General features: G+C 39.0%; 1 protein-coding gene, 1 non-coding gene and 1 pseudogene across 2 annotated transcripts; 1 reads left to right on the top strand and 2 right to left on the bottom strand.

The window, feature by feature from the left end:
- Nucleotides 1-15,351: 15,351 nt before the first annotated feature.
- LOC112443941 (U6 spliceosomal RNA) lies at nt 15,352-15,460 on the bottom strand. Its single transcript, XR_003032342.1, has one exon. It is a non-coding gene; the product is annotated as a U6 spliceosomal RNA (small nuclear RNA).
- Nucleotides 15,461-32,159: 16,699 nt separating this feature from the next.
- On the top strand, nt 32,160-44,526 carry PRP6 (prolactin-related protein VI). Its single transcript, NM_205778.1, is given in 5 exon segments — nt 32,160-32,283; nt 39,156-39,337; nt 41,518-41,625; nt 43,377-43,556; nt 44,181-44,526. Coding segments are annotated over 5 exon segments (714 nt in total). The 5' UTR covers nt 32,160-32,228; the 3' UTR covers nt 44,370-44,526.
- LOC112443892 (uncharacterized) lies at nt 36,819-36,910 on the bottom strand (annotated as a pseudogene).
- Nucleotides 44,527-72,089: the final 27,563 nt, after the last annotated feature.

Genomic DNA, 72,089 nt, shown 5'->3' with positions numbered 1-72,089 from the left:
TAAGCTGTGCCTGACTTCTCTGTGATCCCATGGACTGTAGCCCACCAGGTTCCTCTGTCCATGGAATTCTCCAGGCAAGAATATGGATTCCCATGTCCTCCTGCAGGGAATTGTCCCAAACCAGGGGTTGAATCCAGGTCTCTACAAGGCAAGTGGATTCCTTACTGTCTGAGCCACCAGGAAAGCCCAAGAAACTCAATAATGGCATGGATATTTGGAAAATAAAAGGATAAAAGCATATGTTAATATTAGATCAAATAGATTTTAGAGCAAAGAAAATTTCCAAAGACAAAAGAATACAAGGACATTACATAAAGAATAAAGAGTTGAATCCCAAAGTCAGGAAGATCCCCTGGAGGAGGGCATGGCAACCCACCTTAACATTCTTCCCTGGAGAACCCCCATGGACAGAGGAGCCTGGCAGGCTCTATAGTCCATGGGGTCACAAAGAGTTGGACATGACTGAAGTCACTTAGAACACATGTAAGAGAATAAAACTTAAAAGTCCTCACCAAAAAGATCTTGAAAGTTATATATGTGAGGTGATATTAATAGATATGTTAATTAAATCAACGAGGAATCCATTAATAATGTATACCTATTTAAATTGCCATCTATTCTTTAAATATCTTGCCATTTTATCTGGATAATATATGTTTTTTAAAAACTGAAAAAAAATAGCAAGAATTTCCGTACTTTTTATATAATTATGTAGGTATTTCAGACATTACAATTGGTATAAAGGGTTTTTTTTTTTTTTATTCCAGATAATAACCAGTGGGATTCATTGGATATTCAGAAAAGTCAGAAACCTTGGACATTATCTAGGCAATCCTCACATATTAAGGACATATAAATAAATCCAAGAATGATTATGTCACTTATCTAAACTTATAAAACTTGATGCAAAAGTAGCAATAGAAACCAGGTTTCCTAGGTTTAAGTAAATCTGTACTAAATTACCCTGCAAATGGAAATATCTCCTATGCTCTGCAAAACTTGATTTTTATTTCTTTCACAGTTCAGTTCAGTTCACTTCAGTCGCTCAGTTGTGTCCTACTCTTTGCGACCCCATGAATCGAAGCATGCCAGGCCTCCCTGTCCGTCACAAACTCGCGGAGTTCACTCAGATTCACGTCCATTGAGTCAGTGATGCCATCCAGCCATCTCATCTTCTGTCGTCCCCTTCTCCTCCTGCCTCCAATCCCTCCCAGCCTCAGAGTCTTTTCCAATGAGTCAACTCTTCACATGAGGTGGCCAAAGTACTGGAGTTTCTGCTTTAGCATCATTCCTTCCAAAGAAATCCGAGGGTTGATCTCCTTCAGAATGTACTGGTTGGATCTCCTTGCAGTCCAAGGGACTCTCAAGAGTCTTCTCCAACACCACAGTTCAAAAGCATCAATTCTTCTGCACTTAGCCTTTTTCACAGTCCAAATCTCACATCCATACATGACCACTGGAAAAACTATAGCCTTGACTAGACAGACCTTTGTTGGCAAAGTAATGTCTCTGCTTTTGAATATGCTATCTAGGTTGGTCATAACTTTTCTTCCAAGGAGTAAGCATCTTTTAATTTCATGGCTGCAGTCATCATCTGCCATGATTTTGGAGCCCCCCCAAAAAATAAAGTCTGACAGAGTTTCCACTGTTTCCCCATCTATTTCCCATGAAATGATGGGACCAGATGCCATGACCTTCGTTTTCTGAATGTTGAGTTTTAAGCCCACTTTTTCACTCTCTTCTTTCACCGTCATCAAGAGGCTTTTTAGTTCCTTTTCAATTTCTGCCACAAGGATCGTGTCATCTGCATATCTGAGGTTATTGAGATTTCTCCTGGCAATCTTGATTCCAGCTTGTGCTTCTTCCAGCCCAGCATTTCTCATGATGTACTCTGCATATAAGTTAAATAAGCAGGATGACAATATACAGCCTTGACGTACTCCTTTTCCTATTTGGAGCCAGTCTGTTGTTCCATGTCCAGTTCTAACTGTTGCTTCCTGACCTGCATACAAATTTCTCAAGAGGCAGGTGCGGTGGTCTGGTATTCCCATCTCTTTCAGAATTTTCCACAGTTGATTGTGATCCACACAGTCAAAGGCTTTGGCATAGTCAGTAAAGCAGAAATAGATGTTTTTCTGGAACTCTCTTGCTTTTCCATGATCCAGCAGATGTTGGCAATATAGTCTCTCGTTCCTCTGCCTTTTTTAAAACCAACTTGAACATCTGGAAGCTCACGGTTCATGTATTGCTGAAGCCTGGCTTGGAGAATTTTGAGAATTACTTTAAGAGTGTGAGATGAGAGCAATTGTGCGGTAGTTTGAGCTTTCTTTGGCATTACCTTTCTTTGGGATTGGAATGAAAACTGACCTTTTCCAGTCCTGTGGCCACTGCTGAGTTTTCCAAATTTGCTGACATATTGAGTGCAGCACTTTCACAGCATCATCTTTCAGGATTTGAAATAGCTCAATTGGAATTCCATCACCTCCACTAGCTTTGTTCGTAGTGATGCTTTCTAAGGCCCACTTGACTTTACATTCCAGGATGTCTGGCTCTAGGTCAGTGATCACACCATCATGATTATCCGGGTCGTGAAGATCTTTTTTGTACAGTTCTTCTGTGTATTCTTGCCATCTGTTTTTAATATCTTCTGCTTCTGTTAGGTCTATACCATTTCTGTCCTTAATTGAGCCCATCTTTGCATGAAATGTTCCCTTGGTATCTCTAATTTTCTTGAAGAGATCTCTAGTCTTTCCCATTCTGTTGTGTTCCTCGATTTCTTTGCATGATCTCTCAGGAAGGCTTTCTTATCTCTTCTTGCTATTATTTGGATCTCTGCATTCAGATGCTTATATCTTTCCTTTTCACAGCTATTTGTAAGGCCTCCCCAGACAGCCATTTTGCATTTCTTTTCCATGGGGATGGTCTTGAACCTTGTCTCTTGTACAATGTCATGAACCTCTGTCCATAGTTCATCAGGCCCTCTATCTATCAGATCTAGTCCCTTAAATCTATTTCTCACTTCCACTGTATAATCATAAAGGATTTGATTTAGGTCATACCTGAATGGTCTAGTGGTTTTCCCTACTTTCTTCAATTTCAGTCTGAATTTGGCAATAAGGAGTTCATGATCTGAGGCACAGTCAGCTCCTGGTCTTGTTTTTGTTGACTGTATAGAGCTTCTCCATCTTTGGCTGCAAAGAATATAATCAGTCTGATTTTGGTGTTGACCATCTGGTTTTGTCCATGTGTAGAGTCTTCTCTTGTGTTGTTGGAAGAGGGTGGTTGCTATGACCAGTGCATTTTCTTAGCAAAACTCTATTAGTCTTTGCTCTGCTTCATTCCATATTCTAAGGCCAAATTTGCCTGTTACTCCAGGTGTTTCTTGACTTCCTACTTTTGCATTCGAGTCCCCTATAATGAAAAGAACATCTTTTTTGGGTGTTAGTTCTAAAAGGTCTTGTAGGTCTTCATAGAACCGTTCAACTTCAGCTTCTTCAGCGTTACTGGTTGGGGCATAGACATGGATTACTGTGATATTGAATGGTTTGCCTTGGAAACGAACAGAGATCATTCTGTCGTTTTTGAGATTGCATCCAAGTACTGCATTTCGAACTCTTTTGTTGATTATGATGGCTACTCCATTTCTTCTGAGGGATTCCTGTCCACAGTAGTAGATATAATGGTCATCTGAGTTAAAGTCACCCATTCCAGTCCACTTGAGTTCACTGATTCCTATAATGTCGACATTCACTCTTGCCATCTCCTGTTTGACCACTTCCAATTTGCCTTGATTCATGGACCTGACATTCCAGGTTTCTATGCAATATTGCTCTTTACAGCATTGGACCTTGCTTCTATTACCAGTCACATCCACAACTGGGTATTGTTTTTGCTTTGGCTCCATCCCTTCATTCTTTCTGGAGTTATTTCTCCACTGATCTCCAGTAGCATATTGGGCACCTACTGACCTGGGGAGTTCCTCTTTCAGTATCCTATCATTTTGCCTTTTCAAACTGTTCATGGGGTTCTCAAGGCAAGAATACTGAAGTGGTTTGCCATTCCCTTCTCCAGTGGACCACATTCTGTCAGACCTCTCCACCGTGACCCGACCATCTTGGGTGGTCCCATGGGCATGGCTTAGTTTCATTGAATTAGACAAGACTGTGGTCCTAGTGTGATTAGATTGACTAGTTTTCTGTGAGTATGGTTTCAGTGTGTCTGCCGTCTGATGTCCTCTTGCAATACCTACTGTCTTACTGGGTTTGTCTTACCTTGGACGTGGGGTATCTCTTCACGGCTGCTCCAGCAAAGTACAGAATGCCATATGTCCAAAAACAAGGTGACCTGAGCTGTATCAGGTCAGGAAATGCTGTTTGGAGCAAGTGGTTTTTCCTGAGATCTGAAAGATGTCTAGGAGGTAATCATGTAAGAGAGAGAAGGTGTTCCAGGGAGAAGAAGGCATTTATAAAGAGCTTTAGCCCTATGTGAGAATATAGAGTGAGAAGAACAGACATGCCAGGATTGAACCTTCAAGGAATTTAATTTACTTGGTAAAACATCTCTTTCACAGAACTGATCATATTCCACCTTGTATTCATTGTCCAGTTGGCATAATTTTTACCAAGCAAATTAAATTCCTTGAAGGCTCAATCCTGGCATGTCGGTTCTTCTCACTCTATATTCTCACATATGGCTAAAGCTTTTTATAAATGCCTTTTTCTCTCTTGGAATACCCTCTCTCTCTTACATGATTACCTCCTCGACATCTTTCAGATCTCAGTAAAAACCAGTTCCTCCAAACAGCGTTTCCTGACTCTGATACAGCTCAGGTTGCCTTGTTTTGTGGACATATGGCATTCTGTGCTTTTCCCTCTCAACACGTGTCCCAATTGTGGAACAACATTTAACTTTGAAATTCACCTCATTTCCGTTTTTCTGTTAAAATAAGTCCTAATTCACAAAGTCCACATGTGTGCCCTTCACTGCTGTCCATTCTTTCATCCAACAGGCCTTCATTAGGTGTTTGTTCAATGAAACACTTTTATTCGTGCAGAATAAAATTTCAATTAATTTTTGATGCTGCTCTCACAGCATACAGTGAACTAAAACCTGTTCAGTCCTTTATTCCACGTACACTAGCCCTCACTGTTTAATGTCCTAAGATAATGTGATAATCGACCACTGACAAAAAGGCTGAAATGGACAGAATCTTAACTGTTCTTCCAGATTAAAGTTCCGTTTGTGTTATTTTTTTTTTTCTTTCAGAAAGAACTTGCTTTCTAGATTGCTTTCAGGTGAATAGAAACGGGACTGATACTTTAACTGGGAAAAAACCACTGTTGCAGTAAACAAAAGTAGACAAATCACACATCTTCTGTATACGTCAATACTCATTTTTTTTGGAAGCTGTTGGCTCAGACAGTAGAGTCCCCCTGCAGTACAGGAGACCTGGATTTCATGCCTATTCAGGAAGATCCCTGGAAGAGGGCATGTCAAACCACTCTAGTATTCTTGCCTAGAGAATCCCCATGGACTGAAGAGCCTGGTGGGAAAGCGTTGGTCCTGACTGAACAACTACACATAGAAAAATTCCTCAAGGTGACATACTGACATTTAGAAACAGTTTGTCTCACTAGTGTGCTTAACTACAACTCCTGCTTTTCAATGAAAGACCAAAGATAAAAGTAGTATTCTATAACAATCAAGTAATTATTTCTACCAAGGAGTTTTTCTTAAAGCTAAGCTAAAGAAATATGCTGTGGGATAGAGCAGTAATGCAAAGAAGAAGAGATCCAAACAAGGAAGCTTAATGACCAATCTTTTTCAGGAAAAAGAATAAAACCTCAGTTTGGGATCATGTTTTATACAGAGATTTGCATACTCTTTGGAAATGTAAAAATTTTCTACTCTAATTTCCTTGTTTAGTTGAGAAAACCAAGGCCTAGGGAATTAAAGATAAGTTTTCCAAGTCAAAGTGCAGTTAAATTAGGATTCTGATGAGAGTTCAGTGACAAGCCTTAGGGTGCAGTTGCTTCGTCTTTAGGCTGACTGGCTGCTGATCGGGTACCGGTAATGGTGCCGTCTTCAGGCTTAATTGCTTTTACTTTGGGAAACCCCTATCTTTGCTCTTAACACCCTCAACTGATCCCTTAAAATCCAAAAATCTATTGGTTTAAATGTTAATTACATCTAAGAAAATATCTTCCCAGGTGAGCATGTCAAAGAACTACAATTTGAAAAAAATGTACAATTCTATGGAGTATGTTACCACGTGCCACTGGAATTGAATATCTATGCTACCTGTTCTACACTCATGACCTAGGAAGGGAAAACAAGATTGACAATTTTTTTTTTCCCGACTTAATCATGTCCAGTGTTTTAGTGCATGCAGGCTGCTATTACAAAATGCGAGGCTGGGTCGTTTATAAACCACATTATTTATCACAGTTCTGGAGGCTAGAAGTCCAAGATCAGGATGTCAGCATGGTTGAGTGAGTGAGGTCCTCTTCCTGGACATATCCCTAAATAGAAGTGATGAGCAAGTATTTCAGGACTCTTTCACAAGAGCCCTAATCCCATTCATGTGGGCTCTGCCCACATGTGGGTTCTGAACTCATGACCTAATTATTTTCAAATGGTCCCACCATCTAAAATTGTTACTTTGGGGATTAGGTTTTCAACATAAGAATTTTGGGAGAACACAAGTATTAGACCATGGCACCCAACAAGGAGACTGACTTGTCTAAGGTAACCCAAAGCCTCATCCATACTGAATGCTCTGGTGCTGATATGCAGCCAAGGACTAAGGAAATACAGATTTCTCCTAGTATATACCAAGGGGATTGCAGAGTTTTGAAAGATACAGATAAAAAACTGCCCAGATAAAAAATTGTCTTATTTGGGGGGAAAATTGTCTATTCTGTAAAAAATAGCGGGCATTTTGTACACTGTATTTGAATATATAAATCTCAGTTACCTACCCATACATCAAACACATTACAGAAATACAAATTATCCCATTTACAATTGCATCAAAAAAATAAAATACGTAGAAATAAATTTAAGCAAGGTGTTGAAAGATCTATGTATGAAAACATTCAAGACACTCATGAAGGAAATGTTTAAAAGAGACAAAAGGAGCATATTTTGTATTTATTGACTGGAAGAATTAATACTGTTAATACATCCATTCTACCCACGGCTATCTACATATTCACTGCAGTCTCTTTCAAAATTCCAAGGCATTTTTCATAAAAAGAAAAAAAAAATTCTACAACTTGTATAAAACTGTTGTTGTTCAGTTGCCAGGTCCTGTCTGACTCTTACTGATGCCATAGACTGCAGCACGCCAGACTTCCCTGTCCCTTACCATCTCCTAGAATTTGCCCAAGTCCATGCCTTTTTAAATGGTGATGCCATCCAACCATCTCATCCTCTGTCAGCCTCTTTTTCTTCTGCCTTCAATCTTTCCCAGCATCAGGGTCTTTTCCAATGAGTCAGCTATTCACATTAGGTGGCCAAAGTATTGGAGATTCAGCTTCATCATCAGTCCTTCCGAAGAGTATTTGGGGTTGATTTCCTTTAAGGTTGACTTGTTTGATCTCCTTGGTGCCCAAGGGACTCTCAAAAGTCTTCTATACCAGCACAGTTTGAAAACATCAGTTCTTTAGCACTCTGTCTTCTTTACTGTCTATCCAGCTCTTACACGTGTACATGACTACTGGAAAGAGCATCAGCCTTGACTATACAGACCTCTGTCATCAACGTGATGTTTTTGCTTTTAACACACTGTCTAGGTTTGTCACAACTTTCCTACCAAGAAGCAACCGTCTTCTAATTTCATGGCTGCAGTCACCATCCACAGTGATTTGAGAGGCCAGGAAGAGGAAATCTGTCACTGCTTCTACCTTTTTCCCTTCTAGTTGCCATGTAAATGACAGGATCAGATACCATGATATTACTTTTTTGGTATTGAGTTTTAGGCCAGCTTTTTCACTCTCCTTTTTCATCCCCATCAGAGGCTCTTTAGTTCCCCTTCACTTTCTGCTACTAGAGTGGTATCGTTGACGTATCAGAGGTTGTTGATATTTCTCCCAGCAATCTTAATTCCAGCCTTTAGGACTCATTCAGACCAACATTTCATATGACATGCTCTGCATATAAGTTAAATCAGCAGGGTGACAATATTCAGCCTTGACGGACTCCTTCACCAATTTTGAACCAGTTTATTGTTCCTTGTCGGCTTCTAACTGTTGCTTTTTGAACTGCATACAGGTTTGTCAGAAGACAGGTAATGTTCTGGTATGCCCATCTCCTAAAGAATTTTCCACTGTGTTGTGATCCACACAGTTTGGTGAGATCAATGAAGCAGATGTTTTTCTGGAATTCCCTTGCTATCTCTATGTTCCACCAAATGTTGCCAATTTGATCTCTGGTTCCTCTGCCTTTTCTAAGGCCAGGTTGAACATCTGGAAGTTCTGGGTTCACATAATGCTTAAGCCTAGCCTGGAAGATTTTGATCATAACCTTAGGAGCACTGGAGATGAGTGCACCTGTTCAGTGGCTTGAACATTCTTTAATACTGTCCTTCTTGGGAATTGGGATGAGGATTGACATTTTCCAGTCCTCTGGTCACTGCTGGCTTTTCCAAATTTTCTAACATATTGAGTGGAAAAATTTAATAGCACCATCTTTCAGGATTTTAAATAGCTTTGCTGGAATTCTATCACCTCCACTAGCTTTGTTGGCAGCAGTGCTTTTTAAGACCCACTGGAGTTCCCATTCCAGAATTTCTGGCTCTGAGTGAGAAACTATACCATTGTGATTATCTGGGTCATTAAGATATTTTTTTGTATAGTTCTTCTGTGTACTTTTTCCATCTCTTCTTGGTCTATTCTGCTGTATTAAGTCACAAAGCACCAAAGATAAAAGTGATCTTGAGAAAGAACAACAAAGTTCGAGACTAGGGTTGTTGATTTCAAATTGTATTAGAAAGCTGTAGTAATCAAAACAGAATGACTTGCTTCTGGCACAAACACAGACACATAGATCAACAGAGCAGAACAGCGAAGCCGGAAAGAAATGCACACCCGTATATTGTCGGTTCGCTTATGGAAAAGGAGCTAAGACTATCCAGTGGGGAAAGGACAAGCTTGTCAAAAATGGCACTGGGAAAACTGGATATTCCTACGAAAAAATGGAAGTCTACCCCTGTCTTTTCCAGGCACAAAAATAAAATAAAAATGGATTAAAAATTTGAACATAAAACTTTAAGCGATTAAACTCCTAGAAGAAGACATTGAGGAAATGTTCTTGCCATCAGCCTTTGCAACTGTTTTTTGGGTTTCACACCAAAAGCAAAGGCAACAGCTGCAAAAACAAACTAGTGGGACCACATCAAACTCCAAACAAAGGAACATCAGCAAAATCAAATGGCAACTTTCACATTGACAGAAAATATTTCCCAATCATATATTTGATAAGGGCTTAACATCCAAAAATACATGAGACATTCAACTCAAGGGCAAAAAACCCCCAAATAATCCAAAATTTTAATGGAGCATAATAAAAGTAAGAGTTTCAATAAATTTGAAGATTAGATTGTAGATGAGAGACTCAGCAAGGCTTTCCTTCTAGATCAACAAAAGCCTGTGCATTCCTGGCATTACTGTCCTCATCTCCAATCACTTGTTTGACAATTACAGTTCACAGTGTACATTCTTCAGTCAATAGCAATCATCACACAGTGAGCTATAATATGTACTAAGAACAGCCCCACTGGGAAAAAAACTAACATTTGCATCCTTACTAATGAGGCATATCAAAAGGAAAGTAATTTCGGGTTTACCACTCCATTGTTTTCTATATTTTATTTCAAAGTTGAGCCACCTAGTGAGGAGAATTAGTTAAGAGACCTCAATAACATTTAGATAGAAAATCAGTTTTAATTGGGAGCATTAAAGGCAATGGCACCCCACTCCAGTACTCTTGCCTGGAAAATCCCATGGACGGAGGAGCCTGGTAGGCTGCAGTCCATGGGGTCGCTAAGAGTTGGACTTGACTGAGCAACTTCACTTTCACTTTTCATTTTCATGCATCGGAGAAGGAAATGGCAACCCACTCCAGTGTTCTTGCCTGGAGAATCCCAGGGACGGCGGAGCCTGGTGGGCTGCTGTCTATGGGGTCGTAAAGAGTCGGACACGACTGAAGCGACTTACCAGCAGCAGCAGCAATGGATTATGATTTGGGGGTAATTTATTATTACTGTAACTCTATTCCTTTTGATTCTCTAATAATCAAAGGTTAATAATTTATAAGTAATAGGGACACCTACTGCTAAATTTACAGTGAGTAGAGAAAGAAAGAATATATTAGGCAAGAAGTGAAAGTATGGGAAATCAGCATTGCCAGTAAAGTAAAGGTCAGTATGGCCTTGAGAGGAAGGAAGGTTCTCAAAGTTTCTTGAAACACCAAGGAGTCAGATGTGAGGAACTAGCTTAATTTATAAACCAGAAACTCTACCAGAAGAAATTTAAGTTCATAAAAATATTATGATGCTAAAACCCAAAATTTAAACAGAGAATAGGGTAGGGTCATGTACATAGATATTCAAAATTCTCCATTGCTTAGTACATCAAACACTCAAAGACCACCCTCACTGAAATCTTTCTCTATTGCTCACCCTACAGGTACCAGCATGAAGAAAGAGATAGCTCTACTCCACATGCAGTAGAACCCTACTTTTATCACCTCATGGCTTTCCTTAAGAAGCATTCCATGCAGCAGATTTTCTCTATCCTATCTCATCAGGCTGACTCCCCACGGTCAACAGGAGTCCTCACCCTGGGGTCATTCCACAATCCCCATGGCTCCAGCTCCCAGCTTCCATGGACACCAGTGGACTTACAACCCTGTCCGAGGTATGAAAGGATGCAGCATGGCTTGTCTGTGGTTCTCACTCCGTTCAGACTGTCACAGATTAGTGAGTTCACTCCCCAACTGCTTCAACTGCCTCCCCCGTCCCAGTGGACGGCCATGGACATGGGGATCTCTCCCCTGCGCTTCAGCTCCCTCTCCCCCAGGTGCAGGCATGTCCCACTTGCTCTCCTCTTTCTTTCCCCTTCCTCCTTGTCCCTTCTCTCCTTTTCCTACCAAGTTTTGTATGGATCCGGATGTTCCTTCTCAGTAGTCAGGGAGTCCTGGCAGGATTCACCTGGTCTTCTGTGAGAACTGCTGCGTCTTTAGACGTTCTTGATGCATCAGTGGAGAGAGGTGTACCCCACTTCCACCTACCCCTCCATCATCTTGTCCACCCCCATTTGTGAAATATTAGGAACGAGTTTCCCTTTCTATTAAATAACATTGCCATCACCACACATGTTTAACTTCTGATTTTTGAAGAGAACACAGGTAAGTTCCACTCTCTTTAGTTGAGTCAGTCATCCAGTCGTGGCCGACTATTTGAGACCCCATGGACTGAAGCATGCCAGGCTTCCATATATCCCTGACTCCCAGAGCTTACTCAAACTCATGTCCATCCAGTCCGTGATGCCCCTTGATTATGTCTACCCTCAGACAATTTCAAAAATACAACACAATCTTATTAGTTACAGTAACCATGCTATACATCAGATCCTCAGTTCAGTTCAGTTGCTCATTCATTTCCGACACTTGTGACCCCGTGGACTGCAGAAACACAGGCTTCCCTCAGATCAGATCAGATCAGTTGCTCAGTCGTGTCCAACTCTTTGGGACCCCATGAATTGCAGCTTGCCAGGCTTCCCTGTCCATCACCAACTCCCAGAGATCTCTCAAACTCATGATTAGATGTCGTGATTAGATCATGAAGCTCAAATTCAGATCTTCAGATCTTATTAATTTTTTATATATGAAAGTGTGTAACCTTTAAAATTCTCTCCCAATTTGCCCTACCCTCCAGACTTTGGCAATCATTTTCTACTCTGAGTTCCATCTTTTTTTTCTTTTTTGAGATTCTTTATAATTGAGATCATATGGTATTTGTCTTTCTCTGACTTAGTCCACTTAGCATAATGCCCTCCAGTTTCATCCATGTTGCACAAATGTGAGGATTTCCTTCTTTTTCTAATGGCTAAATAATATTTATCTATATGTGTCATATCACAGTGTTTTAATCCATTCACCTGTTGAAAAATACTCAGGTTGTGCCTATACCAAGGCTACTGTGAATAATGCTGCAATGAACATGGGAATACAGATCTCTCTCTGAGGCAATTATTTCATTTCCTTTGACTATATATCCAGAAGTGGGATAATGCATCACATAACAGTTCTCTTAAATTTCTTGAGGAACCTCCACACTATGATTCCATGGGAGTTGCTCCGGTATACATCCCTACCAACAGTGCAAAAGCACTCATTTTTCTCCTCAGCCGCAATAACATTTGTCATTTCTTACATTTTGGTACTAGCCATTCAAACAGGTATGAGGTGATACCTGTTGTGTTTTTGATCTGCATTTCCTTTGATTACTAGTGATGCTGAGCATCTAGTCATATACCTCTTGATCATCTATATGCCTTATTTGTGGGAAAATGTCTATTCTTTAAAGATGGAGCATACATTATGTTTACTATATTCCAATATACGTAACTCAGTTGTTGACCTATATATCAACAATGAACTATCAGAAAGTGGAATGAAGAAAACAATTCCATTTACTGTTACATCAAAAAAAGATAAAACACTTAGAAATAGACAAGCAAGGTGTTGAAAGATTTTATGCAAAACCTTTAAGACATTGATAAGAGAAATTTAAAAAGAGTTAAAGATATGTAAAGTTACATTGTCAATTCAATGTGTTTCTTGAGGTAGGATTTGTATTTCTATAAACCTCCCTCTTAGAACTGCTTTTGTTGCATCCTCTAGGTTTTAGGTCATCATGTTTTCATTGTTCCTTGTTTCTAGGTATGTTTTGATTTCCCTTATTTCTTCAGTAACCTGTTCATTATTTAGAAATATGTTGCTTAATCTCCATGTATTTGTGTTCTTTGCAGGTTTTTTTCACATATAATTGATATCTGGTCTCATAGTGTGGTCAGAGAAAATAGTTGATATAATTTCAATTTCCTTAAATTTACTGAGGTTTGATTTGTGACCCAAGATGAAGAAAATGTTCCATGTACACTTGAGAAGAAAGTGTATTCTTCTGCATTTGGATGGAATGTGCTGAGATATCAATTAGGTCTGTTGGCTCTAATATTTCCTTTTAGGCTTATGTTTCCTTATTAATTTTCTGTTCTGTTGATCTGTCCATTGGTATAGGTGCAGTGAAAACATGCCTACTATTATCGTGTTACTGTCAATTTCCACTTTTATGTCAGTTGGTGTTTACCTTATGTATTGAGGTGCTCTATTGTGGGTAAATAAATATTAAAATTGCTATGTCTTTTCTTGGACTGATCCCTTAATCATTGTTAGTGTCTTTCTTTATCTCTTATAATAGTTTTTATTTTAAGGTCTATTTTTTTCTGATATGACAATTGCCAATCCGGCTTTCTTTTGATTTCCATTTGCATGGAATATCTTTTTCCATCCACTCACTTTCAGTCTGTATGTGTCTCTAGGACTGAAGTGGGTCTCTTGTAGACAGCACATATATGGGTCTTATTTTTGTATCCATTCAGCCAGTCTGAGTCTTTTGGTAAGGATGGGAGAAGATAACAGCAAATAAAACAACTGTTAATGGATTGCTTTCCAAAATATAAACAACTCAAACAACTCAGTCATCAAAGCAAAAACAAGAGCTGCAAAAATAGACTAGTGGGACTGCATGAAACTCAATACCTTGTGCATAGTAAAAGAAGCCATCAATAAAATGAAATGACAACCTATGGAATGAAAAAATAGTATTTGCAAATCACGTATTTGGTAATGGCTTCATATCCAAGTATATATAAAAGACTCATGCAACTCAGAAGGAAAAAACATCAAAGAACCCAAATTATTAAATGAGCAAAGGAAGAGTAAGTGTTTTGAAAAATCTGAAGAGTAGACTGTAGATGACAGACACTGTAAGTTTTTCCTTCCAAAAAAGAAGCCTGTGTCTTCCTGACATTGCTTTCTTTGTCTTCAATCACCTGTTTGGTGATGCAGTTCACAGTATCCATCCTTCATTCTATAGCAATCACCCTATACTGAGCTATATGTGCTAAGAATAGCCCTACTAATTATAAAAAAACTAATAATTACATACTTAATCTGAGACATCTAAAATCCAAGGTGATTTTCAGAATGTTCACACCATCATTTTCAACATTCTATTTCAAAATTGAAACTCCTAGTAAGGAAAAATGAGTAGGGGACCTCAACAATACATGGATAGAAAGTCATTTAAAACTGGGAGCATTACTGGGTTATAATTTTGGGGAATGTATTATTACTAATACTACTATAATTTTATTCCCTTTAATTCTCTGCTATACTAGGTTGATATTGATTTAAAATAGTAATACCAACATAGAGGCACATAGTACTCAAGTTACAGTAGATTGCAGATGTGAGCCAACCAGCTTAAGCTGTGTACCAGAAACCGCACCAGAAGGAAAATGAAGTTCATAAAAATATGCTGATGCTAAACGCCAAAATCCAGACAGTAAGAGAATAGGGTAGGGTTTATGTAGATGCTGAAAACTACTCAGAGAGGTAGACATGGAAGCAAATACACTAATGAGCATCAGAAAGATCAAAGCACAAAAGGGTCTGAAAAATAAATCGTAAAGGGACTTGGTAGTCTGATCAAAAGAATAAGAGAATCAAATTAGAAAACCAAAATATAAAGACTTGTGCACATGATAGACCCAGAGAATGCTCAGCAGAGAAAATTTCAGCCTCAATGGACCAGTGAACAGAAGCCTCCAGCATCAGGAACAAAAACCCTGGGCAGGACTCACGACTGTGCGCTTCCGGGAACAGCCTCAGTTTCAAAGTTTGGGCACTATACCACCGAAAAGCGAACGCAGACAAGGATTATAGCTTGCTATGACATTGAATCACAGACAGTAGTGTTTGTTAGTTTGCTTTTCTCATTCAACTATAAAGTTAATGAATCACTAACCAATGATAATTGACACCATCAGTTTAGAGTCAGACCCTCTTTAGTCATACAATGGATATCTGAACCTGTTATATGATCCCCAATAACAGTTTTATAATTGTATTTATTGATGTTTAACTGAAGGGGAATTGCTTTACAATACTGTACTGCTTTCGGCCAAACATCAGCATGAATCAGCCATAGGGATACCTATGTCCCCCCACTCTTGAACCTCCTTCCCACCTTCCTTCCCATCCCACCCCTCGAAGCTGTTTTAGAAATATATGGAAGTCTTCACAAATTTGTGTGTCATCCTTGGGCAGAGGCCATGCTAATCTTCTCAGTATTATTCCAATTATTTAATATATATGCTACCAAAGAAAACACACGAATAACAATTTAACAGAAAAAAAATCATATAGTTAGTCATCTACCAATAAATGACCAATTACATTAGGAATTAAGGTATTCTTCTATTTTTACTGGCTCTTATAAAATTGAATTTTATAATGTCCAAAGTTCCATGAATGAATTAAGCATATATTTATGCATAACACATGTATACATGCAGAGAAATATATGCACACATATACGTCTATGTTATACAGGCTATTATCTTCCTTGCCTGTCACAACAAGCTCTTTAGTTGATGAGAATAATAGTACCAAATTTCTCCAACTTATATGTCTTCCTTTTGAGAACCATTTGTTTTATTTTTCTTTTACTTATTTCTTTTATTTTATTTTTAAACTTTACAATATTGTATTGGTTCTGCCAAATATCGAAATGAATCTGCCACAGGCATACATGTGTTCCCCATCCTGAACCCTCCTCCCTCCTCCCTCCCCATGCCATCCCTCTGGGTCATCCCAGTGCACCAGCCCCAAGCATCCAGTATCGTGCATGGAACCTGGACTGGCGATCCATTTCACATATGATATTATACATGTTTCAATGCCATTCTCCCAAATCATCCCACCCTCTCCCTCTCCCACAGAGTCCAAAAGACTGTTCTATACATCTGTGTCTTTTGCTGTCTCGCATACAGGGTTATCGTTACCTTCTTTCTAAATTCCATATATATGTGTTAGTATACTGTATTGGTATTTTTCTTTCTGGCTTACTTCATTCTGTATAATAGGCTCCAGTTTCATCCACCTCATTAGAACTGATTCAAATGTATTCTTTTTAATGGCTGAGTAATACTCCATTGTGTATATGTACCACAGATTTCTTATCCGTTCATCTGCTGATGGACATCTAGGTTGCTTCCATGTCCTGGCTATTATAACAGTGCTGCGATGAATATTGGGGTACACATGTCTCTTTCAATTCTGGTTTCCTCAGTGTGTATGCCCACTGTGGGATTGCTGGGTCATATGGCAGTTCTATTTCCAGTTTTTTAAGGAATCTCCACACTGTTCTCCATAGTGGCTGTACTAGTTTGCATTCCCACCAACAGTGTAAGAGGGTTCCCTTTTCTGCACACACTCTCCAGCATTTATTGCTTGTAGAGTTTTGGATAGTAGCCATTCTGATGGATGTGAAATGGTACCTCATTGTGGTTTTGATTTGCATTTCTCTGATAATGAGTAATGTTGAGCATCTTTTCATGTGTTTGTTAGCCATACGTATGTCTTTTTTGGAGAAATGTCTTTTTAGTTCTTTGGTCCATTTTTTATTGGGTCATTTATTTTTCTGGAATCGAGCTGCAGAAATTGCTTGTATATTTTTGAGATTAATTTTTTGTCAGTTGCTTCATTTGCTATTATTTTCTCCCATTTTGAAGACTGTCTTTTCATGTTGCTTATATTTCATTTGTTGTGCAGAAGCTTTTAATTTTGATTAGGTCCCATTTGTTTATTTTTGCTTTTATTTCCAATATTCTGGGAGGTGGGTCATAGAGGATTCTGCTGTGATTTATGTCGGAGAATGTTTTGCCTATGTTCTCCTCTAGGAGTTTTATAGTTTCTGGTCTTACATTTAGATCGTTAGTCCATTTTGAATTTATTTTTTGTATGGTGTTAAAAAGTGTATTTCCATCACCTAATTTTAATTAACCATTTTATTCTTAGATACCATGCCCCTTTAAACTAACTACGAGCAGAGAAAACCTAGTAAAGGCTTATATCTTATCCTTAATTAAATTAGCACTCTTCTGGTAAATTGGAAAAAGAATCATGTTCAGATCTCATTCAGGAGGATAAAATCTCTATTTCATCAGTTCTCTTGTCCAAACTCAATTCTTGCTCACTTCAGTCTTAAATTCTGCTTACTTACAAAGAATGGACAGGAAAAGTAATATTAAAATCGTGCTTGCAAGTGTCAGTATTTTATGCTTCTGTTGGCCAAAGGTAGGGCCAGGAATAATTTCTCAAATATTACATTACATCATGGAAGCATGAAGGTCTAGTTTTAGTATCAAAGAGGAGATGTTTGGAGGTGGTTCAAAAACTAAGCTCCATGGGTTGTCAGGATGTACTCCAGACCAGACAGATAAATTTGGTCACTAAAAAATCAAAGTCAGGAAAAGACAGGTCTTTTTCACAGAGCCGATGACTTTGTGTTGGTGCTGACCATGTAATATTCTGATATTACCATTTGGATATTTATTAGAAATTTTCTCAAAGATACAAATGTAACGAGAATATTAAAGATGCATAAAAGTAAAAGAGCTGTCAAGGTGCCTAGAGAAAGGCTAGCCAGGAGAACCAGGCCCCCACACTGATAATTGTCAAAGACTGTAACAGTGAGTATTATAGACAGAGAAGAACAAATGGATAAAACCAATGTTCTAGGGCACTGCTGTTTTGTAGTCAAAGACAAAATATTTTTCTATTTAAGCAGAGTCATCACAGCTCCCAATGTGGTCCCGGTTACACACATGCAGACCGAGAGCCACAGGCATGTATGATGTGACATCAGGAAGTGAACAGATGAGTGTACTGGTGCCCAGTGACCTGCATCTGCTAATAATGGGACCTGGGGAAAATTACTTGCCCTCTCCAAGTCATTACATCTTCATTACCATAACTCGATGATCATAGTGAGATTAACGCTATCTCACAGGGTTACTGTGAAACACAAATTTAAAAATTTTTAAAGCTTTTGGGAAAGTATCAAAGACATGCATGGGGTTACTAAGGTGAGTGAGCAGATCCAAGGTACAGTATCCTTTTTCTCTTGGTATTCTCTTTGTACTCAACAGTAGCGATCAGTCAGTCATGTGTTTACTCTTATCCCAGCGTGATGGTAAACCACACAGATCAACTGGACTTTTCTTGTCATTTCAATGTCTAAAATGCAAGCATTAGTCAATGTAGAATGAAAAATTACAAACTCCTTGAGGGCCTCCCTGCCAGAGTCTGCAGAGTCCCAACACTAAACTGTCTTAAAAGAATGGCCTAAACACTCTGGCTCAGAATTAAGTTCCAAATGTTTGCAGAGCACAGAAGTACTTCTGAGAGCAATACAAAAATTCAGGGAGTAATCTACTTCTCCAACTATCTATCTGTGCAAATATCATCATATACCTAAATTTACACAGAAGGCGCTCCTTCTTCCCCACCCCAGGTACTACAGCACCTGGGCACTCAGAGCAACTGGGAAATAGAAGGCTTCTCTCCAAAGATGGATTTGATAACCTCAGGTGAATAGATCACCTCAGAACGGCTCATGTTTTTATTTAAACAGGTCCTGCCTGCTGCTGCTGCTGGTCATGTCAAATCTGCTCTGTGCCAAGGTAACTCATGCCCGTCCTGCTTTCCTGACATGTTTGACATCCCCCTGATCTCCTTTACAGATCCATTTCTCAATGCCACCAGGCTGTCCCATGACATTTTTGGCCTTTCCTGGATAATGTTCACTGAGTTTGTAAGTACTGTGCTGGTGATGGTTTAGTTGCTAAACCATGTCTGAGTTTTGCAACCCCATGGACTGTAGCCCGCCAGGCACCCAGATGAACCTTGGTGTAAGTGACTGAGCTATACTGTCCTTTCAACAAGAAGGCTGCATCAGCCAGACTTCAAATAACACAGTGTCTAGGTCAAAGAAGTCGTCAGCTTATAAGATGTGGAAATCAAAGAGAGGATCAGTTTTGTGAAATCTCAAAGATTCCTAAGAAGTGCAATAACTTTTTAAATTTCCTTTCATTCATTTATTTTTGTAAATTTCCAAAGTAAATGATTTTGTATTTGTCAGCCAAGAGTGCCATAAAAGAATAAAATAGACTCAGGAATAATCAACAGAAATTTATTTCTTCACAATTCTGGGGTCTAGAAGTCTCAGATCAGGGTGCCAGCATGGTGAGGTCCTGGTAAGAACTCTTTCTTCCCAGGCTGGCTTCTCTGTGTGTCCTCACACAAGGTGGTGGGTGGGGAAGAGAGATAGAGGAAAAGACACAGAGGCACTGAAAATTCTCTGGTGTTTCGCTTCATGAAGAAACTAAACCTATTGAATCAGTGTTCCACCTTAAGAGCTCATTTAACCTTTTGGGCTTTCTAGAGGCTCAGAGGGTAAAGAAACTGCCCACAATGTAAGAGACCGGGGTTCTATCCCTGGGTCTAGAAGATTCCCTGGAAAGGGGAACGGCAAGCCACTCCAGTATTCTTGCTTGAGAAATCCCATGGAGAGAGGAGCCTGGTGGGCTACAGTCCATGGGGTCCCAAAGAGTCAAACCCTTTCCAAAACACAGTACTTTGGCAGTTAAGGCCTAACACTCAAATTTGAAGAAAACGCTTTCAGTCCATAATACTACCTGACATAAAGCACTAAAGTGAAAGAGGAGAGTGAAAAAGTTGTTTAAAGCTCAACATTCAAAAAACTAAGATCATGGCATCTGTTCTCATCACTTCATGGGAAATAGATGGGGAACAGTGGAAACAGTTTCAAACTTTATTTTTTGGGCTCCAAAATCACTGCAGATGGTGACTGCAGCCATGAAATTAAAAGACACTTACTCCTTGGAAAGAAGGTTATGACCAACATAGACAGCATATTAAAAAGCAGAGACATTACTTTGTCAACAAAGGTCCATCTAGTCAAGGCTACGGTTTTTCCAGTGGTCATGTATTGATGTGAGAGTTGGACTGTGGAGAAAGGTGAGTGCCTAAGAATTCATGCTTTTGAACTGTGGTATTGGAGAAGATTCATGAGAGTCCCTTGGACTGCAAAGAGATCCAACCAGTCCATTCTAAAGGAGATCAGCCATGGGTGTTCTTTGGAAGAAAGTATGCTAAAGCTGAAACTCCAGTACTTTGGCCACCTCATGCGAAGAGTTGTCTCATTGGAAAAGACTCTTATGCTGGGAGGGATTGGGAGCAGTAGGAGAAGGAGACAACAGAGGATGAGATGGCTGGATGGCATCACTGACTAGATGGACGTGAGTTTGAGTGAACTCTGGGAGTTGGTGATGGTTAGGGGGACCTGAAGTGCTGTGATTCATGGGGTCACAAAGTGTCGGACACGACTGAGCAACTGAACTGAACTGAACTGGGGAAAGGGAAGCATGTTGATTTTCTGGTCCTTCAGTGTCTCTCTGGGCTTTCTTCTCCAGGCTCAGAATAAATAGCCAATAAAAGAGAATTTCTCTGCAGTGAACTGGGTGGATGGAACATGTTAAACAAAGCTGTATCCCGGTCACAAAAACGAATACTGTTTTTTTTTCATGCTACAAGTTATTGTTTTCAGTTTTGCAGTGAATAGATTTAGAGCTACAGTAGAATGGAGTTTAGAACTGGAAACAATTATTCTCTTTCTGATGAAGGTATTTGAAAGTTGTATGTTAATTCTTTTAGGTCAATCAAGGAGCACACAGTAGAGCAGACAGCTAATAAAAAGCAGTGCTAAAGGTTTCTATTAAATTCACATTTTTCTTTTTACTCACTAGTTTTTGTTTCATCCTCCATTTTTGACTACCCATTTTTTCCATATCTTCCAAGTAATTTATTGAAATCTTCATAACTTTTGCTAAAGATTAGTTTTCCTCTATCAATGCGTTAGCTTGATTTCTCTACTCTTATTATTCTCAGTCCATTTCTTACTATTTCCTATAACTTTATGCCATGTTTTTCTGCACTACCATTTTGTCCCCATAAACAACACTGTATTCTGCACCTGGGATGAACACTAAGCTTCTTGGTGTGCGGATCAGAGATAAGTCAACGTCATAACTGTATAACACCTTATAAGGGGATATATTGGCTCTAACCCACAGTAAACAAGAGATTAATGGTTAATCTCTTGTTCATTGGAAGGACTGATGATGAAGCTGAAACTTCAATACTTTGGCCACCTGATGTGAAGAGCTGAGTCATTTGAAAAGACCCTGATGCTGGGAAAGATTGAGGGCAGGAGGAGAAGGGGATGACAGATGATGAGATGCTTAAAGACATCACGGACTCAATGGACATGGGTTTGGGTGGACTCCGAGAGTTGGTGATGGACAGGGAGGCCTGGCTTGCTGCAGTTCAGGGGGTTGCAAAGAGTAGGACATGACCAAGAGACTTAACTGAACTGAACTGAAATGGCCTAGAAGATTAAATAAAATGTCATATGGATATCATTATATATATTCATTTGTAAAGAAAATTAATGAGAACATGCAGAAGACTTACAATTTGCTGAAACAGAAAGTGTACCACCTCAGAGCTGAATATATATATCACCTAGAAAAAATACTTTCTCAGCTTATGGTGACTTCTAAAGAAAGGGACTCCACAGCTTTCATCTCCAGCCTACTGTGGACTCCTTTCCACTTTCCTCCACAACTTCCCTCCATGAAAACTCTTCCCTAGGTTATAAAATACACCTTGAGCTTCTGGTTCAGACCAGAGGACATTGATCTTTTTGTGACCACTACTCTGTTTGTTCTGGAAAAAGGAGACCACTAAAGGAGACATTTTATAGCTTGCAAAAAGAAGGTGAACCAGTTTAGGGCCTGAAGAATGGAAGAGCAACACAGGAGCACCTAAGAGAAGACAAGCCAGGCTCAGCATTCCTGACCTCCAACCTAGTGTCAGAAGGCAGCCTGAGTAGGGCTGTTCCTCCCAAGGAATAAATGTGAAGGAACAGCAGGTGGTGGTTTAGTTGCTAAGCTGTGCCTGACTGTGTGTGATCCATGGAATATAGCCCACCAGGTTCCTCTGTCCATGGAATTCTGCAGGCAAGAATACGGATTCCCATGTCCTCTTCCAGGGGACCTTCCCAGCTCAGGGACTGAATCCGAGTCTTCTCAAGGCAAGTGGATTCCTTACTGTCTGAGGCATCAGGAAAGCCCAAGAAACTCAATAATCACATGGATATTTGGAAAATAAAAGGATAAAAACAGATGTTAATATTAGATAAAGTAGACTTTAGAGAAAAGAAAATATCTACGAACAAAGGAATACAAGGACTTTACATAAGTGAAAAAGAGTCAATTCAGCAGGAATTCATAATACTCCTAAATATGTATACACCAAGCAACATAATCTCAAAGTACTTGAAGCAAAAATAGATATATCATCTGAATACTCCTATAAATTATAATGAGATTGAAACTGTGGCATAAAACTTTTGAAAAAGAAATAATTAATCCAAGATAGTTTGACCAGAGAATTCTAATAAATATTTTAACTATTAAGATCAATTTGATATAATCCCTTCAAGAAAATGAAAGAGTAGGAAACCATTCCCAACTAATGAGATGGGGCCAATATTGATCTATATCAAAATGAGACAAAGGCAGCACAAAAAGGAAATTTCAGACTAACCTGTCTCACAAATTTGGAATTAAAAGTTTTCACTCTCACACATACGAATCAAACAAATGAATTCAACAATGTATATATAATCTCTTGATAGTTTCTGGTCCCTTCCTAAGTCTGGTCACATTACCTATCTCTTCTAAGGGTTTAAGTGAATCAAGGATACAGTCAGTTAGGGACCCAGTAATAATATTATGATACCAGAAATACAGTGACAAATACTCAAGTCTAGGTCAAATCAGAAACTGACTTCTCCCATTAAACTTAATCCTACCCAGTAATCCTAAATGTCTAGCAAAATTAACTACAACTAGAATCATAAGATAAAGAAAACATAGCAACTGTATAGACATGGTGTGTGTGTTTGATATTCTTTATATGCCCCTCGGGAACCCTGTTGATCATTTTCTATTATGTTTTGAAGCTTTGGAGGCTGAGAAGACTAGACTTTATCTCTCTAGCTCTCCTTGCGTCTGACTTCTACTTGAGTTGGCCAGGGGTGGACAAAAGAGATTGGTGAGTCAGTGGAGAAAGAGATTAGTGGATTGATTCTTTCCTCTGACTCCTTTTTGCTGGAAAGTAGCCAAGTTTCTCCACTGAAGCCCAGAGATCTGGTCAGAGGCCATCGCTTTTAGCAGCAGCTATGTACAAGACTCTTTAGAGACTGCACTATCCATTCTCTTCCTTTGCCCTGTTGGCTTATAAGTGTTTGTGAATCTATGTTCTTGCCTGTCTCAAAGAGTTTCCCTCTTCCTTTTAAGCTATCCTTATCTCTGATACATCTTCCAAATCCTTAAAGTTCATTGTGTGTTAGTTGCTCAGGCATGTCTGACTTTTTGTGATCCCCATGGACTGTAGCCTACAAGGCTTCTCTGTCCAAAGGATTCTGCAGACAAGAATGCTGGAGTGGGTAACTATTCCCTTCTGCATGGATCTTCCCTGCCCCAGGGGTCCAACCCAGGTCCCCCACATTGCAGGCAGATTCTCTACCATCTGAGCCACCAGGGAAGCCAGTTTTCTTTATTTCCCTTACCTGTGTAAATCATCTTGATTTCCGACAATGATAGGGGTGGCTATGGAGCTGCTAGATAAAGATGGTCCTCAAAGATCTAATGCTAAACTGCTTCCAACAGGAGGGGGATATTTTTTTCCTGACTCCAAAACCATAAATACAAGAACATGTCACAGGTCATGTAAAAATAAGTGCTGAGAAATCAATGATTTAAGAATGGATTTGGTCAAAGTGCACAAACTTTAAGCTGTAAGATGATGAATAGTGTCTGAGGATCTAATGTGTAACATGGTGACTATGGTTTGTAAAGTGTTATTGACATTTGTGGGGCTTCCCAGGTGGTGTTCGTGATAAAGACCCCTCCTGCCAGTGCAGGATGCATAAGAGACATGGGTTGAATCCCTGGATCAGGAAGATCCCCTGGAGGAGGACGTGGCATCCCACTCTAGTGTTCTTTCCTGGAGAATCCCCATGGACAGAGGAGCTTGGCAGTGTATATAGTCCAGGGGTCACAAAGAGTTGGACATGATTGAAGTCAGTTAGCACACATGTAAGAGAGTTAAACTTAAAAGTTCTCACCAAAAAGATCTTGAAAAGTAAATATGTGAGGTGATATTAATAGATATGTTAATTAAATCAATGAGGGAATCCATTCATCATGTATACTTATTTAAATTATAACGTATGCTTCAAATATCTTGCCATTTTATCTGGAAATTATATTTTAAAAGACTGAAAAAAGAAAAAAAAACAAGAATTTCAATACTTTTTATATCATATTATAGATATTTCAGCCATTACTCTTGGTATGTAAAGTGTTTTTTTTTTTTTTATTATTCCAGATAATAACCAGTGGGATTCATTGGACATTCAGAAAAGGAAGAAGCCTTGGAAATTATCTAGAAAATTCTCTCATATTAAGGACATATAAGGGAATCCAAGAATGATTAGGTCACTTATCTAAACTTATAAAACTCGATGCAAAAGTAGCAATAGAAATCAGATTTTGTAGGTTTAGGTGACTCTTTACCGAATTACCCAACAAATGGAAATATCTCGTATGCTCTGCAAAACTTGATTGTTATCTCTTTCACAGAACTGATCATATTCCACCTCATGTTATTGTCCAGTTAGCCTGTTTTACCAAGTATATTAAATTCCTTGAAGGTTCAATCCTGGCATGTCTGTTCTCACTCTATATTCTCACATATGGCTAACTCTTTATCAGTGCCATTCCTACTACCTGGAAGACCCTGTCTCTTTTACCTCATGACTTCCCCGACATCTTTCAGATCTCAGTAAAGACCACTTCCCCAAAGCAGCCGTTCCTGATTCTGACACAGCTCAGGGCTCCTTGTTATGTGCACATATGGCATTGTGTGCTTTTCTCGACACGTGTCCCAATTGTGGTGCAACATGTAACTTTGAAATTTATCTGTTTCTGTTTTTCTATTAAAATTTAAGTCCTAATTCATAAAGTCCACATGTGTTCTTCCCTGCTGTTCATTCTTTGCATCCTGCAGGCCTTCCTTAGGTGCTCATTCAATGAAACACTTTTATTCGTGCAGAGTAAAATTCCAATGAATTTTTGATTCTGCTCAAAGCATACACTGAACTACAACCATGGAGGTCTTTTCTCCCCACCCAAGCCCTCATACCCTGATTATTTGGACATAATTACAGAACTAGAACTGTGGGGATTTCCCTTGTGGCTCACTGGTGATATATCTGCCTGCAGTGTGGGAGGTCTGGTTTTGATCCCTGGGATGTGAAGATTCCCTGGAGAAGGGAGAGGCTACCCACTCCAGTTTTCTGGCCTGGAGAATTCCATGGACTGTATAGTCCATGGGGTCACAAAGATTTGGACATGACTGAGCGACTTTTACTTTCACAAAACTGTGGATGCATTTGTTTTTAATCATCACCTTATTAGATAGAAATCACTTGATTTGCAGTCTGTTATTCCACATACACTAGCCCTTGCAGTTCATGTCCTAAGATAATGTGATAATCCACTCACGGACCAAAAGCCTGAATAGGACAGAACTAGAGACAGTGCTCTGAACCTGCCGCTTGAATCTACTTTTTACCATAGGATTCTCAGCTTCACTAGAGGAGTTCAGTTTCTTAGCTGTACTCTCTGATGATGACAGATAAAAATACTTTAAGGAGAGCCTACAAATCAAATATTCCTACATTGTACACAAACATTTAATCTCTCTTGGAAGGTACAAAAGAAAGTCACCTCCTTGATGAATTGTTACCTACTTTTCCCAGATGAAAGTACCATCTTCCTCCTTATGGCTTCCTGATTTCATTCTTACAATTTTTGTCTCACTGACCACATTTTGACCTATATTATAGTTAATTATCTGAACAACTCCAAACCCCACTCCTTTAGTTCAGTTCCCCTGGAGCTATAAGGGTACGCCAACTGCCCTGACGTTAGTATTTATTGAGTATCAAACATGGCAGAAACTGGCCAGCCATTTGTTCTTTCTGAGGTAAATATTATAATTAAAAGAAAATACCCAGCCTCTGGTATTTTGGACAAACTGACAACTGGACAAAATCTTAACTGCTATTCCAGATAAAAGTTCCTTTTGTGTGGACTTTTTTCTTTTAGAGAGAACTTGCATTCTAGATAGCATTCAGGTAAATAGAAATTGGACTGATACATTAGCTGGAAAAACCCACGGTTGCAGGAAACAAAAGTAGACAAATCACACATCTTCTGTATACTTCAAGACCTATTTTATTAGGAGCTGGCAGCTCAGACAGGAAAGAGAGTCCCCGTGCATACAGGAGATCTGGGTTCCATCCCTGGTCAGGAAGATCCCTGGAAGAGGGCATGTCAAACCACTCCAGTATTCTTCCCTAGAGAATCCCAATGGACAGAGAAGCCTGGTGGGCTGCAGTCCAAGGGGTTGTCAGTCCAGGGGGTCGTAAAGTGTTTGACACGACTGAGCAACTACGCACCACAAACTTCTCACATTGACATCCTGACATTTAGAAACAGTTTCTCTCACAATGTGCTTAACTACAACTCCTGCTTTTCAGTGGAAGATCACAGATAAAAGTAATATTCCATAACAGTCAAGTAATTATTTCTATCAAGGTACTTTCTGAAAGCTACGCTAGAGAAATACACTGTGGGATAAAGCAGATAATTAGAAGTATAAGAGACCCAAACACAGAAGCTGCACAACCCATCGATAATTTTCTTTTTGGGAAAAAGAATAAAACCTCAGTTTGGAATCATGTTTTATACAGAGATTTGCATAATCTTTGGAAATGTAAAGGATTTTCTACTCTAATTTTCCTTTTCCAGTTGAGAAAACCAAGCCCTAGAAAATTGAAGATAAGTTTTCCAAGTCAAAGAGCAAGTAAGTTAGGATTCTGATGAGAGCCCAGATACAGGCCTCAGTGTCCATTTGCTTCATCGTTAGGCTGACGGGCTGGAGATTGGGGTACCAGTAACGGTGCCGTCTTCAGGCTGAATTGCTTTTATTTGGGAAACCTCTATCTTTGCTCTTAACACCCTCAACTGATCGCATAAAATCCACAATCTATTGATTTAAATATTAATTACCTCTAAGAAAATATGTCAGCATGTCAAGAAAATAGGTGAGCATGTCAAAGAACTACAATTTGAAAGAAATGCACAATTCTATGGAATAGGTCACCATGGGCCTCAGGAATTGAATATCTATGCTACCTGTTCCACATTTATCACCTTGGAAGGGAAAACAAGAGTTTCATTCCCCCCCACCCCATTTAATCACGTTCAGTGTTTTAGTGCACGCAGGCTGCCTTTACAGAATGCCAGCGGCTGGGTGGTTTATAAACCACGTTATGTATCACAGTTCTGGAGGCTAGAAGTCCAAGATCAGGGTGCCAGCATGGTTGAGTGAGTGAGGGCCTCTTCCAGGACATATCCCTAAATAGAAGGGATGAGCAAGTATTTCAGGCCTCTTTCACAAGAGCCCTAATCCCATTCATGTGGGCTCTGCCTCATGACCTAATCATTTTCCAATCATCCCACTTCCTAATATCGTTACTTTGGGGATTAGGTTTTCAACATATGAATTTTGGGAGAACACAAGCATTTAGACCATGGCACCCAATGAGGAGACTGACTTGTCTAAGGTAACCCAGTGCCTCATCCATACTGAATGCGCTGTGGTGCTGATAGGAAGCCAAGGACTAAGGAAGCTGAATCAGGACCAGCAGCCCCAGGTGGAGGGTCTGAGATGGCAAACTCCTTGATGGATTTCACAACAATATAAGAGTGTTTCCAGGGTCTTCCTTGGTTATCAGTCATTGAGCAATCCCCCGCTCCTCCTATACATGTTCCAATTTCAAATATGAGTTAATTACTGAGTTCTTAGACAAAGTACCTGTTGATCAACATGGAAACATCACGACTATGCACATGAGGAAAAGGGCCTTTGACAGATACAAATTTCAGTGTGGAAAGTCCTCAAGACTTTATTCACTTCAAATAGCAATTACAAGTTTGGGGATCTCCCAAGATCATTCTTGGATTCCTAATCAGCTAGGACACCAAGAGCTCACTTAAAGCTGTTATACATGTGGTTATGGTTTATTCCAGATCTTTGATTTATTTTTAATTCATTTTTTTTATTTTTAGTGCAGTATAATTGATTTGCAATGCTATAAATGTCAGTTTTTGTTGAACAGTGAATAAGTTATACATATATGTATATACAATCTTATTCAGATTCTTTTCTCATGGAGCACAGATGGGTTCCAAATAGGAAAAGGAGAACGTCAAGGTTGTACATTGTCACCAGGCTTGTTTAACTTATATGCAGAGTACCTCATGAGAAACACTGGGCTGGATGAAACACAAGCTGGAATCAAGATTGCCAGGAGAAATATCGATAACCACATATATGCAGATGACACCACCCTTATGGCAGAAAGTGAAGAAGAACTAAAGAGCCTCTTGATGAAAGTGAAAAAGGAGAGGGAAAAAGTTGGCTTAAAGCTCAACATTCAAAAAACTAAGATCATGGCATCTGGTCCCATCACTTCACGGCAAATAGATGGGGAAACTGGAAACAGTGGCTGACTTTATTTTGGGGGGCTCCAAAATCACTGCAGATGGTGACTGCAGCCATGAAATTAAAAGACGCATACTCCTTGGAAGGAAAGTTATGACCAACGTAGACAGCATATTAAAAAGTCAAGACATTACTTTTTCAACAAAGGTGTGTCAAGCCAAGCCTAAGTTTTTTTGAGTAGTCACGTGTGGATGTGAGATTTGTACTTTAAAGAAAGCTGAGTGCTGAAGAATTGATGTTTTTGAACTGTGGTATAGGAGAGAACTCTTGAGAGTCCCTTGGACTACAAGGAGATCCAACCAGTCCATCCTAAAGGAGATCAGTCCTGGGTGTTCTTTGGAAGGACTGATGCTAAAGCTGAAACTCCAATACTTTGGCCACCTCATGCCAAGAGTTGACTCATTGGAAAGATCCTCATGCTGGGAGGGATTCGGGGCAGGAAGAGAAGTGGATGACAGAGGATGAGATGGCTGGATGGCATCAACAACTCGATGGACGTTAGTTTGACTGAACCCCTGGAGTTGGTGATGGACAGGGTGGACTGGTGTGCTGCAATTCATGGGGTTGCAAAGTGTCAGACACAACTGAGCGACTGAACTGAACTGAACTGATGGGACCAGATGACATGATCTTAGCTTTTTGGATATTGAGATTTAAGCCGGCTTTTTCATTCTCCTCTTTGAACCTCATCGGAGTTTCTTTAGTTCCTCTTTGCTTTCTGCCATTAGAGTTGTAACACTCACATATCTGAGGTTGTTGATATTTCTCCCAGCAATCTTGATTCCAGCTTTTAGGACTCATCCAGTCCAGCAATTTCCATGACATGTTCTGCATATATATTAAATCAGCAGGGTGAAGGCCTTGAAGGACTCCTTCACTAATTTTGAACCAGTTTATTGTTCCTTGTCTGCTTCTAACTGCTGCTTTTTGAACTGCACACAGGTTTCTCATAAGATGGGTAAGGTTGGTCTGGTATGCCCATCTTCTTAAGAATTTTCCACTTTGTTGTTGTCCACACGATCTGGTGAGGTCAATGAAGCAGATGTTGTTCTGGAACTGCCTTGCTTTCTCTGTGTTCCAGAAAATGTTGACAATTTGATCTCTGGTTCGTCTCCCTTTTCTAAACCGAGATTGAACATCTGAAGTTCTAGGTTTGAATAATGCTGAAGCCTAGCCTGGAGGATTTTGAGCATAACCTTACTAGCACTGGAGATGATAGCAACTGTTCAGTGGCTTGAACAGTCTTTAATACTGCCCTTCTTGGGAACTGGGACAAGGTTGACCTCTTCCTGTCCTTACGCCACTGCTGGCTTTTCCAAATTTTATGATATATTGAATGGAGCCTTTATTAGCATCATCTTTTAGGATTTTAAATAGCTTTGCTGGAATTCCATCACCTCCAATAGCTTTATTGGCAGCAGTGCTTCTTAAGACCCACTTGACTTCACATTCTAGAACGTGGGGCTCAGAGTGAGAAACTACACCATTGTGATTATCTGGGTCATTAAGATATTTTTTTGTATAATTCTTCTGTGTTCTTCTCCTATCTCTTCTTGGTCTATTCTGCTGTATTAAATCACAAAATACCAAAGAGTCAAAGTGACCTTGAGAAAGAAGAACAAAGCTTGAGACCATGGCTGCTGATTTCAAATATATTAGAAAGCTGTAGTAATCAAAACAGAATGCTTTGCTTCTGGCACAAAAACAGACACATAGATCAACAGAGCAGAACAGCAAAGCCGGAAAGAAACGCACACCCGTATATTGTCGGTTAGCTTATGAAATAGGAGCCAAGAATATCCAGTGGGGAAGGACAAGCTTTACAAAATGGCACTGGGAAAACTGGATAGTCCTATGAAAAAACGGAACTGTGTCCCTCTCTTTTACCATACACAAAAATCAGCTAAAAAGGGATTAAAAGTTGAACTTAAGACTTTAAGGGATTAAACCCCTAGAACAATACATTGGGGTAATCTTCTTGCCATAGGTCTTTGCAATGAGGTTTCGGGTTTCACAGCAGAAGCAAAGGCAACAATTGCCAAAACAAACAAGTGGAACCACATCAGACTCCAAAGAAAGGAATATCAACAAAATCAATGGCAATTTACAGATTTACAGAAGATATTCCAAATCATATATTGGTTAAGGGCTTAATATCCAAAAATACATGGGACCTACAACTCAATGGCAAAAAACCCCAAATAATCCAAATTTTTAATGGAGTGTAAGGAAAGTAAGAGTTTCAATAAATCTGAAGATTATACTGTAGATGAGAGACACAGCAAGGTTTTCCGTCTAGAACAATAAAAGCCTGTGCCTTCCTGGCATTACTTTCTTCATCTCCACTCACTTGTTTGACAATTACAGTTCATTGTGTACATTCTTTAGTCAATACTAATCACCCCACAGTGAGCTATAATATGTACTAAGAACAGCCCCACTGGGGAAAAAAAATCCTAATATTTGCATCCTTACTAATGAGGCATATCAAAAGGTAGGTAATTTCCAGAGTTTACCACTCCATTGTTTTCTATATTTCATTTCAAAATTGAGCTGCCTAGTAAGGAAAATGAGTTAAGAGACTTCAATAATATATAGATAGAAAATCAGTTTTAAAAGGGAGCATTAATGGATTATAATTTGGGGGTAATTTATTACTACTGTTGTAACTATAGTCCTTTTGGTTCTCTATTGCATCCATTAATAATTTTTATAAATATTAATACCAACACAGGGACTGCTGCTGCTGCTGCTGCTGCTAAGTCGCTTCAGTTGTGTCTGACTCTGTATGACCCCAAAGGTGGCAGCCCACCAGGCTCCCCTGTCCCTGGGATTCTCCAGGCAAGAACACTGCAGTGGGTTGCCATTTCCTTCTCCAATGCATGAAAGTGAAAAGTGAAAGTGAAGTCGCTCAGTGGTGGTCAGACCCTCAGGGACCTCATGGACTGCAGCCTATGAGGCTGCTGCGCCCATGGGATTTTCCAGGCAAGAGTACTGAAGTGGGTTGCCATTGCCTTCTCCGGAGAATTAGGTAGGGTCGGGTATACAGACATTCAAAATTCTCCATTGATTAGTGCATCAGGCACTCAAGGACCACCCTCACTGAAGTCTTTCTCTATTGCTCAACCTACAGGTACCAGCATGGAGAAAGAGACAGCTCTACTCCACAGGCAGTGGAACCCTACCTTTACGCCTCATGGCTTTCCTTAAGAAGCATTCCATGCAGCAGATTTCCTCCATCTCATCCCATCTGGTTGACTCCCCACGGTCAATAGGAGTCCTCACCCTGGGATCGTTCTACAATCCCCATGGCTCCAGCTCCCAGTTTCCGTGGACACCAGTGGACTTACAACCCTGTCCGAGGTATGAAAGGCTGCAGCATGGCTTGTCTATGTGGTTCTCACTCTGTTCAGACTGTGACAGATTAGTGAGTTCACTCCCCAACTGCTTCAAATGCCTCCCCTGTCCCAGTGGACGGCCATGGGTGCGGGGATCTCTCCCCTGCACTTCAGCTCCCTCTCCCCCAGGTGCGGGCTGGTCCCACTTGCTCTCGTCCTTCTTTCCCCTTCCTCCTTGTCCCTTCTTTCCTTTGTCCTACCAAGTTCTGCATGGATCCGGATGTTCCTTCTCAGTAGTCAGCGAGTCCTGCCAGGATTCACCTGGTCTTCTGTGAGAACTGCTGCGTCTTTAGACGTTCTTGATGCATCAGTGGAGAGAGGTATACCCCACTTCCACCTACCCCTCTGTCATCTTGTCCACCCCCATTTGTGCATGGATTAGAAACGAGTTTCCTTTTCTATTAAGTAACATTGCCATCACCACACACATTTAACTTTTGCTTTTTGAGGAGAACACAGGTAATTCCCACTCTCTTCAGTTCAGTCTGTCATTCAGTCGTGTCCCACTCTGTGTGACCCCAGGGACTGCAGCACGCCAGGCTTCCCTGTATATCCCGACACCCAGAGCTTGTTCAATCTCATGATTAGACCCGAAGCTCAAACTTAGATCTTCATCTTAATAATTTTTTATACATAAAAATATGTAACCTTTAAAAATCTTTCCCAATTTTCCTACCCTCCAGTCTTTGGCAATCATTTTTCTACTCTGAGTTCCTTTTTTTCTGTTTTGGAAATTCCTTATAGTTGAGATCCTATGGTATTTGTCCTTCTCTGACTTAGTTTACTTAGTGTAATGCCCTCCAGTTTCATCCTTGTTGCCACAAATGGAAGGATTTCTAATTCTAATGGCTAAATAATATTTACCTATATATATCACATCACCATTCACCTGTTGAAAGATTGTTTCTATAACAAGGCTACTGTGAATAATGCTGCAATGAACATGGGAATACAGATCTCTCTTTGAGACAATGACTTCATTTCCTTTGACTATATATCCAGAAGTGGGATAATGGATCACATAAACGTTCTCTTTTAAATTTCTCGAATAACTTCCACACTATGATTCCAATGGAGGTACACTGGTATACATCCCTACCAACAGTGCATAAAGCACTCCTTTTTCTCCTCATCCTCAATAACATTTGTCCTTTCTTATATTTTTGGTACTAGCCATTCAAACAGGTAAGAGGTGATATCTCTTGTGTTTTTGATCTGCATTTCCTTTGATTATTAGTGATGCTGAGCATCCTGTCATATACCTTGTGATCATCTATATGTCTTATTCATGGGAAAAATGTCTATTCTTTAAAGATGTAGCATACATTATGTTTACTATATTCCAATATATGAAACTCAGTTGTCTACCTATGTATCAACAGCAAATTATCAGATAGTGGAATAAAGAAACAATTCCATTTACTATTGCATCACAAAAAGATAAAACACTTAGAAATAAACTTAAGCATGGTGTTGAAAGGTTTTATGCAAAACCATTAAGACATTGATAAGAGAAATTTTTAAAGAGTTAAAGATATGTAAAGTTAGGTCACCTATTCAATGTGTTTCTTGAGGTAGGATTTGTATTACTATAAACTTCCCTCTTAGAACTGCTTTGGTCCATCCTCTAGGTTTTTGATCATCATGTTATCATTGTTCTTTGTTTCTAGGAATGTTTTGATTTCCCTTATTTCTTCAGTAAACTGTTCACTATTTAGAAATGTGTTGTTTAATCACCATGGGTTTGTGTTCCTTAAGGTTTTTTTTCCTATAATCGATATCTAGTATAATATCTAGATTATACTATCGATTATATCTAGTATAATCGATATCTAGTACTCTTGCCTGGAAAATCCCCTGGATGTAGGAGCCTGGTAGGCTGCAGTCCATGGGGTTGCCAAGAGTCGGACACGACTGAGGGACTTCACTTTCACTTTCACTTTCATGCATTGGAGAAGGAAATGGCAACCCACTCCAGTGTTCTTGCCTGGAGAATCCCAGGGACGGGGAGCCTGGTGGGCTGCTGCCTATGGGCTCGCACAGAGTCGGACACGACTGAAGTGACTTAACAACAGTAGTAGTAGCAGTATCATAGTGTTGCGGTCAGAGAAAATTCTTGATATAATTTCAATTTCCTTAAATTTACTGAGGTTTGATTTGTGACCCAAGATGAGGAGAATGTTCCATATGCACTTGAAAAGAAAGTATACTCTTCTGCATTTGGATGGAGTGTGCTGAAGATATCAATTAGGTCTGTTTGCTCTAATATTTCCTTCTAGGTTTATTTTTCCTTATATTTTCTGTTCTGATGATCTGTCCACTGGTGTAGGTGCGGGGTTAACATGCCTACTATTATTGTGTTATGGTCAATTTCTCCTTTTGTGTCAGTTAGTGCTTACCTTATATATTGAGGTGCTCTTATGTAGGGTACATAGTTAAAATTGCTGTCTTTTTCTTGGACTGATCCCTTGATCATTTGGTAGTGTTCTTCTTTATCTCTTATAATAGTTTTTATTTTAAGGTCTATTTTTTCTGATACGAAAATTGACAATCTGGCTTTCTTTTGATTTCCATTTGCATGGAATATCTTTTTCCATCCACTCACTTTCAGTCTGTATGTGTCTCTAGGACTGAAGTGGGTCTCTTGTAGACAGCATATATATGGGTCTTGTTTTTGTATCCATTCAGCCAGTCTGTGTCTTTTGGTAAGAATGGAAGAAGATAATAGCAAATAAAGCAACTGATAAAGGATTGCTTTCCAAACTACAAGCAGCTCAAACAACTCAGTCATCAAAAGCAAAGGCAAGAACTGCAAAAATAAACTAGTGAGATCACATCAAACTCAAAACCTTCTGCATAGTAAAAGAAGCCATCATTAAAATGAAATGACAACCTATGGAACGAAAAAAAAATTTGTAAATCACCTATTTGGTAAGGGCTTAGTATCCAAGTATATATAAGAGACTCATGCAACTCATTATTGAAAGAAATCAAACAATCCAAATTATTAAATGAGCAAAGGAAGAGTAAGTGTTTTGAAAAATCTGAAGAGTAGACTGTAGATGATAGACCCTGTAAGTTTTTCCTTCCAGAACAAAAGCCTGTGTCTTCCTGGCATTGTTTTCTTTATCACCAATCACCTGTTTGGTGACTGCAGTTCTCAGTATACATCCTTCATTCAATAGCTGTCACCCAACACTTAGCTATATGTGCTCAGAATAGCCTTATTAACTATAACAAACTAATAATTACATACTTAACCTTGAGGCATCTAAAATCCAATGTGATTTTCATAATTTTCCAGTCCATTGTTTTCTACATTCTATTTCAAAATTGAAACACCTAGTATGGAAAAATGAGTAAGGGACCTCAACAATACATGCATAGAAAGTAATTTAAAACTGGGAGCATTACTGGATTTTATTTTGGGGGAATGTATTATTACTAATGCTATTGCAATTTTATTCCCTTTAATTCTCTGCTATACTAGTAGATATTGATTTAAAATAGTAATAACAACATAGAGCGCATAGTACTCAAGTTATAGTAGATTGAGAAAGACAAAGCTTGTGGGGCAGGCAGTGAAATCACAGAAAATTAGTAATCGTATCAAAACAAGGGGCAGTGTTGCCTAGAAAGAAAGCAGAGTTCTGTAATTATTTGGAGACAACATGAACAAGCCAGATGTGAGCCAACCAGCTTAAACTGTGTACCAAAAACCGCACCAGAAGGAAAATGAAGTTCATAAAAATATGCTGATGCTAAATGCCAAAATCCAGACAATAAGAGAATAGGGTAGGGTTTATGTAGATGCTGAAAACTACTCAGAGAGGTAGACATGGAAGGAAATACACTAATGAGCATCATGAAGATCAAAGCACAAAAGGGTCTGAAAAATAAATCGTAAAGGGACTTGGTAGTCTGTTCAAAAGAATAAGAGAATCAAATTAGAAAACCAAAATATAAAAACGTGTGCACGTGATAGACCCAGAGAATGCTCAGCAGAGAAAATTTCAGCCTTAGTGACCAGCGAACGGAAGCCTCCAGCATCAGGAACAAAAACCCTGGGCAGGACTCACGACTGTGCGCTTCTGGGAACAGCCTCAGTTTCAAAGTTTGGGCACCATACCACCTAAAAGCGAACGCAGCAAGGATTATAGCTTGCTATTGCACTGAATCACAGACAGTAGTGTTGGTTAGTTTACTTTTCTCATTCAACTATAAAGTTAATGAATCACTAACCGATGATAATTGACACCATCATTTTCTAGTCAGACCCTCTTTAGTCATACAATGGATATGTGAACCTGTTATATGATCCCCAATAACAGTTTTAATAATTGAATTTCTTGATGTTTAATTGAAGGGAAATTGCTTTACAATACTGTACTGCTTTCGGCCAAACATCAGCATGAATCAGCCATAGGTATACCTATGTCCCCCCGCTCTTGAACCTCATTCCCACCTTCCTTCCTGTCCCACCCCTTGAAGCTGTTACAGAAAAATATGGAAGGCTTCAGAAATGTGTGTGTCATCCTTGGGCAGGGGCCGTGCTAATCTCCAATTTATTAATATATGTGCTACCAAAGCAAACGCACGAATAACAATTTAACAGAAAAACAAACCACATAGTCACCTACAAGTAAATAACCAATTACATTAGGAATTAGGGTATTCTGCTATATTTACCATCTCTTATAAAATCGAATTTTATAAGGTCCAAAGTTCCATGAAGGAATTAAGCATATATTTAGGCATAACACATGTATACATGCACAGAAATATATGCACACAAATTCGTCTATGTTATACAAGCTATTATTCTCCTTGGCTGTCACAATAAGCTCTTTAGTTGATAAAAGATATAGTTTCAAATTTTTCCAACTTATATGTCTTCCTTTTGAGAACTACTTTTATTTTTATCACCTAATTTTAAATAACCATTTTATTCTTAGGTACCATGCCCCTTTAAACTAGGAGCACAAAAACCTAGTAAATGTTGATATCTTATCATTAATTATATCACCATTTTTCTGGTAAATTGGAAAAAGAATCATGTTAAGATCTCATTCAGGAGGATATAATCCCTGTTTTACCAGTTCTCTTGTCCAAACTCAGTTCTTGCTCACTTCATTCTTAAATTATGCTTACTTTGATGGATGAACAGGAAAAGTAATATTAAAATCACGCTTGCAAGAGTCTGTGATTTTATGCTTCTGTTGGTCAAAGGTAGGGGCCATGAATAATATCTGAAATTTTACAACACATCATTGAAACATGAAGGTCTAGTTCTACCATCAAAGAGGAGATGTTTGGAGATGGTTCAAAAACTAAGCACCATGGGTTGTCAGGATGTACTCCCGACCAGACAGATAAATTTTGTCCCTAAAAAGTCAAAGTCAGGAAAGGGCAGGCCTTTTTCCCAGAGCCAATGATGTTGTCTTGGGTGCTGAGCAGGTAATATTCTTGTATTATCATTTGGAGATTTATTTGCTATTTTCTCGAAGAAACAAACGTAATGAGAGGATTAAAGATGCATAAAATTTCAGATATACACATGCTCCCCATCCTGAACCCTCCTCCCTCCCCCCTCCCCATACCATCCCCCTGGGCCTTCCCAACGCACCAGCCCCAAGCATCCAGCATCGTGCACTGAACCTGGACTGGCATCTCGTTTCATACATGACATTTCACATGAAATTCACATTTCATATCTGAAATTAAAAAAAAGAAAAAAAGAAAAAAAGAAAAAAAAATAAAGGTGAGTAATATTCATAAAAAAAAAAAAAAAAGATGCATAAAAGTAGAAGAGCTGTCAAGGTACCTAGAAGAAAGGCTAGCCAGGAGAACCAGGCCCCCACACTGATAATTGTCAAAGACTTTAACAGTGGGTGTTTTATAGACAGAGCAGAACAAATGGATAAAACCAATGTTCTAGGGTCACTGCTGTTTTGCAGTCAAAGACAAAATATTTTTCTCATTAAGCAGAGTCATCACAGATCCTGCTGTGGCTCCTGGTTACACACATGCAGACCGAGAGCCACAGGCATGTGTGATGTGACATCAGGAAGTGAACAGATGTACTGGTGCCCAGTGACCTGCATCTGCTAATAATGGGACCTGGGGAAAATTACTTGCCCTCTCCAAGTCATTGCATCTTCATTAACATAAATTGATGATCATGGTGAGATTAAAAGCTATCCCACAGGGTTACTGTGAAACACAAATTTTAAGATGTTCTAAAGCTTTTGGGAAAGTATCAAAGACATGCATGGGGTTACTAAGGTGAGTGAGCAGATCCAAGGTACAGTATCCTTTTTCTCTTGGTATTCTCTTTGTACTCAACAGTAGCGATCAGTCAGTCATGTGTTTACTCTTACCCCAGCGTGATGGTAAACCACACAGATCAACTGGACTTTTCTTGTCATTTCAGTGTCTAAAATGCAAGCGTTAGTCAATGCAGAGTGAAAAAATTACAAACTCCTTGAGGGCCTCCCTGCCAGAGTCTGCAGAGTCCGAACATTAAACTGTGTTAAAAGAATGGCCTAAACACTCTGGCTCAGAATTAAGTTCCAAATGTTTGCAGAGCACAGAAGTACTTCTGAGAGCAATACAAAAATTCAGGGAGTAACCTACTTCTCCCACTATCTATCCGTGCAAATACCATCATCCATGTAAATTTACACAGAAGGCACTCCTTCTTCCCTACCCCAGGTACTACAGCACCAACTCCTGCTCAGAGCAACTGGGAAAGAGAAGGCTTCCCTCCACAGGATGGATTTGATAACCTCAGGTGACTAGATCATCTCAGAATGGTTCATGTTTTTATTTAAATAGGGTCCTGCCTGCTGCTGCTGCTGGTCATGTCAAATCTGCTCCTGTGCCAAGGCAACTCATGCCCGTCCTGCTGTCCTGACGTGTCTGACATCCCCCTGGATTTACTTAGAGAACTGTTTCTCAATGCCACCTTGCTGTCCCAAAGCATCCTTAAGCATTCCAGAATAATGTTGAATGAGTTTGTAAGTACTGTGGTGTTGGTGGTTTAGTTGCTAGTCCTGTCTAACTCTTGTGACCCCATGGACTCTAACCTGCCAGGATTCCAGATGGAACCTTCGCGTAAGTGACTGGGCTATACTGTCCTTTCAACAAGAAGGCTGCATCAGCCAAACTTCAAATAACACAGTGTCTAGGTCAAAGAAGCCATCAGCTCATAAGATGTGGAATACGAATAAAGGATCCTTTTTGTGAAATCTCAAAGATTCCTAGAAGTGCAATAACTTTTTCAATTTCCTTTCATTCATTTTGTTTTGTAAATTTCCAAAATAAATGATTTTGTATTTGTCAGCCAGGAATGCCATAAAAGAATACAATACACTCAGTGGAATAAACAACAGAAATTTATTTCCTCACAGTTCTTGGGTCTAGAAGTTCCAGATCAGGGTGCTAGCAAGGTGAGGTTCTGATAAGAACTCTTTCCTCCCAGGCTGGATTCTTGGTGCCTCCTCAGACAGGGTGGTGGGTGGGGAAGAGAGATAGAGGAAAAGACAAAGAGACACAGAGGTAATTCTCTGGTGTTTCACTTCATGAAGACACTAAACCTATTGGATCAGTGTTCCACCCTAAGAGCTCATTTAACCTTAATGGGCGTCTCTGGTTGCTCAGATGGTAAAGAATCTGCTCTCAATGTGAGAAAGAGACCTGGGTTCTATCCCTGGGTCTGGAAGATTCCCTGGAGAAGGGAACGGCAAGCCACTCCAGTATTCTTGCCTGAGCAATCCCATGGACAGAGGAGTCTGGTGGGCTACAGTCTATGGGATCCCAAAAAGTCGGAACCCTTTTCAAAACACAGTACTTTGGCAGTTAGGACTCAAACACATGAATTTGAAGAATACACATTTAGTCCATAATACTACCTGACATAAAGCACTTTTAGGTGGGACTGGGGAAAAGGAAGCATGTTGATTTTCTGGTGCTTCAGTGTCTCTCTGGGCTTTTTTCTCCAGGCTCAGAGTAAATAGCCGACGAATGAAAACTGCTCTGCAGTGAACTTGGTGGATGGAACATATTAAACAAAGCTGAATGTTGGTCACAAAAACAAATACTGGTAGTTTTTTTAATGCTACAAATTATTGTTTTAAGATTTGCAGCGTATAGGTTTTGAACTACAATAGAAGGGGAGTTTACAATTGGAAACAATTATTCTCTTTTTGAGGAAGGTCTTTGAAAGTTGTATGTTAATTCTTTTAGGTCAATCAAGGAGCACACATTAGAGCAGACAGCTAATAAAAGGCTGTGCTAAAGGTTTCTATTAAATTCACGTAGTTCTTTTTACACACTAGTTTTTGCTTCATCCTCCATTTTTGACTGTCCATTTTTCCCCCAACTCTTCCAAGTAATCTCTTGAAATGTTCATAAGCTTCGCTAAAGATTAGTTTTTCTCTATCAATGTGTTATCTAGATTTCTCTACTCTTATTATTCTGTCCATGCTTACTATTTCCTATAGCTTTATGCCACGTTTTTCTGCCGTACCATTTTGTCCCCATAAACAACACTGTATTCTGTACCTGGGATGAACACTAAACTTCTTGGTGTGCGGATCAGAGATAAGTCAGAATCATAACTTATTACTCCTTGCAAGGGAATATATTGGCTCTAACCCACAGTAAACAAGAGATTAAATGGTTAAAAAGAGGTGCATGCATGCATTCTAAGTCACTTCAGTTGTGTCCACCTCTTTGCAACCCTACTGACTGTAGCCCAACAGGCTCCTCAGTCCAATGGGTTTGCCAGGCAAGAATACAGGAGTAGGCTGCTGTACACTCTTGCAAGGGATGCTCCTCACCTAGCAATCAAACCTGAGTCTTCTTATATCTCCTGCACTGGCAGGAATGTTGTTTACTACTACCTTCACCTGGGAAGCATCAAGTATTGGCACAAAAGTGCTATATTTGGTTCAAATACTAAAAAATAAAAAATAATAATAATAAAATAGAGAAGGGAAAAGGTTGAACTTAGAAAATTTACATGTAAAATCATTTTATAGAGACAACGTATAGAAAAAGTAGGAAAAGAATGACTCAAATTTTGTGATGCCCCCCGTTAAGAAAATTACAGGACTGTCAAACATGTTAATGTTTTGGTAGTGGGTTCATCTATTTAATACCCCAAAACCCTAACTAATTGCCTGATCACTTTCAGGATGAAAAGTATGCCCAGGGCAAACTGTACTATCTCACTGCCACCAAGAGCTGCCATACCAATTCCCTCCATACTACCGAAGACATGGACAAAGCTGAAAAGATAGACGTGAGTCTTTCACCTGGGTTTTTCACAAGATCATATGAGACAGTTGTAGGTTACCAGGCTTCAGATTATAAGAGGTAATGGTAACTGTACATGCAGAAAAAGGTGGAGGAACCATAAGCAATTGAAGGAAATTATATTATGCAGTTGATGAAGCATGAGCAAAATCAAGGGATGAGTAAAGATCTGTAGTAGCAAGATAAATAACAGATCCATAAATTGTCCATGCAGACAACTTTAGTTCAACCAATGGATTAGACACAGGATTGCAGCTATTGTACTGTACAAAAACAGGAAATGAATGGGAACTTCCATGAGTAAAATATAAGATTGCAAAATTCATGAATATGTAAGAAACACACTCCAGTTTTGAGTGCTCCCTGTTACTAGTGAGTGCTACTTGGGAATGCTATACTGCACCACCCGAGCCCTTGCATCTGCCTTTCAAGGCTCTCCTGATACTGCTTCTACTTCTCTGACACCTCCTTCATTCGTCATTCTCAATGAATCCTCCATCACCTTTTATTCTTAATTTGTAAGTCTCCCCTACAATGGCCTATAACATATTGCCTTGCTTTTCATGGCCACAATTGCATCTGTTCTGAGCACAGCACAGTTTACATATCAAGCCTCAATCATATGGCAGCTCCAAATTTTTACCCTTATGATCCCTCCTTTCTGATTTCCTGCATTATCCTTCGTCCTAACACTATTTAAAATATTTTCACATGCATCCCCCCTTAAAATACTAACTTCTCTCTCTACAACTTTCTTAATGATACCAGCATTCTTTTCCTCTGTTAAGCTTATTAATAAAGAAGATGATCAAGTAAAGGAAAAAGTCAAAGAGAAAAAAGAGGAGGGATTTTTCAATAATCTTAAATTTAAAGTTTATTGAGAGTTCACTACATGGCCTTACATTTTACTCAGCACCTTAGGTGCATAACTATATTTAATCCTATTCAGTTCTCTGTTCTTTACCAGTAAAACAGTTCATGGCTGTAAAGAAATCAAGCATATTAACTAGAAATTTTCAGCCCCCAGGATTTTCATGCTGAATTCTGGTAATAGTAGTGAAGTAGGGGGAAAAACCCTCCATTGTGAATCCCACTGATGCTGTTACTAAAGACAACGCTATGCCATTTTCTGCCCGGACACATGTCAACAAAACAGACTGTTCTGATATCAGCAGGGGGCTGGTGTTGGGATCAGCTGAGGAGAGAAGCCTGTTTAGGAATGTCATGTCTTCTTCCTTGTCTCTTTGTTGTAATATCATAAAACAATTACCAATAAAAAATCAATATGGAGGACCCACCTGATTCATTAATACAAATGAATCACTGGGTGTCAATGATGTGGGCACAGGTGGAATCCCTCTTTCCTGGGTCAGGCACTGCAGCACATACTGACTTGCATAAATACTTAGATTTCTCTCGAGAAAATACACAACATAAAAGAACTCACCGAGTGGTGGTAGAATTTCAGGGGACAAAAGAAAATTCTTCATGGTATAAATTAGAATGCATCAGAAGAATTAGTTCCTAGCATAGCCTAGATTTTTAATAATTCAGCAAAGTGTGAACTAATAGCTTACATTTTATACTTTTCTAACTTTCACTACCCTCTAAAATCTCTGCATACACATAGGAATAACCAAAAGTTTTTTAGGTCAGCTGCTCTAAGCAAAGATCACATGTTACCAAAACCACTTAATTATGATTATTTTAATGAGAATGTTTCTTCTGGTTGCTTAGAATGAAGACCTTAGTAAGTGGATACTCATGTTACTGTACTCCTGGCATAGACCTCTGAATCATCTAGTCACTGACATGCGGGGTATGATCGAAGTCTCAGACACTATCCTATCAAATGCCAAAGAGAACGTGAAAAAAGTAGAAGAACTTCAAGCATTCATAGAGAGGCAATTCTGCCAGGTGAGCATCCTGCAGAGGGCTTTCTTGCTTTGTTCATGAATGAAAGAGGTCACCTCTGTAATGCATAAGGTGTTTTAAAATATCTCATTTTGCAAGAAAAAGTTCATGACTAGTATATTCTAGACTGCTACTACATAAAGCAGGAGCCTAGTCATTCATAGTGATAGATTCTACTGTAAAGGAATCAGAATTTCACTGCAATTTTTGACATGTGCAGTCTTCCCTGCATTGCACACAATTCCATCAAAAGCTTGCCTCTTCCTGGGCACTGGTGGTTGAAATATTTTCAAGAGTATGAGAACTAGAGAACAGAATTTCCAAGATCAGAATTTTCTTCAAAGTAATCCAGGAGATATGCTATTGAAGTTCCACTTGTCTTCTTTCTCTGTTCTCATCAAATCAAAGGATGAGAGTAAGAAGGAAGAAAAGAGAAAGGTAAAACTAAACTCGAGTTATGTTTCTACTTTTTAGATTCATAGTAGTTTTCTCATAGGCTGGCTCCAAAATCCATATCTAGATAGTTTTATATTCATATGTCTTCCCCAGATCTTAATTTGATAATTAGAAGGAACAAAACGAATCCTCATAAAGCACATAAGAACTCATTATCTTTTGGGTATTCAGATTATTATTCCAGTAATGCGGAAGATGTTGGAGAATAATATTTACTGGTCGGGACTCCCATCCCTGTTGTCCAGCGATGAAGATGTGCGTCATTCTGCATTTTATAGCCTGTTCCACTGCCTGCACAGGGACACACTTGAAATTGACATTTACACCAAGATCCTGGCACGCCGAATGATCAACACCTAGTGCTAAATCCACATCCATGCAATCCAGGTCTGAGATTATCAGAATCATCTATCCCATAGCAAGCTTATTTGAAATTTACAGCGTTTTAATGCATGTTCTGTGAAATGGGTCTCCTCTTAAAAAAATAAACACAGACTCTGTAGAGATGTCAAACTCTATGAGGGCAATTTGTCAACATTTCTTATTTTCACTTAATAGAAAATCAAAAGAAAATCTACCCCTACAATTCAGAGAATGAAGCTCCTACTAAAATTAGGCACAAATAACAGAAGCTGGCATTACAAAGAAGATCATTAAGAGATTACGTAAGAATCACAGCCAGTTATGCTGGGTCATGTTATTAGAATCAAAGAATTAGACAATTGTTCATGGTTCTGGTCATGCTACCAAGAAGACTGAATTCTCAGGATTCTTTATGAAACCCAGCCACGAACTGTCAGCCAACTATCACAGTGTTACACCAGAAAATATAAGTGCTTTGTACCTTTGTATAAATACCATGAGCTTTACTGAACTGTCTAAAGATTGTTAGGATGCTGTATTAGTTCTTCTGGGTTGCCATAACAAAATATCAGAGGCTTAAAAACAATGGAAATGGATTTCCACAGCGTGGTCATGCAGGGTCCATTCTGGTCACTCACTTCTTAGGGTATCCTCACACAGGGGAGGGCTCAGGAGCTCTGTGTGTCTCTTATATATAAAAGCACTCATCTCATTGAAGAGACTCCATCCTTACAACTCCATCACCACACAAAGGCCCAACCTAGGATTACCATAACCATGAGAATCAGGATTTCATCATATGAAATTTCTGGGGGACACAAAGACTGAGACCATAGCAGATACAAAGGTGAACTGGCTCATCCTCCTGCAGTGGCTGTCATCACCCACACTCCACTGCATCCTCATTTCCAGCATCACCTTGCAGCCATTCCATACATTCTATCACTCTGGGTTTCACAAGTCCATGTCAGTCAAGGGTCAGCTCCATCTCATATTCAGCCTATTCAATGTTTCCCTCTCCCCTGCTGAGGCCCAGGGAACCTACCAGGAAATGCGGATGTGTCCATTTTGGCAAGGTTCCTTCTCTCTCCCTCTCTGGATCTTCTTCCTTGGGCCATATTCAAACAAGGTAGATGGTAATGAAATGGGAAGGTTCTGACATCACTGACTTACATGGTGCTGTTGAAGCCTTCTCTTGGTTCAGACAGACTGATCTGAAATCCCCCTGACTGACAAGTGTTTCCCTTGTGGGGTATCCTTGTGATTTTCCAGGACATTCAGAGTTGGGGATCCCCAAATTCATAGTTTCCTTTGTAATCAGGGGAAATGTTCTGGAACCACAGCTCCCCACCTGCAGTAGTCACCACAGCCTCACTGATTCCCTCATTCTGCAAGCACCATCTGGAGAAAATTAAGCAGCCCACAGTGAGCTGCCTACTAGCTGACCCACAGGAAACCCATGTATCATAAACACTCTGAACATGAATGGAAGAAATACTGGTATGCATCTGTCCACTACTGAGGCCTCTGGACGATTGTCCAACTGGTCACATAGACACAGAGTAGATCAGAAAGCTGGATTCAAAAACACATTTATCTGATAAGTGAGATACCATTCTCTCTTCCTTTTAGAGTAACTATCCTTGTCATTAATTATTTGGCCTTACAAACATGCCCTGCTGCTGCTGCATCTGCTAAGTCGCTTCAGTCGTTTCTGACTCTGTGTGACCCCATAGATGGCAGCCTACCAGGCTCCCCCGTCCCTGTGATTCTCCAGGCAAGAGTACTGGAGTGGGTTGCCATTTCCTTCTCCAAAAACAGGCCTTAGTAGGTCCCTAAATTATAAAATTCTCCAAATAGACTGAGTCTCTACTGAGACTGGAGCAATGTGACTGGATTAAGGATGCTCAGCTTGTTCAACAGCCTCCAAACAACCTGGGATGAAGGCCAATCTCTTTACTGGCTCTCCTAGGAAGCCAGTGATGTTGCTGGGCTGGTGTTGCAGCATCTTTCAGGCTTTAGCAGTAATTCCTGGTAAAGAAAATGGGAAATCAAAAGGTAGAAGGAAAAGGGGCATGAAAAAAAGAGAAGGAAGAGAAAGACAGAAGGAAGGAAAAGCAGCAAAGGGAAAGTGAGTCTAGTACTTGGGTAGTGAAGGATGAAATGCTGTTAGAACATTTTATTTTTAAGGACACAAATATATAAGTTTTTTTTTTAATATCCGAAGAGCAAATATCTCATATTCCCTTTTATTTCCATTTTCTCCTCTCTCCTCTTTTTTCTGAAATTGTCCTTTATATAATCAATCTGATTTCGGTCTTGACCATCTGGTGATGTCCATGTGTTGAGTCTTCTCTTGTGTTGTTGGAAAAGGTTGTTTGCTATGACCAGTGCATTTTCTTGGCAAAACTCTATTAATCTTTGCCCTGCTTCATTCTGTATTCCAAGGCCAAATTTGCCTGTTACTCCAGGTGTTTCTTGACTTCCTACTTTTGCATTCCAGTCACCTATAATGAAAAGGACATCTTTTTTGGGTGTTAGTTCTAAAACGTCTTGTAGGTCTTCATAGAACCATTCAACTTCAGCTTCTTCAGCATTACTAGTTGGAGCATAGACTTGGATTACTGTGATATTGAATGGTTTTCCTGTCGTTTTTGAGACTGCATCCAAGTATTGCCTTTCGGACTCTTTTGTTGACCATGATGGCTACCCATTTCTTCTGAGGGATTCCTGCCCGCAGCAGTAGATATAATGATCATCTGAGTTAAATTCACCCATTCCAGTCCATTTTAGTTTGCTGATTCCTAGAATGTCAACCTTCACTCTTGCTATCTCCTGTTTGACCACTTCCAATTTGCCTTGATTCATTGACCTGACATTCCAGGTTCCTATGTAATATTGCTCTTTACAGCATCGGATCTTGCTTCTATCACCAGTCACATCCACAACTGGGTATTGTTTTTGCTTTGGCTCCATCCCTTCATTCTTTCTGGAGTTATTTCTCCACTGATCTCCAGTAGCATATTGGGCCCCTACTGACCTGGGGAGTTCCTCTTTCAGTATCCTATCATTTTGCCATTTCATACAGTTCATCGGGTTCTCAAGGCAAGAATACTGAAGTGGTTTGCCATTCCCTTCTCCAGTGGACCACATTCTGTCAAATCGCTCCACCATGACCTGTCTGTCTTGGGTTGCCCCACGGGCATGGCTTAGTTTCACTGAGTTAAACAAGGCTGTGGTCTTAGTGTGATTAGATTGACTAGTTTTTTGTGAGTATGGTTTCAGTGTGTCCGCCCTCTGATGCCTTCTTACAACACCTACTGTCTTACTTGGGTTTCTCTTAATTGGGCGTGGGGTATCTCTTTAAGCCTGCTCCAGCAAAGTGCAGCGGCTGCTCCTTACCTTGGATGATGGGTATCTCCTCACTGCTGCCCCTTCTGACCTTGAACATGGAATAGATCCTCTAGGCCCTCCTGCACCTGCGCACCCACTGCTCCTCACCGCAGCCACAAGAGAAGAATCTACACATGGACATCACTGGATGGTCAACACTGAAACCAGATTGATTATATTCTTTGCAGCCAAAGATGGAGAAGCTCTATACAGTCAGCAAAAACAATTCCAGGAGCAGACTGTGGCTCAGATCATGAACTCCTTATTGCCAAATTCAGACTGAAATTGAAGAAAGTAGGGAAAACCACTAGGTCATTCAGGTATGACCTAAATGAAACCCCTTATGATTATACAGTGGAAGTGAGAAATAGATTTAAGGGCCTAGATCTGATAGATAGAGGGCTTGATAAACTATGGACTGAGTTTGTGACATTGTGCAGGAGACAGGGATCAAGACCATCCCCATGGAAAAGAAATGCAAAAAAGCAAAATGGCTGTCTGGGGGGCCCTTACAAATAGCTGTGAAAAGAAGAGAAGTGAAAATCAAAGGAGAAAAGGAAACATATAAACATCTGAATGCAGAGTTCCAAAGAATAGCAAGAAGAGATAAGAAAGCCTTCCTCAGCAATCAATTCAAAGAAATCAAGGAAAACAACAGAATGGGAAAGACTAGAAGTCTTTTCAAGAAAATTAGAAATACCAAGGGAACATTTCATGCAAAGATGGGCTTGATAAAGGACAGAAATGGTATAGACCTAACAGAAGCAGAAGATATTAAGAAGAGGTGGCAAAAATACACAGAAGAACTGTATAAAAAAGATCTTCATGACCCAGATAATCATGATGGTGTGATCACTCACCTAGAGCCAGACATCCTGGAATGTAAAGTCAAGTGGGCCTTAGAAAGCATCACTATGAACAAAGCTAGTGGAGGTGATGGAATTCCAGTTGAGCTGTTTCAAATCCTGAAAGATGATGCTGTGAAAGTGCTGCAGTCAGTATGCCAGCAAATTTGGAAAACTCAGCAGTGGCCACAGGACTGGAAAAGGTCAGCCTTAATTCCAATCCCAAAGAAAGGCAATGCCAAAGAATGTTCAAACTACCACAGAATTGCACTCATTTCACATGCTGGTAAAGTAATGCTCAACATTCTCCAAGCCAGGCTTCAGCAATACGTGAACCGTGAACTTCCAGATGTTCAAGCTGGTTTTATAAAAGGCAGAGGAACCAGAGATCAAATTTCCAACATCCACTGGATCATGGAAAAAGCAAGAGAGTTCCAGAAAAACATCTATTTCTACTTTATTGACTATGCCAAAGCCTTTGACTGTGTGGATCACAATAAACTGTGGAAAATTCTGAAAGAGATGGGAATACCAGACCACCTCACCTGCTTCTTGAGAAATTTATATACAGGTCAGGAAGCAACAGTTAGAACTGGACGTGGAACAACAGACTGGTTCCAAATAGGAAAAGGACTATGGCAAGGCTGTATATTGTCATCCTGCTTATTAACTTACATGCAGAGTACATCATGAGAAATGCTGGGCTGGAAGAAGCACAAGCTGGCATCAAGATTGCCGGGAGAAATATCAATAACCTCAGATATGCAGATGACTCCACACTTATGGCAGAAAGTGAAGAGGAACTCAAAAGCCTCTTGATGGAGGTGAAAAAGAGAGTGAAAAAGTTGGCTTAAAACTCAACATTCAGAAAACGAAGATCATGGCATCCGGTCCCATCACTTCATGGGAAATAGATGGGGAAACAGTGGAAACAGTGTCAGACTTTATTTTTTGGGGCTCCAAAATCACTGCAGATGGTGATTGCAGCCATGAAATTAAAAGACACTTACTCCTTGGAAGGAAAGTTATGACCAACCTAAATAGCATATTGAAAAGCAGAGACATTACTTTGCCAACAAAGGTCCATCTAGTCAAGGCTATGGTTTTCCAGTGGTCATGTATGGATGTGAGAGTTGGACCGTGAAGAAGGCTGAGCATGGAAGCATTGATGCTTTTGAACTGTGGTGTTGGAGAAAACTCTTGAGAGCCCCTTGGACTGCAAGGGGACCCATCCAGTCCATTCTGAAGGAGATCAGCCCTGGGATTTCTTTGGACGGAATGATGCTAAAGCTGAAACTCCGGTACTTTGGCCACCTCATGCGAAGAATTGACTCATTGGAAAAGACTCTGAGGCTGTGAGGGATTTGGGGCAGGAGGAGAAGGGGACGACAGAGGATGAGATGGCTGGATGGCATCACTGACTCGATGGATGTGAGTCTGAGTGAACTCCGGGAGTTGGCGATGGACCGGGAGGCATGGCATGCTGCGATTCATGGGGTCGCAAAGAGTCGGACAGGACTGAGCGACTGAACTGAACTGAACTGAACTGTCCTTTATATTAGGAGTATTCTTTTGTTGTTACTAAAGGCCAAAGTTCTAGAGATGAACAATGCTTGGCAATCTTCAGGGCACAATCCAGCCAAATCATCTTCTTTTAGGCAAAGACACCTTTCAACCACATACAGGAACACTGTCCAGAAAAACCAACTTCTTCCCTCATATCCAGGGTTATTCTTGTCTGAGTCCTGCCCCTGACTCTACCTGGGATGACCCAAACCTTTCAGAACATGACAGAATACTCTGCCCCAAAGCAATCTATCAATCCCTCCTTTGGCTCCTTCATGCATGTAAAGTGTCAGCTTTCTTGTTTTTTCACTTTCTGCTTTCAAAAGTTGAAAGACCATCAAACACCCTGTAAGTACTTTGTAAGTCATTTACTGCCAAAAACATCTAATTCTATTTTGTTACTTGCTTAACTTTCTTTCCTTCAATGTCTAGATATTTCCAGCAGAGAACATGGTATTAATTAGAGGGAAAATTTCGCAATAAGGGGAACAATGTAATTGGAGGAAACATACACTCACCAATAGACCACACACATCTTCATGTATTTGTCTCTTATAAAATGTATTTCAAACATAAATTTAGGACTTTACATCAAGAACAGAGGTGGTGACATTAAGAGCACTCTCCTTGCTTGACTGTGACATATAAAGTGAATACTGTAGATTTCAGACAATATTGAACAGGGCCATAGATATATTATAGAGTCAGTCAGGAATAGCCAAAGCAGGGATATTTGGACAGGATTTGAGTCACTCCCTTGCTATCGAGAAAGTGTTGATTTTCCCCTCTTTTACAGATTTCCAATTAAGATTACATTTGAAGAAATGGCCCTGGTATATCAAGAATAGTAGCAGTGCTTACCAAATGGAAACCAACAAATGAAAAATCTTCGAAGTTCACTGACCTTTATAGATTAGTAAATCACATGTCATGGATACATGGATACTTAAACTGAGGCTTTAACAAATCTCTATTTTCCAGAAGCAGGCCCTCAAGTTGTGGAGAAAGACAGGTTGATATAAACACACAAACTGCTATATTACATGATAGATCGAAGAAGAATAAATGTGACATCAACACGGTGCTACAGTATATTAAAGTAAAGCTAGGAACCATCTAAGTGTGTCATAGGAGTGACGCTAATGGGATGGCTTTATGATGGAGTTTTGAAAAGTTGATGGGATATTGATGTGCAAAAATAAGAAAACAGTATATCTGTCAATTCATTTAGGATCATCTTAGGAAGTAACGATCTCCGACATCCTAGATCAAAGCAACTGAGATATTAATACACATAGCATTATAAGGTATCAGTGAATAATCAAGTCTGACAAAAACACAAGAAATGTTCATTTTTTACCATTCATGTTGTATCTCTCATGATTATGCTCCCGTGATATACTGCATATATTATTGTAGGGTTAGAATGGAGAAATACTTGTATGCATTTTTATGCATTAGATATTGCATTTTTTGCAATATCATATATTGCAAAATGGAGAGTTTGCCTTTATCCTACAATGCAGCAGGAAACCAAGAAAATTCAGTCCAAGAGAGCAGTATGTCCAGAATTAGAAAAGAGAAACTTTAATGTGGATTGAGGAGTTGTGGCTGGTAGAGAAAAGAAAGATGAGAAAGATGTGGGAATATTATGACACGAAAAATCAAAGAGGGCTTTGCCAAATGAAAAGACACAAAGCATGTGAGAGATACAGGAAATGAAATAGACCTTGACCACATGCAAGGAATGAGGCAGACAGAAGAGCCAAAAAAGGCATCCAGCAACATGGGGCTAGTTGAGTCAATAAATGACTGAAAAGTCAGAGAGAAGGGGGGAGATAAATTAAGGTTTTATCCAAAAGCACCTGAGCTCTATTTTCCTGTATTTCATCAACTTAGTACCAGAAATCACCAAAAAATGTTAAGGTTCTGCAGCAAATGATAGAAATAAATACTCTACGGAGCCTCTGCTAGACCCTATGGAATCCCAGAACCAAAGCAGGACTACCCAGTGATAACAAGCAGTAAGTCACTAATCACTTTCAACACTTAAATAAGACATACATTGTAAAGCATAGAGGATGAATGGAAATCAAATGGAAACAACCCATACATGTACAGAGTCAGTCTAAACAAAACCTAAAACCTAAACCAAATAGAGGTAATGGTCTCCTTAATCTTGTGTCCACTTTCTCCCAGAGTTTCTCATTCCTTTTGCCTGAATTCTCCCTAGTTTCCTAACGCTTCATTGCCTTACTCTCAGTAGACGGTCAGCTAATCACTAATCAAGTAAATAATTAAACAGTGTTCACTCCTGAGATATAGTTGTATTGATGGACTCTACAAACTGAAAAGCTTCCTAATCCCCTGAAAGTAAAACGCTGATACTGGAAGGACTCCTTCCCAGCCTCTTTCCAAAATGCCCAGTGGGCAGCAATTGTGAGTCTAGCTACTTAGACATCTTCTGCTGTAATTATAACCTGTTTGGATAGTCAAGACAGGAGACAGATGAAGCACTGAATGATGTTGAGAAAGAAATGCATGGACAAGTGGAAAAGATACCATAAGCCTTAAACACCGATCTATGCCTGCACACCATGCCATGTGTGATGGGAGCCAGGTGGGCCTAATGAGGGATGGATTTTTCAAGAAAGCTGTATATGAGTTGGCACTGAGACGTTTGATTCAACTCAACTGTTTCAACATGATTTTTTGATTCTAAACTAGAGCCACTTGTCCCATTTAACTGCACTAATTCAAAAAGGGAATATACTTATTGCCTATTTGAACACTGACAAGAGATCATAAAAGTTTTCATTACAAGGAGAAAATTGTAACTATTTCTAATGAGGGATGTTCACTAGACTTATTGTGGTGATCATTTTGCAATATATGTGAAATAATTATGTTGTACACCTGAAACCAAAATAACATTATAAGTCAATATGATCTATGTAAAATGATACCTGAACCTAAAATAGCATATTTGTCAATGTGACTTATGTATACTGATCATATAATCATTATGTTATATACATAACATATATCATACCTTCAATTAACTTCAGTCACTCAGTCATATACAACTCTTTGAGACCCCACGGACTGCAGCACATTAGGGTCCCATTTCCTTCACCGCCTCCTGGAGCTTGCTCAAACTCATGCCCATCGACTCAGTGATGCCATCCAACCATCTCATCCTCTGCCTTCTCATTCTCCTCCTGTCATCAATCTTTCCTAGCACCAGGGTCTTTTCCAATGAGTCAATTCTTTGCATCAGGTGGCCAAAGTATTGGAGCTTCAGCTTCTGTATCAGTCCTTTCAATGAATATTCAAGGCTGATTTCCTTTAGTATTGACTGGTTTGATCTCCTTGCAGTCCAGGGGGCTCTCAAGAGTCTTCTCCAACACTGCAGTTCAGAAGCATCAATTTCTCAGTTCTCAGTTTCCTTATGGTCCAGCTCTCACGTCCATACTGACTACTGGGAAAACCATACCTTTGACTAGATGGAATTTTATTTATATATATAAACATATATGTATACACATCTATGTAAGGAAAAGGTTTTGAAAAGGAATATAATTATATTTCAGATAAAGAAAACAAATAAACTAGTATAATTGTTTTTTCAAATGTGCATTTTGACTATCATGTTTAGTCTAAAGACTTTTCTTCAAATATAGTTTATGTTTATGATGATAAAAGAAACATAAATGTATCTTAATCTTGTAACATTAACTGTAGAACAGTTTATTTACAATAGCTAACCAAAATCATAAAATTTTGAAACCTATAGTCCTGCCCAGTACTCTGCTATTGGTCATTTAACCAAATGATCATTGACTTAATTCTTCCTTGACTCAGAAACTCTTATAGGTGCTTGAAGTGAAACTGAAAGTAAAGTCGCTCAGTCTTTTCTAACTCTTTGTGACCCCGTGGACTGTAGCCCACCAGGCTCCTCTGTCCGTGGGAATCTCCAGGCAAGAATACTACAGTGGGTTGCCATTTCCTTCTCCAGGGGATCTTCCCGACCCAGGGATTGAACCCAGGTCTCCTGCATTGCAGGCAGACACTTTAACCTCTGAGCCACCAGGGAAGCCCTCATAGGTGCTTAGTTTACACCAATAAACAAAGCAGGCAGACACGTATCCTCATGGAACTGATATTCTAGCTGGGGGAAGACAGATAATCTGCAATAAACATGAATCCAAGTATATTATATGGTATGTTAACAGGTGATCTGTACTATTGGAAAAGAACTAGTAAAGCAGAGGATGGGGTTTAGGGAATAAAAGTGAAAAAAGGGAAGTGATTTAAAGAAAAACAACTTAGACCACACTGAGGGGAGCAAACATGCTCTCTTGCATTCAAGAGTCAACCCAGTCAGGTCTCGGTCTTCTACCCAACTTCAAAATTGTTTCCATCTCTGAGGCTTTATGCAAACTCATGCAAACATGGATGTTGTGAACATTTTGCCTCTCTTCAGTTGAACTGGTTTCATAAAAAATTGTTGGTAAACTCCCCCAAATTAAGTAACATTTTATGCAGCAAATTTTGATAATTTTCTGTTTCCTGAAGAACTAATCCCCAAATTATTTTCCATTTTACAACACACTGTCAGTAACCTAATTGTATTATGTAAAAATATTATATATGCATTGCTATTCTATATATTATGACATTTAAAAATATACACAAAATATAAACTAAATGACACTGAGATAAAAATAGAAATGGAAATGCTAACATTTTCTTCCCCAGGGGATGAGGACACTCATTTTTATGGCCACTAGACTAATGGATTCTGAATGTACACACATAATTATACTAGTTATTTAACTATCATAAAAAAGTAACTTCTTTTACATATAGCTTCATTCAAAGTTCTCAGAATAACACAAGGGGCCAAGAATACAATTATATGTGAATAACTCTCTTCATATGCATATGTAAAATTTTGTGAGCTCAATTAAGTAATCATCTTTAGTTCTTCTGTTATTCCATCAATTCATCTACTGGTAAATAATCCAGACTCTACAATAGATATCTCATTTTCAGGGTTTAAATCTCAAGTCATAATAAAAGCAGAGCAATGGCCTAGAATGAATAAAATGTCATATGGATATCATCATATATATGCATTTGTAAAGAAAATTAATGAAAAAATACAGAAGACTTACAGTTTGCTGAAACATAAAGTGTACTCACTCAGAGCTGAATATACACTCACCTAGAAAAAATACTTTCTCAGCTTCTGATGACTTCTAAAGAAAGGGACTCCATGACTTTCATCTCCAGCCTACTGTGGACTCCTTTCCACTTTCCTCCTCAACTTCCCTCCATGAAATCTCTTCCCTAGGTTATAAAACACACCTTGGGCTTCTGGTTCAGACAAGATGACATTGATCTCTTTGTGCCCACTCCTCTGTCTGTTCTGGAAAAAAGAAGAGACCACTAAAGGAGACCTTTTATATTTGGCAAGAAGAAGGTGAACTAGATTAGGGCCTGAAGAATGGAAGAGAAACACAGCAGCACCTGAGAAGACAAGCCAGGCCCAGCATTCCTGACCTCCAACCTAGTGTCAGAAGGCAGCCTGAATAGGGCTGTTCCTCCCAACGAACAAATGTGAAGAAACACCAGGTGGTGGTTTAGTTGCTAAGCTGTGCCTGAGTCTTTGTGACCCCATGGAATAGAGGCCACCAGATTTCTCTGTCCATGGAATTCTCCAGGCAAGAATATGGATTCCCATGTCCTCCTCCAGGGGATCTTCACAACCCAGGGGTTGAATCCAGGTCTTCACAAGGCAAGTGGATTCCTTACTGTCTGAGCCACCAGGAAAGCCCAAGAAACTCAATAATCACATGGATATTTGGAAAATAAAAGGATAAAAGCATATGTTAATATTAAATAAAGTAGACTTTAGAGCAAAAAAAATTTCCAAAGACAAAGGAAAAGGACATTACATATAGAAAAAAGAGTTTAATCCCTGGGTCAGAAGATCCCCTGCAGGAGGCCATGGCAACCCACCTTAACATTCTTTCCTGGGGAATCTCCATGGACAGAGGAGCCTGGCAGGCTATATAGTCCATGCGGTCACAAAGTGTTGGACATGACCGAAGTCACTTAGTACACATGTTAAGAGAGGAAAACTTAAAGTCCTCACCAAAAAGATCTAGAAAGGTAAATATGTGAGGTGATATTAATAGATATGTTAATTAAATCAATGAGGGGATCCATTAATAATGCAGAATATAAAATCAACACACAGAAATCCCTTGCATTCCTATACACTAAGAATGAGAAAACAGAAAGAGAAATTAAGGAAACAATTCGATTCACCATTGCAACGGAAAGAATAAAATACTTAGGAATATATCTACCTAAAGAAACTAAAGACCTATATATAGAAAACTATAAAACGCTGGTGAAAGAAATCAAAGAGGACACTAATAGATGGAGAAATATACCATGTTCATGGATTGGAAGAATCAATATAGTGAAAATGAGTATACTACCCAAAGCAATTTATAGATTCAATGCAATCCCTATCAAGCTACCAACAGTATTCTTCACAGAGCTAGAAGAAATAATTTCACAATTTGTATGGAAATACAAAAATCCTCGAATAGCCAAAGCCATCTTGAGAAAGAAGAATGGAACTGGAGGAATCAACCTACCTGACCTCAGGCTCTACTACAAAGCCACAGTTATCAAGACAGTATGGTACTGGCACAAAGACAGAAATATAGATCAATGGAACAAAATAGAAAGCCCAGAGATAAATCCATGCACATATGGACACCTTATCTTTGACAAAGGAGGCAAGAATATACAATGGATTAAAGACAACCTCTTTAAATTGTCATGTATTCTTTATATATCTTGCCATTTTGACTGGAAAATATATTTTTTAAAAAAGAAAAATAGCAAGAATTTCAATGCTTTTTATGTAATTTTGTAGGTATTTCAGACATTACACTTGGTAAGTAAAAGGTTTTTTTTTTTTTTTTTTTTTTTTTTAATTATTCCAGATAATAACCAGTAGGATTCACTGGATATTCAGAAAGAGAAGAAACCTTGGAAATTGTCTAGACAATCTTCCCATATTAAGAATTTATAAGTAAATCCAAGAAGGATTATGTCACTTATCTAAACTTATAAAACTCGATGCAAAGTAGCAATAGAAACCAGGTTTCCTAGGTTTAAGTGAATCTTTACCGAATTACCCGTCAAATGAAAATATCTCCTATGCTCTGCAAAACCTGATTCTTATCTCTTTCATAGAACTGATCATATTCCACCTTGTATTCATTGTCCAGTTAGCATAAGTTTTACCAAGTAAATTAAATTCCTTGAAGGTTCAATGTGGACATATGGCATTCTGTGCTTTTCCCTCTTGGCACGTGTCCCAGTTGTGGTGCAACATTTAACTTTGAAATTTACCTCTTTCTGTTTTTCTATTAAAATTTAAGTCTAATTCACAAAGTCCACATGTATGTTCTTCACTGTTGTCCATTCTTTGCATCCAGCAGGTCTTCATTGTGTGTTTGTTCAATGAAACATTTTTATTTGTACAGAGTAAAATTCCAATGAATTATTGATGTTGCTCTCACAGCATACAGTGAACTAAAACCATTGAGGTCTTTTCTCCCCAACCAAACCCTCATAACCTGATTATTTGGACATAATTATAGAACTAGAACTGGGGCGGGGGGGGCTTCCCTTGTGGCTCAGCTGGTAAAAAAATCTGCCTGCAATGTGGGATGCCTGGGTTTGATCCCTGGGTTGGGAAGATTCCCTGGAGAAGGGAAAGACTACCCATTCCAGTATTCTGGCCTGGAGAATTCCAGTCCATGGGATCACAAAGAGTCAGACACAACTGAGTGACTTTTACTTTCACAGAACTGTGGATGCATTTGCTTTTAATTGCTACCCTATTAGATGGAAAGCACTGGATGTTCAGTCTTTTATTCCACATACACTAGCCCTCACAGTTTCATGTCCTAAGATAATGTGATAATCCAATCACTGACTAAAAGGCTGAATAGGACAGAACTAGAGACAGTGCTCTGAACCTGCCACTTGAGTCTACTTTTTACCATAGGATTCTCAGCTTCACTAGAGGAGTTCAGTTTCTTAGCTGTGCTTTCTGATCATGACAGATGAAAATACTTTAAGGAGAGTCTACAAATCAAATGTTCCTACATTGTACACAAACACCTACTCTCTCTTTGAAGGTAGAAAAGAAATTCACCTCTTTGATGAATTTCCCAGATGAAAGTACCATCTTCCTCCTTATGGTTTCCTAATTTCATTCTCACCAATTTTATCTCACTGACCACATTCTGTCTTATAGTTAATTATCTGAACAACACCAATTCCCACTGCTTTAATTCAGTTCCCTTGGGTTTACAAAGGTTGCACCAACTACCCTGAACTTACTATTCACCACTTACTATTTATCAACCATGCCAGAAACTGGTATTTTTCACAGACCAGCTTATTTGTTCCTTTTGAGGTAAATATTACCATTAAAAGCAAATACTCAGGCTCTTGTATTTTAAATAAACTGACAACTGGACAAAATCTTAACTGCTATTCCAGATAAAACTTCCTTTTGTGTTATTTTTTTTTTTTTCTTTCAGAAAGAACTTCCATTATGGACAGCTTTCAGGTGAATGGAAATGGGACTGATATGTTAACTGGAAAAAAGCCACCATTGCAGGAAACAAAAGTAGACAAATAACACATCTTCTGTATACATCAAGACTCATTTTATTGGGAGCTGTTGGCTCAGACAGTAAAGAGTCCCCCCTGCAGTACAGGAGACTTGAATTCCATCTCTAGTTAGGAAGATCACTTGAACAGGGCATGTCAAACCACTCTAGTATTCTTGCCTAGAGAATCCCCATGGACAGAGTAGCCTGGTGGGTTGCAGTCCATGGGGTTGTCAGATCATGGAGTCGTAAAGCATTAGACTCAACTGAGCAACTACGCATAGGAAAATTCCTCAAGTGACATACTGACATTTGGAAACAGTTTCTCTCACACTTGTGCTTAACTACAACTCCTGCTTTTCAATGAAAGACAAAAGATAAAAGTACTATTCCATAATAATCAAGTAATTATTTATATCAAGGAATTTTTCTTAAAGCTAAGCTAGAGAATACACTGTGAAATAGAGCAGATAATTAGAAGTAGAAGAGATCCAAACACGGAAGCTGCACAACCAATGGATAATTTTCTTTTCAGGAAAAAGAGTAAAACCTCACTTTGGGATCATATTTTATACAGAGATTTGCATAATCTTAGAAATGTAAAGGATTCTCTACTCTAATTTCCTTGTTTAGTTGAGAAAACCAAAGCCTAGAGAAGTGAAGATAAGTTTACTAAGTCAAAGAGCAATTAAGTTAGGATTCTGATGAGAGCCCAGTGACACGCATTAGGGTTCATTTGCTTCATCTTTGGGCTGATATGCTGGAGATTGGGGTACCAATAATGGTGCAGTCTTCAGGCTGAATTGCTTTAGTTTGGGAAACCCCTATCTTTGCTCTTAACACCCTCAACTGATCCCATAAAATCCAAAATCTATATGTTTAAATGTTATTTACATCTAAGAAAATATCTTCCCATGGGAACATGTCAAAGAACTACAATTTGAAAGAAATGTACAATTCTATGGAGTATGCTACCACGTACCACTGGAATTTAATATCTTTGCTACCTGTTCCACACTTATGACCTAGGAAGGGAAAACAAGATTGACAATTTTTTTTTCCCCCACTTAATCATGTCCAGAGTTTTAGTGCATGCAGGCTGTGATTACAAAATGCCAGAGGTTGAGTGGTTTATAAACCATGTTATTTATCACAGTTCTGGAGGCTAGAAGTCTTCAGAGAGGGTGTGGAGAAAAGGGAACCCTCTTACACTGTTGGTGGGAATGCAAACTAGTACAGCCACTATGGAGAACAGTGTGGAGATTCCTTAAAAAACTGGAAATAGAACTGCCTTATGATCCAGCAATCCCACTGCTGGGCATACACACTGAGGAAACCAGAAGGGAAAGACATGTGTACCCCAATGTTCATCGCAGCACTGTTTATAATAGCCAGGACATGGAAGCAACCTATATGTCCATCAGCAGATGAATGGATAAGAAAGCTGTGGTGCATATACACAATGGAGTATTACTCAGCCTTCAAAAAGAATACATTTGAATCAGTTCTAATGAGGTGGATGAAACTGGAGCCTATTATACACAGTGAAGTAAGCCAGAAAGAAAAACACCAGTACAGTATACTAACGCATATATATGGAATTTAGAAAGATTGTAACAATAACCCTGTGTATGAGATAGCAAAAGAGACACTGATATATAGAACAGTCTTATGGACTCTGTGGGAGAGGGAGAGGGTGGGAAGATTTGGGAGAATGGCATTGAAACATGTAAAATATCATGTGTGAAACGAGTTGCCAGTCCAGGTTCGATGCATGATACTGGATGCTTGGGGCTAGTGCACTGGGACGACCCAGAGGGATGGTATGGGGAGGGAGGAGGGAGGAGGGTTCAGGATGGGGAACACATGTATACCTGTGGCGGATTCATTTTGATATTTGGCAAAACTAATACAATTATGTAAAGTTTAAAAATAAAATAAAATTAAAAAAAAAAAAACAGAACCAAAATGCTCAGAAGTGGGAAAGAGGGAGTGGAAAGATAAGATGAATTATGAAGTTCTTGACTGGCAGAAATTTCAGAAAGGAAACCTTTATTGGATATAACTATCCAAAAAACTATTCAAAAATTTCCCACAAATGATAAATATGCATTTCTATATTGAAAAGACTCATTAAAATATTGTCTCTAAAATATTGGTGGAAATAAAAACAGCAACAAGATGCATCATCATAGAATTCACAGAATTTCTGGCATTGAGGAAAAAATTTGAAAAGTCATCAGCAAGAATAACACAAGTCACATGGGAAAGACCAGGAATCAAAATAGTCATATTTCTCAGTGATAATTAGGAGCTCAAAAGAAATGAAGATACAGTTCACAATTCTGAGGAGAAAATTATTTCTAATTTAGAATTCTATACACAGTTAAAATACGAAAGAAGTGGATCGAATAAAGTCATTTGAAGAACCTATGTGATATAAAAAAATTTACATTCAATGCACTCTTTCTAGGCAAACTATGGAAAGGATGGTATAAAGCAAGAAAAACATGGGATTCAGGAAGGAAAGAATTCAGCCTAGGAGAGAAGTACAAGGGAATATGACGATGATGCCTGTACAGCAGATATAGAAAGAAGCATGTCCAGATTAAAGCAAGAATATTAAAATGCCTAGGAGCAATATCTTTAAGAAAACAAAGGGAACTGACCACCTGATGTAAGACCAAGGGTTATCAAACTATGGCTGAGGCCAAATCTGGCTCCCTGCTTGTTTTTTTAAATAAAGTTTTATTGAACTATCAAAAAGAAAAAAGAAAATATTTTCCCATGGGAACATGTCAAAGAACTACAATTTGAAAGAAATGTACAGTTCTATGGAGTATGTTACCACGTGCCACTGGAATTTAATATCTTTGCTACCTGTTCCACACTTATGACCTAGGAAGGGAAAACAGGATTGACAATTTTTTTTTTTCCCCCACTTAATCATGTCCAGAGTTTTAGTGCATGCAGGCTGTGATTACAAAATGCCAGAGGTTGAGTGGTTTATAAACCATGTTATTTATCACAGTTCTGGAGGCTAGAAGTCCAAGATCAGGATGCCAGCATGGTCGCCTGAGTGAGGGCCTCTTCCAGGACATATCCCTAAATAGAAGGAATGAGCAATTATTTCAGGCCTCTTTCACAAGAACCCTAATCCCATTCATATGGGCTCTGCCCTCATGTGGGTTCCAAACTCATGACCTAATTATTTTCAAATGGTCCCACCATCTAAAATTGTCACTTTAGGGATTAGGTTTTCAACATATGAATTTTGGGAGAACACAAGCATTAGACCATGGCACCCAACGAGGAGACTGACTTGTCTAAGGTAACCCAAAGCCTCATCCATACTGAATGCTCTGGTGCTGATATGAAGCCAAGGACTAAGGAATTAAGAGATTTCTCCTGGTATATACCAAGGGGATTGCAGAGTTTTGAAAGAAACAGATAAAAAACTGCCCAGATAAAACACTGTTTTATTTGGGGGAAAATTTTTCTATTCTGTAAAAAATAGCAGCATTTTGTATGCTGTATATGAATACATAAAACTCAGTTACCTGTCCATACACCAAAATACATTACAGAAATACAAATAATCCCATTTACAATTGCATCAATAAAATAAAATATTTAGAAATAATGTTAAGCAAGGTGTTGAAAGATCTATGTATGAAAACATTCAAGACACTCATGAAAGAAATATTTAAAAGACACAAGGGAAACATATTTCATATTTATTGACTAGAAGAATTAATATTATTAATACATCCATACTCCCCACAGCTATCTACATATTCACTGCAGTCTCTTTCAAAATTCCAAGGCATTTTTCATAAAACAGAAAGAAAAAAATTCTACAACTCATTTAAAACTGTTGTTGTTGTTCAGTTGCCAGGTCATGTCTGACTCTTTGTGACTCCACAGCCTGCAACACACCAGACTTCCCTCTCCCTTACATTTCCTAGAATTTGCCCAAGTTCGTGCCCATTGAATTGGTGATGTCATCCAACCATCTCATCCTCTATCACCCTCTTTTTCTTCTGTCTTCAATCTTTCCAAGCATCAGGGTCTTTTCCAATGAGTCAACTATTCACATTAGGTGGCCAAAGTATTGGATATTCAGCTTCAGCATCAGTCCTTCTGAAGAGTATATGGGGTTGATTTCCTTTAAGGCTGACTGGTTTTCAACTCCTTGATGCCCAAGGGACTCTCAAGAGTCTTCCACAGCACCACAGTTCGAAAACATCAATTCTTCAGCGCTCTGTTTTCTTTATTGTCTGCCCAGCTCTTACATGTGGACATGACTACTGGAAAGAGCCTAGCCTTGACTATACAGACCTCTGTCAGCAAAGTGATGTTTTTGCTTTTAACACACTGTCTAGGTTTGTCATAGCTTTCCTGCCAAGAAGCAATCGTCTTCTAATTTTGTGGCTGCAGTCACCATCCACAGTGATTTTATTTTATTTTATTTTTTTAAATTTAATGTTATTTTTTAACTTTATAATACTGTATTGGTTTTGCCATATATCAAAATGAATCCGCCTCAGGTATACATGTGTTCCCCATCCTGAACCCTCCTCCCTCCTCCCTCCCCATACCATCCCTCTGGGTCATCCCATTGCACCAGCCCCAAGCATCCAGTATTGTGCATCGAACCTGGACTGGTGACTCATTTCATATATGATATTATACATGTTTCAATGCCCTTCTCCCAAATCATCCCACCCTCTCCCTCTCCCACAGAGTCCAAAAGACTGTTCTATACATCAGTGTCTCTTTTGCTATCTCGTATACAAGGTTATTGTTACCATCTTACTATACTGTATTGGTGTTTTTCTTTCTGGCTTACTGCACTCTGTATAGTAGGCTCCAGTTTCATCCACCTCATTAGAATGGATTCAAATGTATTCTTTTTGAAGGCTGAGTAATACTCTATTGTGTATATGTACCACTGCTTTCTTATCCATTCATCTGCTGATGGACATCTAGGTTGCTTCCATGTCCTGGCTATTATAAACAATGATGAACGTTGGGGTACACATGTCTCTTTCAATTCTGGTTTCCTCAGTGTGTATGCCCAGCAGTGGGATTGCTGGATCATAAGGCAGTTCTATTTCCAGTTTTTTAAGGAATCTCCACACTGTTCTCCATAGTGGCTGTACTTGTTAGCATTCCCACCAACAGTGTAAGAGGGTTCCCTTTTCTGCACACCCTCTCCAGCATTATTTGCTTGTAGACTTTTGGATCACAGCCATTCTGACTGGCGTGAAATGGTACCTCATAGTGGTTTTGATTTGCATTTCTCTGATAATGAGTGATGTTGAACATCTTTTCATTTGTTTGTTAGCCATCTGTATGTCTTCTTTGGAGAAATGTCTATTTAGTTCTTTGGCCCTATTTTTGATTGGGTCATTTATTTTTCTGGAATTGAGCTGTAGGAGTTGCTTGTATATTTTTGAGATTAGTTGTTTGTCAGTTGCTTCATTTGTTATTATTTTCTCCCATTCTGAAGGCTGTCTTTTCACCTTGCTGATAGTTTCCTTTGATGTGCAGAAGCTTTTAAGTTTAATTAGGTCCCATTTGTTTATTTTTGCTTTTATTTCCAATATTCTGGGAGGTGGATCATAGAGGATCCTGCTGTGCTGTGTGTCGGAGAGTGTTTTGCCTATGTTCTCCTCTAGGAGTTTTATAGTTTCTGGTCTTACGTTGAGATCTTTAATCCATTTTGAGTTTATTTTTGTGTATGGTGTTAGAAAGTGTTCTAGTTTCATTCTTTTACAAGTGGTTGACCAGTTTTCCCAGCACCACTTGTTAAAGAGATTGTCTTTAATTCATTGTATATTCTTGCCTCCTTTGTCAAAGACAAGGTGTCCATATGTGTGTGGATTTATCTCTGGGCTTTCTATTTTGTTTCATTGATCTATATTTCTGTCTTTGTGCCAGTACCATACTGTCTTGATGACTGTGGCTTTGTAGTAGAGCCTGAAGTCAGGCAGGTTGATTCCTCCAGTTCCAGTCTTCTTTCTCAAGATCGCTTTGGCTATTCGAGGTTTTTTGTATTTCCGTACAAATTGTGATTTTTTCTATTTGTTCTAGCTCTGTGAAGAATACCATTGGTAGCTTGATAGGGATTGCATTGAATCTATAAATTGCTTTGGGTAGTATACTCATTTTCACTATATTGATTCTTCCAATCCATGAACATGGTATATTTCTCCATCTATTAGTGTCCTCTTTGATTTCTTTCACCAGCGTTTTATAGTTTCTATATATAGGTCTTTAGTTTCTTTAGGTAGATATATTCCTAAGTATTTTATTCTTTTCATTGCAATGGTGAATGGAATTGTTTCCTTAATTTCTCTTTCTATTTTCTCATTCTTAGTGTATGAGTGCAAGGGATTTCTGTATGTTGATTTTATATCCTGCAACTTTACTATAATCATTGATTAGTTCTAGTAATTTTCTGGTGGAATCTTTAGGGTTTCTATGTAGAGGATCATGTCATCTGCAAATAGTGAGAGTTTTACTTCTTCTTTTCCAATTTGGATTACTTTTATTTCTTTTTCTGCTCTGATTGCTGTGGCCAAAACTTCCCAAACTATGTTGAATAGAAATGGTGAAAGTGGGCACCCTTGTCTTGTTCCTGACTTTAGAGGAAATGCTTTCAATTTTTCACCATTGAGGATAATGTTTGCTGTAGGTTTGTCATATATAGCTTTTATTATGTTGAGGTATGTTCCTTCTATTCCTGCTTTCCGGAGAGTTTTTATCATAAAGGGATGTTGAATTTTGTCAAAGGCTTTCTCTGCATCTATTGAGATAATCATATGGTTTTTATTTTTCAATTTGTTAATGTGGTGTATTACATTGATTGATTTGTGGATATTGAAGAATCCTTGCATCCCTGGGATAAAGCCCACTTGGTCATGGTGTATGATCTTTTTAATGTGTTGTTGGATTCTGATTGACAGAATTTTGTTAAGGATTTTTGCATCTATGTTCATCAGTGATATTGGCCTGAAGTTTTCTTTTTTTGTGGCATCTTTGTCAGATTTTGGTATTAGGGTGATGGTGGCCTCATAGAATGAGTTTGGAAGTTTACCTTCCTCTGCAATTTTCTGGAAGAGTTTGAGTAGGATAGGTGTTAGCTCTTCTCTAAATTTTTGGTAGAATTCAGCTGTGAAGCCTTCTGGACCTGGGCTTTTGTTTGCTGGAAGATTTTTGATTACAGTTTCAATTTCCGTGCTTATGATGGGTCTGTTAAGATTTTCTATTTCTTCCTGGTCCAGTTTTGGAAAGTTGTACTTTTGTAAGAATTTGTCCATTTCTTCCTCGTTGTCCATTTTATTGGCATATAATTGTTGATAGTAGTCTCTTATGATCCTTTGTATTTCTATGTTGTCTGTTGTGATCTCTCCATTTTCATTTCTAATTTTATTGATTTGATTTTTCTCCCTTTGTTTCTTGATGAGTCTGGCTAATGGTTTGTCAATTTTATTTATCCTTTCAAAGAACCAGCTTTTGGCTTTGTTGATTTTTGCTATGGTCTCTTTTGTTTCTTTTGCATTTATTTCTGCCCTAATTTTTAAGATTTCTTTCCTTCTACTAACCCTGGGCTTCTTCATTTCTTCATTTTCTAGTTGCTTTAGGTGTAGAGTTAGGTTATTTATTTGACTTTTTTCTTGAGATATGCCTGTATTGCTATGAACTTTCCCCTTAGGACTGCTTAGAGCCCGGGAAGCAGAAGTCTGTCACTGCTTCCACCTTTTCCCCTTCTATTTGCCATGTAAGTGATGGGACAAGATGCCATGATCTTAGCTTTTTTGATATTGAGTTTTAAGCCAGCTTTTTCACTCTCCTCTTTCAAACTCATCAGAGGCTTTTTAGTTCCCCTTTGCTTCCTGCCATTATTGCAGTATCATTCACAGATCTGAGGTTGTTGATATTTCTCCCAGAAATCTTGATTCTAGCCTTTAGGATTCATCCAGTCCAACATTTCACATGACATGCTCTGCATATAAGTTAAATCAGCAGGGTGACAATGTTCATCCTTGACAGACTCCTTCACCAATTTTTACCCAGTTTATTGTCCCTTTTCTGCTTCTAACTGTTGCTGTTTGAACTGCATACAGGTTTCTCAGAGGACAAGTAAGGTTCGTCTGGTATTCCCATCTCCTTAAAAATTTTCCACTTTGTTGTGGTCCACACAGTCTGGTGAGGTCAATGAAGCAGATGTTTTTCTGGAATTCACTTGCTTTCTCTATGTTCCAGCAAATGTTGCCAATTTGATCTCTGGTTCCTCTGCCTTTTTAAAACCCAGCTTGAACATCTGGAAGTTCTAGGTTCACATAATGCTGAAGCCTAGCCTGGAGGATTTTGAGCATAACCTTACTAGCACTGGAGATGATTGAAATTGTTCAGTGGCTTGAACATTCTTTAACACTGTCCTTCTTGGGAACTGGGATGAGGATTGACCTTTTCCAGTCCTCTGGTCACTGCTGGCTTTTCCAAATTTTCTGACATATTGAGTGGAACACTTTAGTACCATCATCTTTCAGGTTTTAACTCGCTTTGTTGGAATTCTATCACCTCCACTAGCTTTGTTGGCAGCAGTGCTTTTTAAGACCCACTGGAGTTCACATTCCAGGATTTCTGCCTCTGAATGAGAAACTACACCATCATGATTATCTGGGTCATTAAGATATTTTTTTGTATAGTTCTTCTGTGTGTTTTTTCCATCTCTTCTTTGTCTATTCTGCTGTATTAAATCACAAAACACCAAAGATAAAAGTGATCTTGAGAAAGAAGAACAAAGTTTGAGACTAGGGTTGCTGATTTCAAATTGTATTAGAAAGCTATAGTAATCAAAACAATGATTTGCTCTGGCACGAAAATAGATACATAGATCAACAGAGCAGAACAGCGAAGCTGGAAAGAAACGCACACCCATATATTGTCGGTTAGCTTATGAAAAGGAAGCCAAGAATATCCAGTGGGGAAAAGACAAGTTTTCCAAAACTAATACTGGGAAAACTTGATAGTTATGAAAAAACAAAACTGGGCCCCTGTCTTTTACTATACACAAAAATCAACTAAAAATGGATTAAATATTTGAACATAAGACTTTAAACAATTAAACTCCTAGAAGAAGACATTGAGATAATCTTCTTGCCATTGGTCTTTGCAATTGTTTTTTGGGTTTCACACCAAAAGCAAAGGCAACAACTGCAAAAAAAACTAGTGGGACCACATCAGACTCCAAACAAAGGAACATCAGCAAAATCAATGGCAACTTACAGATTGACAGAAAATATTTCCAAATCATATATTTGAAAAGGGCTTAATATCCAAAACTCGGAGAAGGCAATGGCACCCCACTCCAGTACTCTTGCCTGGAAAATCCCATGGACGGAGGAGCCTGGAAGGCTGCAGTCCATGGGGTCATAGAGAGTCGGACACGACTGAGCGACTTTACTTTCACTTTTCATTTTCACGCATTGGAGAAGGAAATGACAACCCACTCCAGTGTTCTTGCCTGGAGAATCCCAGGGATGGGGGAGCATGTTGGGCTGCCGTCCATGGGGTCTCACAGAGTTGGACATGACTGAAGTGACTTCACTTCATTTAATAGCCAAAACTACATGAGACATACAACTTAAGGGCAAGAAAACCAAATAATCCAAAAATTTAATGCAGCATAATAAAAGTAAGAGTTTCAATAAATCTGAAGATTAGACTTTAGATGAGAGACACAGCAAGGTTTTCCTTCTAGAACACCAAAAGCCTGTGCCTTCCTGGCATTACTTTCTTCATCTCCACTCACTTGTTTGACAATTACAGTTCAAGGTGTAATTCTTCAGTCAATAGCAATCACCTCACCCCATAAAGTATGTTGAACATGCAAAGAAAAAAATAAACAGCCCTATCCCTAAAATGTTGTGTAATCTAAAGATAAAATTATACATGTATGAAACGAGTCGCCAGTCCAGGTTTGATGCACGATACTGGATGCTTGGGGCTGGTGCACTGGGACGACCCAGAGGGAGGGTCGGAGGGAGGAGAGTTCAGGATGGGGAACACAGGTATACCTGTGGTGGATTCATTTTGATATTTGGCAAAACAAATACAATACTGTAAAGTTTAAAAATAAAATAAAATTTTAAAAAAAGTTATACTGTACCTAGGAGAATGACATATACGCTAAAATGGGTACTCAACAAATACTATAACAACAATAGTAAAAAGTCCTATGAATACGACTAATTTTCTGGGGCTAAAGGTACCTAAAGCACTAATCCACATTATCTCTGTTTCTCATTTTATATTCTTCCCTAAAATGCTATTCCTTTAATAAAGTGTAACTAACTTGCATTCCAAAAGTGTGAGGTGGATAAAAGTTTGTCAACCTTAATCTAAGTGTACAAGATTATCACAGGTACAGGCAATTAATAAGCAGATTGCCCTACACCCCGAGTCCTTGGGGACCCAAAGCTAGCAGTAAAGGGATAGTAGAGATTTCAGCTCAGTTACAAATAGAATTAGGCAGAGAATACTTATACACCCTGTTCTCATTTTCTCCATTTTCTTTTGAAATTGAGAACATGCTTCAGTCACTCTGAAGTGATATTATTGACTTGCATAACATTTTTTTTCTTTGCTCTGCAATGTGAATGTACATTTTTCAAATATCAAGCCTTTGATCTGAGTTGCTCCACCAGAACACTCTATAGAGAATGGAAACCATTTCTATATAAGGCTTTGCTTTGCTGAGAGGAAGAATACTTCAGCTTGGAAGAGGTTGGAAATATTCCATCTGAAAGATCTTTTCAAGCCCTCCTCAGCATAAACACTTTACTGAGAGGAGTCAAAGGTCACCAACTGCTAGAACAAAACCCAAATGACAAAGTGCTTCCATAAGGAAGCTAAGTTAACTGGAAACTCAGAGGTCACCAACTGGAATCCTTAATGCAACAAGGGTCAAACAGTAAAAATGTCCTTAAAAAGTAACAGGTACATTCTTCTAAATCCTACTGATTTTTACAAGTTGTCCAATAAGTTTAAAAGACTAGCTTCTTAGGTATCAATGTAGAAACTAAATTGAACTATTCAAGGAGGAGGGAGTGGTAGTAGTAGTGGTGTGGTCAGCCCAAACTTTGAACTCTCAAAGCAACCAGCCTGCAAACTACGAAGCGCCAGATGGTTTTATAAACTCGTAGGTCCATAAATCTTTCCTTAAAATTTCCAATTTAAAAGAAAAAGGGTTGCTTTCTTTGTGGCATTGGGGTAAATTTTTGCCATTGGGTATCTGACCCCCCGAAACCCTAATAGCTTTTTAAGTTTTCTTGCTCTACATGCAGGAGACAAGCAGAACAGAGGCCAAGAGAACAAGCTCAGAGCACAGCATCATCTGGCAGCTGTCTTGCTGGGGAGAGAAGGCTGAGCTTCTATTTCTCAACCTTGACTCTCTCACTGTAGTCATCACAACTTAATGAAGTTCTGAGATTTTAAACATTCATGGACTGAGTTCACAGATTGCTGTTTCAATTGGAAAAGTAATATGTATTTCTGATTTTCAATTACAACTCCAAATCTCCAGTTTTCAAATAATATTCAGCAGTGGCCAGAAAGAGAGAATGATGGGGAAAGACTTCCCTGATTTTGTTATTTAGTCACTAATTTGTGTCTGATTCTTTTGCAATCCTGTGGACCATAACCAACCAGACTCCTCTTGTCCATGGGATTTCCCTGGCATGAATACTGGAGTGGGTTGCCATTTCCTTGTCCAGGAGATCTTCACCACTCAGGAAATCGAACCCGGGTCAACTGCATGGCAGGTGAGTTCTTTACTGCTGAACCAGCAGTGTAACTTTAATTTGTAATGGAGTCAACTTTATCCCTACAACTTTTAATGTGTGTGTTTGAGTTACCCATTTCCCACATCCTACCCGGTAGAACATGCAGGAAGAGTACAGAAAATTGAAGGGAAAGAGGGGCAGACCAAAGAGCCATTGGTAGGCACAATGCAAATTGGCTCATTTCACTTGTCAAGGTCTGTGTACACACCTGTGTGCAGAGGTGTGTGCCAAATTTGTCAGGACGGGATTCAATCAGGCAAGAGTCTGCAAAAAAATATGAGGCTTTGATTTTGCTACAAAAATTAGTGAATCAGAAAAGGGCAACTGTTCTTGGTAGACCCATCAATCTTACTTAGTTTGGCCACTGAAATACGTACACATGCCATTATTTCATGTTCTTACGTGTTCTTTCATGTTCTTACATTTCCTGATCTACTCAACCCTTCATTACACATCACCTTAACTTCCTTCCTTGCTTCCCAGATTTCTTTCTTCCTTAAGTGCATGAACCCCTTGTCTCCTTGTGTATCACAATGAGACTAAGACCAACATGGATATAAAAATTGCTTTGGAAATTATGAAGCTTTGAAACAATGTCAATCATGAATATTTATTCATATGCCAAAGTATACAAAAGATAGAGTGCAAAGGAAGACATGAGAAATGCTAAATGCTTAAGATGGCTTACCTTTAGAAAATAGGTTCAAGATCATTTAATAATCACATCAAAGTGTATTAGGAATTATTAGACTAGAGAGGTTTCAAATTCCATGGAAAATGGAAAAGAAAACATGGAATGACTTCAAGCTTCAAGGTATATATAATAGGAAATTTCAGCAATCTGGGTTGTTGAGTCCTGGGGTGGATCATTAAAGGAGACTGTGGCCTGACTTCCCAGGAATTGTATAAGGAGCAGAATGGTCACCATATGATGTGGTTCCCACTCTGGAACCAAGCAAAAGGACTGAGAGAAATCCTGTCACCCCAATCCTATTTTCTCGTTCCAAAATTTGATCAAAGCATTAATTTTTTAAAACTCTTATGCAAAGTCCCTATAACTTTAATACAAACACTCACATTTAAAAATGTAAAATTTCCTACAGAATGGCAAAGTAGTTGAAAATTCCAGCTATTAGGGTAACAAATAATAAAAGTATCTTTCCAAATGCAATGCATGGACATTTTAACAGCAGCCATTTCAGATGAGACTTCTGTTTATAAGACACCCCCAAAGGTTCAAAAATCAGAGGTGGTGATAGCAAAACAAGAGCAAGTTTCTTGGTTTTTGCGTGTAGCCCCACAAAGGCTTTATGATCTGAAGTGTCCAGAAGAAAAAGA

The sequence above is a fragment of the Bos taurus genome, chromosome 23, assembly GCF_002263795.3.
Source record: "Bos taurus isolate L1 Dominette 01449 registration number 42190680 breed Hereford chromosome 23, ARS-UCD2.0, whole genome shotgun sequence".
NCBI lineage: Eukaryota > Metazoa > Chordata > Mammalia > Artiodactyla > Bovidae > Bos > Bos taurus.
The sequence above is the reverse complement of the archived record's forward strand: the minus strand, read 5'-3'. Positions and strand labels throughout refer to the sequence as shown.